Below are 72,089 nucleotides of genomic sequence, written 5' to 3'. Positions count from 1 at the left end.
ATATACTGGATACTTTTGTCATTTGGGTCTCTATTCATTTATAGTCCACTTTTGGATAAACCTGAAAATTCAGTATTTGACTCCAGGAACCTGTGGACTCTTGCCATATGACGCTACGTTCCCTTTCAACTGTAAAGATTCATCTTATGGAGTGAGTATACTGCACCCATATTAATTGGCTTCAATATATGCATCAAGCCTTTTTTCTGTTCACTTACTAGAGAAAATCATTCAATAGACCAGCTCCATCTACTACTATTATCAAAAGATCAGAGACTCTGCGAGCAGAATGCAATCCTGGTAAAAGAATGAAATGTGCTGCCTTAGAGAACCTGTCTACCACTACCCATATGGTCTTGTTTCCAGCAGAAACAGGAAGGTCAGTGATAAAGTCCATGGAAATGTGGGACCAAGGGTAATGCGGTACAGGAAGAGGTTGTAATAGTCCTATCGGTAGTCGAGAAGAGTGTTTATTGGTGGCACAAGAGTTACAAGCGGCAACGTAATCTTTTATGTCTTTCCTCATAGAGGGCCACCAAACATGTTGTTTGAGTCTCCACATGGTATTGTTTATTCCAGGATGACCTGCCAGTAGACTGTCATGAGCCCATCTTAGAAGTTTCTGACGGAATTTACGAGGTACATACAGAATCCCCGGAGGAAGATTGTAGGAAGACGGTACTTGATCTTGGGCTGAACGAAGTGCCTGCATAGGGAAAGAGGATACTTGTGCCAGAACACTGACTGGACGTAGTATAGGATCAGAATCCGGTAGAGAAGAATCGGTAGATTGGTACTGCCTGGACAGGGCGTCTGCTTTTGGAGTTCTTGGTACCCGGAACATAGGAAAGTATAAAATTAAACCTAGAAAAGAACAAAGCCCACCGGGCCTGACGTGAGTTGAGGCGTTTAGCCGTATGGAGGTACAGGAGATTCTTGTGGTCGGTAAGAATCAGAAATGGTTGGCTAGTACCCTCAAGCCAATGTCTCCATTCATAGTCTCTGTAGATCTCATTAACAAAGTGTTGGAACACAGCTGGTGCATTGCACAATCTAAACGGCATAACAAGATACTCATAGTGGCCGAATCTGGTGTTAAATGCAGTCTTCCATTCGTCCCCCTTACGAATTCTAACCAAATGTTAGGCTCCACGAAGGTCCAACTTGGAGAAGAAAGAAGCTCCTTGAAGCCGATCAAATAGCTAAGGGATGAGCGGAAGGGGATAACTGCTCTTCACAGTGATTTGATTCAAAGCTTGATAGTCGATACAGGGTCGAAGACCTCCATCCTTTTTACCAATGAAGAAAAAGCCTGCGCCTACTGGAGAAGATGAAGGACGAATAAATCCTCTGGCTAAGTTATCCTTAATGTATCCTTCCAGAGAAATATTCTCCTGACGAGAAAGGGGATAGGTTTTACCTCTGGGCAGGGGAGCTCCAGATAATAGATCAATAGGACAGTCAAACGTCCGATGCGGTGGTAATGTTTCAGCCTCTTTCTTACAAAACATGTCACAATATTCATGATACTGCTTTGGTAACGACTCTGGGAAGTCAACAAGAGCCATGACTGAACTGGAGGATTTGGAGGGACAGTGCAGACACTGTTTGAAACAAGTAGGGCCCCAAGCTATGAGTTCCCCTTTCGACCAGGAAAAAACTGGATCATGGAGCTGCAACCATGGTAGTCCTAATATCAATGGAAAGTGTGGAGAAGTGATGACACCAAAACTGATACTTTCAGAGTGAAGAATTCCAACTGACATGTGAAGAGGTATAGTGGAGTATTGAATATATCCAGAGCCCAGAGGTTGACCACTGACCGTGGTAATCTTAATTGAGTCTTGGTGAGAAGAGGAATCTGAAGAGAGTCAACATATCTTGAATCCATAAACATACCAGCAGCTCCTGAGTCTATGAGAGCTTGGGTCTGGATCTTGAAACTCCCAACAGTGAGGGTAACGGGAACAAAAAGCTTGGGATTGAGGGAAGTCAACAGGTTCTGGCTTAACTCTGTCCCTCGCTCAGTAGTTAAGCCTTGGCTTTTACTGGCCTGATAGGGCAGTCTCTTAACAAATTACCTTTAGTACCACAGCATAGACACAGTCCCAGAGTACGCCTTCTGAGGCGTTCTGCTTCGGATAACCTGATTGCTCCTACTTCCATGGGTTCTACGGGTTCAGAATTAGAGTTGATGGTAGACTGACCAGGAGAACGAGACTGAGGACGGAATGTAGATCTAGGATACGGTCTTCTATTCCGGTCTCTTTCCTGAAGTCACTCAGAGTACCGGGTGCAAAGTTTAATACATAAGTTGATAAGGTCTTCTAAGGATTCTGGTAGATCACGAAATACTAGCTCAGCCTTTAACCGTTCGCAAAGACGTTTGCGAAAAGCTGCCCGCAGGGCCCCATGGTTCCATGTGGTTTCTGCGGCTAAAGTCCGGAATTCTATAGCATACTGAGCTACTGAAAGGGAGCCCTGTCTTAAGTCCAACAACCCGGCTTCAGCTGCGGTAGATCTACCTGGTTTATCAAAAATCGAAGAAAAGGCGGATACAAAGGGGTCAACATCATGAAGAAAGGGGTCATTCTTTTCCAGGAAAGGTGACACCCAAGCCAAAGCCTTACCCTTCATGAGGGATATCAAAAAGGTGATCTTTGTAGAAAAATTGTAAAACACCTGAGGGTTATTTCTGAAGTGTAAGCGACACTGGTGAAGAAATCCACGGCAGTCCTCAGGGTTGCCGACATACTCATCAGGCAATGGGATTCTAGGAGACAAATGTCCCACAGGTTGTGGCGGATTATAGACAGCAGTAGAACTGGCCGCAGCAGCGGTAGAGGTAGCCTGAGGAGGAGCGGAGAGGTTATGCAACAGAGCAGTAATCTGGTCGAGTTTAGAATCTAGTGACTGCAGGTGTGCAGCATGTGTTCCAGGGAGTTGTCCTTGGAGGGTCACGGCCCTGGATAACTCAGTGGGGTCCATATTTATGGCCCGTTTGTTATGTCAGGTTGGGGAAAGGTCCGGAATGCTAGAGTGAACTCAAATAACACTCTAGCACACTGAGTATAACCCAGGACGTGACCCCACAACAACTTCTATATAACAAGGTACTCACACAGAGGGTCAAGAGGTTCTTGTGGTTCTGGATAGTAGTACTGGGTCTCTTGATAGGAGGAGTGGGATCAGGAATAGGCAAAGTCAGATCAGCAGAGCTCGGTAACTTGCACTCAGGCAGTTAAGGGTTAAACAATAGTATAGTCGGTTCAGCAGAGTTTGGCAACTAGTAATCAGGCAATTCAGGGTTAACAATAGAGTAGTCCGTTCAGCAGAGTTTGGCAACTAGTAATCAGGCAATTCAGGGTTAACCAGTAGAGTAGTCTGTTCAGCAGAGTTTGGCAACTTGTAAACAGGCAGTTTAGGGTTAACCAATAGAGTAGTCCATTCAGCAGTTTGGCAACTTGTAAACAGGCAGTTCAGGGTTAACCAATAGAGTAGTCAGTTCAGCAACTTGTAATCAGGCAGTTTAGGGTTAACCAATAGAGTAGTCAATTCAGCAAAGATTGACAACTTGAAATCAGGCAGGTTAGGGTACATCCGTAGACAAGAGAGAAAAAAAAAAAAGGAGTACTCACAAGCCACAGGAGAAAACAAACGGGCACCGGGAGATCGGGCTGCAGGACTAAGTAACCCGCCTGATGTCAGCAGAGGACGACGGCTCAGAATGTGCATAGCGTTGCTAAGCAACGCAAAACACACAGGACAGAGAAGCCGGAAGAACCGGAAGGAGCGCGAGTGCGATCGTGACAGCACCATTGTCCCCTGTAACCATGGAGATAGTAAAGTCAAGGCCTGGACCAAATAAAATGTTTCCCTTAAAAGGGAGGGAAAGTAGTCTAGACTTAGAAGTCAAGTACGCAGACCAGGACTTTAGCCATAGCACCTGACGCGTCTGCACTGAGAAACCAGCGATCTTAGCATTCAGGCGAATAATCTGCATGTTTGTATCAAAGATAAAATAATTAGCAATTCTCAAAGCCTTAACTCTGTCTTGGATAATGTCGAGGGGACCCTCCACCTCGATCAATTCCGTTGAGTCGCACCAGTAGGCTCCAGCAACCGAACAGCCGCTGCCAGTTGAAATAAATATCCCATATGCTGAAACATTTTGAAGTTTCCATCTTTTCATCCATTGGCTCTCTGAAAGACGAGCTATCCTCAAGAGGGATAGTAGTACGCTTAGCTAACGTGGAAATAGCACCATCCACCTTAGGGATAGATCTTTACAGGTACAGGAAAAGTTAGGAGGGCTACCCTGTCCTCGTACAGTCTAATTAAGGGATCAAAGGTTCATCAGGCAACTTGGCCTCTAGAACCTCTAATGTTGACAGAACCTCCTTTAGAAGAAAATGTAGGTGCTCAATTTTAAATCTAAAGGCTGGCTCCTCTGTAGCCGGAGGCCTAGAGGTAGCAGACTCCGATCCAGAAATTTCACCCTCTAACAACTCAGACTGTGACCCATCCTGGAATACTTGAAAAGAAGACAAATCAAGCAAATCACTGAATGTCCCCTGGACCGGAGAGCTATGTTTAACCTTTTGCTTGCGCTTAGCAGGGCGAGATAGAGCACCAAGGGCCTCAGACACCGCCGTCTGTCACTGAGCGGTAAATTCTGATGGTAAAAGTCTCCCCGCCAGATGGAGGATCAGGCGTGCTATGGGAAGCTACATGCGACAATGGAGAGGATTGATGGGTATGCACCTCACGGGACGGCGAGTCTTCAGAGACTTAGACATAATAACCTTATTGATGCATATGGAAAACAGTTGAGAGGGAGGCACACCAAGGACTCCTCACAATATAGACAGGTATTACTATTAGGAATAGAGGGAGTACCCTCAAGCATATCAGGATCCCCAATAGCTTGCGCCAACAGTAGGATACAAATAAATGCACTTTTTATTTCTTACAAAAACGGCACCTTTATACCCCCAATAACTGGGGCACTCACCACCTCCTATATACAGGCAACCAGAGAAGAAGCGACCTCTCCCACAGCTAGCTCGGTTAGGAAAGAGAAAAAGTAAAGTGTGACCACACCCGGTCACGTGGTGCGCAATGCAGGACTGTCCCTGCTATGAGAAAAAGCACGCCAAGCTACAAGCTGCGCAGCGTTCAAAGTGAAAGAAAAACACCTGTATGTTCCGTTACCGCATAACTGTCTATGAGCCCAAAACAAATCTCAAACATAAAGCAGCATAAATCAAAGAACACATTTGATTAATCCCCACTGTTCAATAATCTCCTTTAGGAGTAATTAACCCACGATTCTGTAAAGATAAAAAGGAGTCACACTGTGACCCTGTCTTCAGCAATTTTAACATAATTCAAAAATTAAACGATCTTACCAGAATCCATGCTGTGGAACAGAAACATAGCCTCTCAAGTCATCTCCAGACTCTAACTTTCGTCACTGCTCTCACTGAGAGGCTGACAAGACTACTTAAAACTCCAGTTCCATAACTAAAAGGCATATATCCCTCCTGAGGAACAACTCCGAAATCTTCTGACGCTTCTCTGCCATCCTCCTGTGACGAAAAGGCAAAGAATTACTGGGGGATAGCGGAAGTGGGAGAGGTATTTAAGCCTTTGGCTGGGGTGTCTTTGCCTCCTCCTGGTGGCCAGGTCCAGTATTTCCCAACAATAAGGAATGAAGCCGTGGACTCTCCTTATATTAAAGAAGAAAATATATCACTTTTGAAGTAGGTGGCGGGAACGTGCAGTATTAGAATGACATGACTAGATTAAAAAGAAAGTTACAGCACATCTATATTAGAATGTATCAAAGTCCATCTAAAATATCACTAACATTCAGGATCGGATTATAAAAAGTGGAAAGTTTACCATCACTTTAACGGTCATCTGATTCCACATCTGTGCTGAATGCCTCTATGGTAGACAAATGCATACAAGATTTGTAAAAAACGTAGTCACATATTAACTGTGCAATGCAGCAATACATGTAGACCCAGCTCAGTTCCTAATTTTCAAACTAAATTATTTAATTCTAAAAATGTGCGTCACTAAATTGTTTATCGGTGGTTCTCAATAGTAAATTCTGCACATACTACAAACTAAACAGAACCAAATTTAATTAAACTACTTAAAGGGACACTCAGGTTTTATTACATTTTCATTATTCAGATACAGCATGTAATTTTAAACAACTTTCCAATTTACTTCCATTAAAAATAATGTGCACAGTCTTTTATATTTACTTTTTTTTGAGTCACCAGCTCCTACTGAGCATGTGCAAGAACTCAGATTATACGTATATGCATTTGTAATTGGCTGATTACTATCACATGGTACAGGGGCAGTGGAAATATACATAACTTTGAAATGTTTTAAAAAAGAATCTACTACTCATTTGAAATTCAGAGTAAATGCTATTGTGTTATCTTGCATTTGTTGATTATACAAATCTGCTGTGTTTAATGGTCCTTTAACTCCTTCTGACATTTGATTTGTATGTCCAAAGTGCCTCATCTAGCAGCAAAATGCTCTCTTTTCATTGGATTACAGAATCATGTGTTCGAGAGGCACTGTAGCCGCAACATCTAAAAATATTTAGCGACATATTTGTGATTAGATACTGGTTTTGTGTTGTCCAGTCTTGATTTTAAGTGCCTGCCCAATCTTACCCACAAAGCCAATCCTACACAATAGGTAAAGCTCATATGAGCTGATCTCAAAGGCAGAACGTTGTTTATTTTTTAGTGAAAAATGTTCTGCAGGTTATTTTGAAATGAAACCATTTTAAATAAAGCAGTTACACTAAAGCACTAGTTCAATTCTAATGTGTTGATTAACTGTAGAATAAAGCAATTCTTAAAAGTTTCATATAAAATTGAATTGGAAATTAGCTGCAGAGAAAAAAACAATTTATGCTTACCTGATAAATTTATTTCTCTTGTGGTGTATCCAGTCCACGGATCATCCATTACTTGTGGGATATTCTCATTCCCAACAGGAAGTTGCAAGAGGACACCCACAGCAGAGCTGTTATATAGCTCCTCCCCTAACTGCCATATCCAGTCATTCGACCGAAAACACGCAGAGAAATGAGAAACCATAGGGTGCAGTGGTGACTGTAGTTTAAATGAAAAACAGAATTTATGTTTACCTGATAAATTTCTCTCTCCTACGGTGTATCCGGTCCACGGCTTCATCCTTACTTGTGGGATATTCTCAATCCCTACAGGAAGTGGCAAAGAGAGCACACAGCAGAGCTGTCCATATAGCTCCCCTCAGGCTCCGCCCCCCCAGTCATTCGACCGACGGTTAGGAGAAAAAGGAGAACCATAGGGTGCAGTGGTGACTGTAGTTTACAAAAATAGATTTAAACCTGACCAAATGCCAGGGTGGGCCGTGGACCGGATACACCGTAGGAGAAAGAAATTTATCAGGTAAACATAAATTCTGTTTTCTCCTACATTGGTGTATCCGGTCCACGGCTTCATCCTTACTTGTGGGAACCAATACCAAAGCTTTAGGACACGGATGAAGGGAGGGAACAAGTCAGGTAACCTAAACGGAAGGCACCACTGCTTGTAAAACCTTTCTCCCAAAAGTAGCCTCCGAAGAAGCAAAAGTATTGAATTTGTAAAATTTGGCAAATGTATGCAGTGAAGACCAAGTCGCTGCCTTACAGATCTGTTCAACAGAAGCCTCATTCTTGAAAGCCCATGTGGAAGCCACAGCTCTAGTAGAGTGAGCTGTAATTCGTTCAGGAGGCTGCCTCCCAGCAGTCTCATAAGCCAAACGGATGATGCTTTTCAGCCAAAAAGACAGAGAGGTCGCAGTCGCCTTTTGACCTCTCCTCTTGTCAGAATAGACGACAAACAAGGACGATGTTTGTCTGAAGTCTTTAGTTGCTTTTAGATAAAACTTCAAAGCACGAACCACATCAAGATTGTGTAACAGACGTTCCTTGTTAGAAACTGGATTAGGACACAGAGAAGGAACAACTATTTCCTGGTTAATATTCTTATTGGAAACCACTTTTGGAAGAAAACCAGGTTTGGTACGTAAAACGACCTTATCTGTATGAAACACCAGATAGGATGAATTACACTGCAAAGCAGACAATTCAGAAACTCTTCTAACAGAAGAAATACCTACCAAAAACAAAACTTTCCAAGATAGTAACTTAATATCTATGGAATGTAGAGGTTCAAACGGAACCCCTTGAAGAACTGAAAGAACTAAATTTATTACTGAAACATCAAAAAAACATCAAATAAACATCCAATTTTAATGAAATTTTAACCACAGTGTCTTAATACTTTGAAAAGATTGCACACAAATTTTCAGACCAATTAACCCCTTAATGCCCAAACCGGAGCTAATAACAGCAGTTAATCGGTTAAAAACACTACAGTACAATGCCACAGCCTCTACTGTGGCTTTTACCTTCCTTAGGGATTATTTGAGTAGGAAATAAGCCTCTCTGAAGTCCTTTCTGATGTCTCTGGACGCCCCACGTGAAGCTGCATGAACTGCCTAGTCAAAACAACTGCGCAATTGAGGCGCGAAAATGAGGCCTCCTCCCTCTTCATTCCAGAGTGGAGGGGCCTTTCAGACTAGATTAGGTGTCCAAATAATTGCCAGGTGCAATATTAAACCCCATAAGTGTTTCAAAGTCTTAACAAACACCTTATTTATACTGAAAACATGCTAAAAAGCAATCGATAAAGCCCACAATAGTGTCAACCAGCATAGAGCCCTTAATATAAACCATCATTTTGTACAGAGTCTAAGAAAAATGGCTTACCTATCCCTGAGGGGATTTCTGACAGTCTTCTAGCATTACTTGGTCTTGTTAGAAAAATGACTGATCATACCTGAAGCAGTTAAGCCTGCAAACTATTCCCCCCAACTGAAGTTCTCTGGTATTCAACAGTCCTGCGTGGGAACAGCAATGGATTTTAGTTACTGGTGCTAAAATCATATTCCTCTCAGCTGAAATCTTCATCACTTTCTGCTTCAGAGTAAATAGTACAAGCCGGCACTATTTTAAAATAAACTCTTGATAGAAGAAATAAAAAACTACAACTAACACCACATACTCTTTACCACCCCCGTGGAGATGCTACTAGTTAGAGCGGCAAAGAGAATGACTGGGGGGGCGGAGCCTGAGGGGAGCTATATGGACAGCTCTGCTGTGTGCTCTCTTTGCCAATAACTGTAGGGATTGAGAATATCCCACAAGTAAGGATGAAGCCGTGGACTGGATACACCAATGTAGGAGAAAAATTACCTGCCTTAAAATGACAGGGCGGGCCGTGGACTGGATACACCACAAGAGAAATAAATTTATCAGGTAAGCATAAATTGTGTTTTCTCTTGTAAGGTGTATCCAGTCCACGGATCATCCATTACTTGTGGGATACCAATACCAAAGCTAAAGTACACGGATGAAGGGAGGGACAAGGCAGGTACTTAAACGGAAGGTACCACTGCCTGTAAAACCTTTCTCCCAAAAATAGCCTCCGAAGAAGCAAAAGTATCAAATTTGTAGAATTTTGAAAAAGTATGAAGCGAAGACCAAGTCGCCGCCTTGCAAATCTGTTCAACAGAAGCCTCATTTTTAAAGGCCCAAGTGGAAGCCACAGCTCTAGTAGAATGAGCTGTAATCCTTTCAGGAGGCTGCTGGTCCAGCAGTCTCATAGGCTAAGCGGATTATGCTTCTTAGCCAAAAAGAAAGAGAGGTAGCCGAAGCCTTTTGAACTCTCCTCTGCCCAGAGTAGACAACAAACAAAGCAGATGTTTGACAGAAATCTTTAGTAGCTTGTAAGTAAAACTTTAAAGCACGAACCACGTCCAGATTGTGTAATAGACGTTCCTTCTTTGAAGAAGGATTAGGACACAAGGATGGAACAACAATCTCTTGATTGATATTCTTGTTAGATACCACCATAGGTAAAAACCCAGGTTCGGTACGCAGGACTACCTTATCCGTATGGAAAATCAGATAAGGAGAATCACATTGTAAGGCAGATAATTCGGAGACTCTACGAGCCGAGGAAATAGCTACCAAAAAAAGAACTTTCCAAGATAAAAGTTTGATATCTATGGAATGAAGAGGTTCAAACGGAACTCCTTGAAGAACCTTAAGAACCAAATTTAAGCTCCATGGTGGAGCAACAGGTTTAAACACAGGCTTGATTCTAACTAAAACCTGACAAAATGCCTGAACGTCTGGAACATCTGCCAGATGCTTGTGCAAAAGAATAGACCGAGCAGAAATCTGTCCCTTTAAGGAACTAGCTGACAATCCTTTTTCCAAACCTTCTTGAAGAAAGGATAATATCCTGGGAATCCTGACCTTACTCCATGAGTAACCCTTGGATTCACACCAATAAAGATATTTACGCCATATCTTATGGTAAATTTTCCTGGTGACAGGCTTTCGTGCCTGTATTAAGGTATCAATGACTGACTCAGAGAAGCCACGCTTTGATAAAATCAAGCGTTCAATCTCCAGGCAGTCAGTCTCAGAGAAATTAGATTTGGATGGTTGAAAGGACCCTGAAGTAGAAGGTCCTGTCTCATAGGCAGAGTCCATGGTGGAAATAATGACATGTCCACTAGATCTGCATACCAGGTCCTGCGTGGCCACGCAAGCGCTATCAAAATCACAGATGCTCTCTCCTGCTTGATCTTGGCAATCAGTCGAGGGAGCAGAGGAAACGGTGGAAACACATAAGCCAGGTTGAAAGACCAGGGCGCTGCTATAGCATCTATCAGCGTCGCCTTGGGATCCCTGGACCTGGATCCGTAACAAGGAAGCTTGGCGTTCTGGCGAGACGCCATGAGACCCAGTTCTGTTTTTTCCCCAACGATGAATCAATTGTGCAAACACCTCCGGATGGAGTTCCCACTCCCCCGGATGAAAAGTCTGACATAGAACATCCGCCTCCCAGTTCTCTACACCTGGGATATGGATAGCTGATAGGTGGCAAGAGTGAGTCTCTGTCCAGCGAATTATCTTTGAGACTTCTAACATCGCTAGGGAACTTCTTGTTCCCACTTGATGGTTGATGTAAGCCACAGTCGTGATGTTGTCCGACTGAAATCTGATGTACCTCAGAGTTGCTAACTGAGGCCAAGCCTGAAGAGCATTGAATATCGCTCTCAGTTCCAGAATATTTATTGGAAGAAGTGTCTCCTCCTGAGTCCACGATCCCTGAGCCTTCAGGGAGTTCCAGACCGCACCCCAACCTAGAAGGCTGGCATCTGTTGTTACATCTGTTGTTACAATTGTCCAATGTGGCCTGCGAAAGGTCATACCTTTGGACAGATGGACCCGAGATAGCCACCAGAGAAGAGAATCCCTGGTCTCTTGATCCAGATTTAGTAGAGGGGACAAATCTGTGTAATCCCCGTTCCACTGACTGAGCATGCATAGTTGCAGCGGTCTGAGATGTAGGCGTGCAAACGGCACTATGTCCATTGCCGCTACCATTAAGCCGATTACTTCCATGCACTGAGCCAACGAAGGGCGCGGAATGGAATGAAGAACACGGCAGGAATTTAGAAGCTTTGATAACCTGGACTCCATCAGGTAAATTTTCATTTCTACAGAATCTATCAGAGTCGCTAGGAAGGAAACTCTTGTGAGTGGGGATAGAGAACTCTTTTCCTCGTTCACTTTCCATCCATGCGATCTCAGAAATGCCAGTACTACGTCCGTATGAGACTTGGCAATTTGGAAGTTTGACGCCTGTATCAGGATGTCGTCTAAATAAGGGGCCACTGCTATGCCCCGCGGCCTTAGGACCGCCAGAAGCGACCCCAGAACCTTCGTAAAGATTCTTGGGGCTGTAGCTAATCCAAAGGGAAGAGCTACAAACTGGTAATGCCTGTCAAAAAGGCAAACCTGAGAAACCGATGATGATCTTTGTGTATCGGAATGTGAAAATAAGCATCCTTTAAATCCACTGTAGTCGTATATTGACCCTCCTGGATCATAGGTAGGATGGTATGAATAGTTTCCATTTTGAATGATGGAACTCTGAGGAATTTGTTTAAGATCTTTAGATCCAAAATTGGTCTGAAGGTTCCCTCTTTTTTGGGAACCACAAACAGATTTGAGTAAAAACCCTGTCCCAGTTCCTCTTTTGGAACTGGATGGATCACTCCCATAACTAGGAGGTCTCGTACACAGTGTAAGAATGTCTCTCTCTTTATCTGGTTTGCAGATAATTGTGTAAAGTGAAATCTCCCTTTTGGGGGGGAAGCTTTAAAGTCCAGAAGATATCCCTGGGATATAATTTCCAATGCCCAGGGATCCTGGACATCTCTTGCCCATGCCTGGGCGAAGAGTGAAAGTCTGCCCCCTACTAGATCCGTTACCGGATAGGGGGCCATTCCTTCATGCTGTCTTAGAGGCAGCAGCAGGCTTTTTGGCCTGCTTACCTTTGTTCCAGGTCTGATTTGGTCTCCAGACCGTCTTGGACTGAGCAAAAGTTCCCTCTTGTTTTGCATTAGATGAAGTTGATGCCTCACCTGCCTTGAAGTTTCGAAAGGCACGAAAATGAGACTGTTTGGCGCTTGATTTGGACCTGTCCTGAGGAAGGGCATGACCTTTTCCTCCAGTGATATCAGCAATAATCTCCTTCAAACCAGGCCCGAAAAGGGTCTGCCCCTTGAAGAGAATGTTAAGTAGCTTAGATTTTGAAGTCACGTCAGCTGACCATGATTTAAGCCATAGCGCCCTGCGCGCCTGTATAGCAAAACCAGAATTCTTAGCCGTTAGTTTAGTCAAATGAACAATGGCATCAGAAACAAAAGAATTGGCTAGCTTAAGTGCTCTAAGCTTGCCAAGTATGTCATCCAATGGAGTCGCTACCTGTAAAGCCTCTTCCAGAGACTCAAACCAGAACGCAGCAGCAGTGACAGGAGCAATGCATGCAAGGGGCTGTAGGATAAAACCTTGTTGAATAAACATTTTCTTAAGGTAACCTAATTTTTTATCCATTGGATCTAAAAAAGCACAACTGTCCTCGACAGGGATAGTAGTACGCTTTGCTAGAGTAGAAACTGCTCCCTCCACCTTAGGGACTGTCTGCCATAAGTCCCGTGTGGTGGCGTCTATTGGAAACATTTTTCTAAAAATGGGAGGGGGAGAGAACGGCACACCTGGTCTATCCCATTCCTTATTAATAATTTCTGTAAACCTTATAGGTATTGGAAAAACATCAGTACACACCGGCACTGCATAGTATTTATCCAGTCTACACAATTTCTCTGGCACTGCAATTGTATCACAGTCATTCAGAGCAGCTAAAACCTCCCTGAGCAACACGCGGAGGTGTTCAAGCTTAAATTTAAATGTAGAAATATCAGAATCAGGCATATTTCCCGAGTCAGATACATCACCCACAGACTGAAGCTCTCCTTCCTCAGCTTCTGCATATTGTGTGGCAGTATCAGACATGGTTCTTAAAGCGTCAGTATGCTCTGCATTTCGTCTAACCCCAGAGCTATCTCGCTTACCTCTAAATTCAGGTAGTCTTGCTAATACCGCTGACAGTGTATTATCCATGACTGCCGCCATGTCTTGTAAAGTAATCGCTATGGGCGCCCTAGATGTTCTTGGTGCCATTTGAGCGTGAGTCCCTTGAGCGTGAGTCCCTTGAGCGGGAGTCAAAGGATCTGACACGTGGGGAGAGTTAGTCGGCATAACTTCCCCCTCGTCAGATTCCTCTAGTGATAAATTTTTTAAAGACAAAATATGATCTTTATTTCTTAAAGTGAAATCAGTACATTTGGTACACATTCTAAGAGGGGGTTCCACCATGGCTTTTAAACATAATGAACAAGGAGTTTCCTCTATGCCAGACATGTTTGTACAGACTAGCAATGAGACTAGCAAGTTTGGAAAACACTTTAAATCAAGTTAACAAGCAAATATAAAAAACGGTACTGTGCCTTTAAGAGAAACACATTTTGTCAAAATTTGAAAAACAGTGAAAAAAGGCAGTAAATCAAACGATAGACGTTTTTTAACAGTCACAACAAACTGCCACAGCTCTGCTGTGGCCCTATCTTCCCCAATAAACTACTTTGGAAAGCCTTTGAGCCCTTTAGAGACGTCCTATAGCATTCAGGGGACTTCTGAGGGAAGCTGGATGTCTCTGTCTGTAATTTTAACTGTGCAAAAAAGCGCTAAAATAGGCCCCTCCCACTCATACAACAGTGGAAAGCCTCAGGAAACTGTTTCTAGGCAAAATTTAAGCCAGCCATGTGGAAAAAACTAGGCCCCAATAAAGTTTTAGCACCAAAGCACATATAAGAACGATTAAACATGCCAGCAAACGTTTTATATTGCAATTTTATAAGGGTATTACCCCTGAGAGTAAGCATGATACCATTCGCTATTAAATCACTGTATTCAGGCTTAACTTACATTAATCCGGTATCAGCAGCATTTTCTAGCATTTTCCATTTCTAGAAAAAATTGTAACTGCACATACCTCATAGCAGAGTAACCTGCACGCCATTCTCCTGCTGAAGTTACCTCTCTCCTCAGACATATGTGAGAACAGCAATGGATCTTAGTTACAACCTGCTAAGATCATAGAAAACTCAGGCAGATTCTTCTTCTATTTACTGCCTGGGATAAAATAGTACAACTCCGGTACCATTTAAAATAATAAACTTTTGATTGAAGATAAAAAACTAACTATATTTCACCACTCTCTCTTACTACCTCCATGCATGTTGAGAGTTGCAAGAGAATGACTGGATATGGCAGTTAGGAGAGGAGATATAACAGCTCTGCTGTGGGTGTCCTCTTGCAACTTCCTGTTGGGAATGAGAATATCCCACAAGTAATGGATGATCCGTGGACTGGATACACCTTACAAGAGAAACAAAATGCTAAGTTTTTAAAATATTTCTCAAGAATTTTTGCAATTAATAATGCAGCTTTATTTTATCAAATGAGCATATTGTTTAATATAGCATGCACTGTTTGCACATGCGCAGTTAAGGAAATAGATTAAAGGCATATATTCCTCTCTAACCTCCATCTTAAAAGAAATTTTAAAAAAAAATGCTTTTCCTAACATGATTGTTCATGTAAAACTGATAATTCCCTATGAAAAGAGCAAATGACAGACAATGCGAGGGGGGTTAAACAGAAAACCTGATAACCGAATTAACCCAAACCTCACTTGAAGAAAATAGCTCACTTTTCAGATTTAACAGCTAAAGAGCAAAATAAAAGAAACATAGTGCAACATTATACTATCAATACGGAAACATTGTATACATTGTTAATATGTTGTTTAAGGTGTTTTAACTGTAATGATTACAAAATGTCATAAGATAGGATTCACTATCTCATCCTAGCCGAGGAAAATGATCTCTGACTTTTTCTACCAGTAAAGCACATGTATGGCATATACCTACTGAAGTGCCAATGTAGGCTTAGGTATGTGGGCAAGACCAGCCAAGCTCTAAGAGAGTTATAATAAATGCGAAACCAGTAACAATATCGCAATGGCTAAATATTTCCATTTACAATTGTTGTTTGTGTGTTATGCAAACCAGCACACTCCAATGTGAGTCCTGTAAGACCACCCAGGGCTGCTCTGGTTTGTCATTGGCTGTGTTATTTGCATAAGCCAGTGCTTTGGAATGGACACAGTAGTGCTTTTATAATCAAAAGTATTTAGTTTTTTTAGGGATATAGGGACACTGCAAATACAAGTGAGGAAGGGGATAGGCTATCCCCGTAATGTTTAGTTATAGATTCAGTATAGCTGTTATTATAGAATGTTTGAGCAATGCATATGTAGTAGAGCCTCTAAATTGCTGTTGGACCAATCTTGGACTCAACAGAACATTACCATTGGCTGAATGAATTGTGACAAATGTTCAGTCCCACTACAATAGTCCCATTTGGGAGTGAGCACCACACAAATTTTTCTGTCATAATTTATTTACCAATTGAAATACATGTAAAAACTTTGAACATTGTTGCCTGAACGCTGAAACTGTACATTAAATAGTGTGAATACATACAGGTGTTACCAGGATTTCAGTCTTACAGGGAAATGTTTTCAAAAGTGATATTGTTTAACCTCTTCATTTCCAGAGAAGACTGCAATAAAAGTCATAAGCACTTCCATTAGGAAAAAACGTGATCTAATGTGTGTATATACTTTCAAGAAAAAGGCTTAAGGCGAAATTATCAAAAGCATTAAAATAAAGCAATAATATTTATTTAGATAAAAGGGTTATCAAATAATAAATATACTGGGGTGAAAAACAGCAGCTTATGGAAAGGAAATGCTCCATCAAAATTGTGCAGAATAAATTTACTACAAATAAAAATCTTCATCCAGGAGAAAAAAAAAACTTATTTTGCATTTAAATAATAGCAAAGTGTAATGACAGATGTAATAATAAAAGAACAGTTAATTTATACCACAAAGTAATAAAACAATTTATTAAGTATCAGCGGCGGTTTACTGTACAGTCTACAGGGAAACAATTAGAGATGGCTGTGCTCTTTATGGCTATTGGCTGCACACCGGCTACATTTCACACAAAAAACAATTGTCGCCTTCAATAAGCACAACAAACGTAATCATCACTCCCACCCGTTCACAGTAAAATCAGCACAGTGTTTGTTACAGATAGTGTTCATTAAAAGAAAACAAAATAAAAAAACATTCAAACCGGAAACCAGGGAGACTAGCACATTGGGATGTTATTGGAAATTGTTACAAAAGTCTTTGAACGGTTTGATTTGATTTTACGTAACTTGTCCAAGAGCCCCTTGTGCCACAAAAATAGACCCCAATTTCACTGTATATTGCCATTCCACTCATATGACGTGTGATCAAGGCATGACAACCAGAGAGCAGAGGTTTGTACTCAGTAAATATTTAGATCAGATGAGTTGCTGGATTGATATTTCATTTCTTTTTGTTTATCTGTTGGAGTGAGGTCCATAAGTTTGGTATTTTCTGCCAGTAACCGATGCCTTGGATGGTCTTATCAGGTGATAGGTAACACAGGTTCTGTTTAAGGAATACAAAATACTCAGAACCTGAAACACTGATATTCAGACAAATCCAGTGCTTGTAAAAAGGCAGTAGGTCGGAACCCAGGAGATAGTTGTTTTTTTATAACCGTTTATTCCACAAACCTGGAGGTCCAGCTGATAAATATAAGTTTTATTGCCACAAAAGTTTTATTGTCAAACGCAATATGTGCATGAAAAAAATAAAAACAAAAGAACAAAGACCTTGTATGTTGCTGGTTAAAAGAAAACTCTTCATAAAACCAGTACTCTGAATTCTGACTTGTAAGTAGTGAATGTCCATCACAAACCGTTTATGTGCACACAAGGCGACAAGAGAAGCGTGACACTCCATCCAGTTGTCTGGGGAACAAGGCAAAGCAGCAGGCGTTATATTGCAATGTACATATCCATGGGGAACAGAAAACAGCAGTGAAGTGTAAACGGAGTGCGTCAGGGCCGGCGAATCTGATAACTGCTTCCATCTCTCAGTATACATCATCGTAAGGCCAAGAAATCACAACTGAAGCAGCAGTGAAAGTTGCAGCTTCCATCAGGCAACATAATTATTTCCTGTTCATAGCCCAATTAGTTGTAGCGACCTTTGATCATTGTATTTAACAAAGGGCCGACCTAAAAAAAAGGAGAACAAACAGCATTTATAGTAATCCAATGCTTCCCAGATACATAGAGCAACAGCTGCTCAGTTTGTAATCTAGAACTACATATTGTACAGCTCTGTGGTCACCACTTCCTGTCTGTAGAGGTCACATCTTGTTTGCACATAGCACTGTCATTTTTCTTATTAAATGGTTTCTTGCAACTTTACTAAACATTCACTAAAATAATCACTAGAGGTGAGCAACTGTAGTATCTATTGACGTCTTATTCACACACACAGCATTAGTCATCTCCATGTTTATACTGTGTGAAAGACGCATAGCTCAGTAAAAGTCTGGATGAGAAGTCACACTGAAAATATAAAATAAAATGATAAACTGTATACATACAAAAAATATGTTATATATACGTTCAATATTTTGTCCCCTTTTCCTGTAATTCAATTCTGAAATTGAGAGCTTTTAGTTCCTGTTAGAAATGGAAGTGTAGAACACTTATATTCCACACAGCCATTGGCTGCACACTCTAGTGACCTATTTATAACTGTCCCTAATTGGCCACAGCAGAGAAGGTAACCTAAGTTACAACATGGCAGCTCCCATTGTTTTATAGACACTAAAACTTTACACTGTAAAAAATACATCTACATGTTTATTCTCAGACTAATCTTTTCTTTGAACGCATCATTCAATCTACCATTTATTTAGTGTTTAATAAATATGTGGGAGAAAAAGTCCAAAGAAGGGTAAACTGTGACCATATATAACATTAAGACGTCTTGTTTTGCATTTTTGTTTATCGGATCAGCACTGCAATGTAATTGGCTGAACAACATCTCCAGCTTCAGCAAAGTTCGACCAAAGACTAAATTTAAAACCAAGTGAATGCATGACCAACCACGTCACAAAGCTTGAGCGCGTAGGGTGAATGTTTACAAAACTTATACCCAAACAAGCTCTCTAAAATCCAGGAGAAGGAGCTCAAAGTGCATGGAATTAAATAAAGCAATATTGATGCTTAATAGGGGCTTTAACGCAGTATGTGGTAGTTCTTTAGCCATCTAATAATGGCGCAAACAGAGAGTTTGATAGGCCTATGGAAAGAAAAGCTAAATTACACAGAGAGGGCTCCACAGGGTGCTACGCTCACTTTATTCAGCTATAAGGGTGTCTTTTTGCAAATGACTTTACACTAGAAACTTGCTGTAAACATTGTGATGTAGCTTAATACATAAAGCAGTAAAATATCCTTTAAATGTTCTGTAAGATACAAACATCTTTTAGAACTAAATCTCTATATCTATAGTTCAAGTCACATTTTTCTTTCCTTATAAAGTGTCTCTGATCTGTTCTCTGTCAAATGTTTGCTGTGCAAGAATCTAGTGGTGTTGATAATGTGTCACCCTGAGATCCAAAGTTTAAACAGTAAGTCATGTTATTAAAAAAACGAAATTTATGCTTACGTGATAAAATGTATTTCTTGACACGGTGAGTCCACGGATCATCTAATTACTATTGGGAATATACCTCCTGCCCAGCAGGAGGCGGCAAAGAGCACCACAGCAAAGCTGTTAAATATTACTTCCCTTCCCTCCAACCCTAGTCATTTGACCAAAGTAAAAGAGAAAGGAAGCAACAAGGTGCAGAGGTGCCTGAGGTTTATAACATAACAAAATCCTGTCATCAAAACAGGGCGGGTCATGGACTCACTGTGTCAAGAAAGAAAGAAATTTATCAGGTAAGCATAAATTTCCATTTCTTTCTAATGACACGGCGAGTCCACGGATCATCTAATTACTATTGAGAATCAATACCCAAGCTAGAGGACACAGATGATAAGGGAGAGACAAGACAGGGAACCTAAAAAGAAGGCACCACTGCTTGAAGAGCCTCTCTCTAAAAAGAAACCTCAGCCGAGGCAAAAGTATCAAATTTATAGAATTTGGAAAAAGTGTGTAGAGAGGACCAAGTGGCAGCCTTGCAAATCTGTTCCACAGAAGCTTCATTTTTGAATGCCCAGTAAGAGGAAACAGCCTTCGTAGAATGAGCCGTGATTTTCTCAAGAGGCTGCTGTCCAGCAGTTTCATAGACTAAGCAAATTATACTCCCAGCCACAAAGAAAGAAGTAGCCGTAGTTTCTGACCCTTACGTTTCCCTGAGAAAACTACAAACAGAGCAGAAGACTGATACAAATCCTTAGTCGCCTGTAAATAGAATTTAAAAGCACGCACCACATCTAGGTTGTGCAGAAGACGTTCCTTGTGAGAAGAAGGGTTAGGACATGAAGGAACAACAATCTCCTGATTAATGTTCCGATCTGAAACTACTTTAGGAAGAAAACCTAACTTAGTACGTAAAACTACCTTATCCGAATGAAAAATAAGGTAATGAGACTCATACTGTAATGCAGAGAGCTCAAACTCTACGAGCAGAAGAAATTGCAACAAGAAACAAAACCTTCCAAGATAACTTAATATCTAAAGAATGCATAGGCTCAAACAGAGCCTGCTGAAGAACTTAAAGAACAAGTTTAAGACTCCAGGGAGGAGTAACTGGTTTAAACACAGGCCTGATTCTTACCAAGGCCTGACAGAACGATTGTACATCTGGTACATACGCCAGACGTTTATGTAACAAAATAGACAAGGCAGATATTTGAATCTTCAAAGAACATGCCGATAAACCCTTTTCCAAACCTTCTTGGAGAAAATATAGAATTCTACGAATCCGAATTTTACTACAAGAAGTAGCCTCTGGATTCACACCAATACAGATATTTACGCCATATCTTATAGTAAATCTGCCTGGTAACAGGCTTACGAGCCTGAATCATGTTTCAATGACCGACTCTGAAAAACCGAGCTTAGATAAAATTCTCCAAGCAGTCAACTTCAGAGAAACTAGATTTGGGTGACTTAAGGGCCCTTGAAGTAGAAGGTCTTTCCTCAGAGGAAGTTTTCAAGGGGGAAGAGATGACATCTCCACTAAGTCTGCATACCAAATTCTGTGAGGCCACGCCGGAGCAATGAGAATCACCAACGCACTCTCTTGTTTGATTCGAGCAATGACCCGAGGAAGTCGAGCGAACGGAGGAAATAGGTATGCTAGACTGAAATTCCAAGGAACCACCAGAGCATCTATCAGTACCGCCTGAGGGTCCCTGGAACTCGACCCGTACCTCGGGAGCTTGACATTCTGACGAGATGCCATGAGATCGAGATCGGGCTGTCCCCATTTGAGAATCAAGCTGGAAAACACTTCCGAAGTTCCCATTCCCCCGGGTGAAAGGTTTGTCTGCTCAGAAAATCCGCTTCCCAATTGTCCAATCCTGGAATGTGGATCGCAGATAGACAGCAGTTATGGGTCTCTGCCCACTGAATAATCTTGGACACCTCTGACATGGCCAAGGAGCTCAGAGTTCCTCGCTGATGATTGATGTAAGCCACTGAGGTTATGTTGTCCGATTGAAATCTGATAAACCAGACTGAAGCTGAGGCTAGGCCAGAAGAGCACTGAAGATTGCTCTCAGCTCTAGAATGTTTATGGGAAGAAACGATTCCTCCCGAGTCCATGTCCCCTGAGCCCTTAGAAGGCCCCAGACTGCTCCCCAACCCAGTAGGCTGGCGTCCGTTGTCACAATCACCCAGGAGGGTCTGCGAAAACAGGTTCCCTGGGAGAGATGATCCTGAGACAACCACCAAGGAAGAGAATCTCGTCATCTGATCCAGATGAATTTGCAGATAGATCCAAATAATCCCCGTTCCACTGCCTGAGCATGCATAACTGGAGAGGTCTGAGGTGGAAAAGAGCAAACAGGATTAAGTCCATACCATCAGACCAATTACCTCCATACATTGAGCCACTGATGGCTGAGGAGAGGATTGAAGCGTCAGACAAGCATAGAAAATTTTCTATTTTCTGACCTTTGTCAGAAATATCTTCATCAATATGGAATCTATTATGGTTCACAAGAATACTACCCTTGTAGTTGGAATTAAGGAACTCTTTTCCAAATTCACTTTCCATCCGTGAGAGCACAGGAAGGATAACTGCATCTCTGTGCAGGAACTTGCTTCTTGAAAGGATGGGGCCTGAACCAGAATATCGTCCAGATAAGGCGCCACTGCAATGCCCCGCAATCGAGGCACTGCCAACAGGGATCCCAGAACCTTTGAAAAAATTCTGGGAGCTGTAGCAAGGTCAAATGGAAGAGCCACAAACAAAGTGTTTGTGAAGAAAGGCAAACCTCAGAAACCTGTGATGATCCCTGTGGATGGGAACATGTAGGTACGCGTCCTTTAAATCTACTGTTGTCATAAATTGACCCTCTTAAACTAAGGGAAGAATGGAGCGAATAATTTCCATCTTGAAGGACGGTACTCTGAGGAATTTGTTTAGACTTTTGAGGTCTAAAATTGGTCTGAAAGTTCCCTCCTTTTTGGGAACCACAAACAGTTTGGAGTAAAAACCCAGACCCTGTTCCTGAATTGAAACAGGAACTATCACTCCCATGTCGGAGAGGTCCCGAACACAGTGTAAGAACGCCTCTCTCTTTATCTGGTCTACATATAATCTTGAGAGCAGAAACCTTCCCCTGGGAGGTAAGTACTTGAATTCTAGTTTGTATCACTGGAACACTATGACTACTGCCCAGGGATCTTGAACGTCCCGAACCCAAGTATGAGCGAAGAATGAAAGTCTGCCCCCCCACAAGATCCAGTCCCGGATCGGAGGCAGACCCTTCATGCTGACTTAGATTCACTGGCAGGCTTTTTAGATTGCTTTCCCTTGTTCAAAGACTGGTTAGGCCTCCAGGAAGGCTTGGACTGTTCCTGCTTGGTAGAGGGAGAGGAAGGCTTACCCTTGAAATTTCGAAAGGAACGAAAATTACTCTGATGTCCCTTCTGTTTATTTCTCTTATCCTGAGGGAGGAAATGCCCTTTTCCTCCCATAATGCAGTAAATAATATCAGCCAAACCTGGCCCAAACAAGGTCTTACCCTTGTAAGGAATAGCCAAAAGCTTAGACTTAGACACATGCGCAGACCAAGATTTCAACCATAAGGCTCTGCAGGCCAATATGTCAAAACCAGAAATTTTTGCTCTCAAATTTGTTAACCTGAAGGGAAACATCCGCAATAAAATAATTGGCCAATGATTTTATCCTGGATCTCTTCAAGGGGAGTGTCTGACTAGAATCAGACAACGCATCAAACCAGTATGCCGCCGCACTAGTGATGGTAGCGATACACACCGCAGGTTGCCATTGTAAACCCAGGTGAACATACATCTTTTTAAGTAACCCCTCCAACTTCTTATACATAGGATCCTTGAAAGAACAGCTATCCTCTATGGGAATAAAAGTTCTCTTAGCTAAAGTGGAGATTGTTCCTTCCACCTTGGGGATCGTCTGCCAAGACTCCTTGATAGAGTCAGCAATAGGAAACATCTTATTAAAAATAGGGGATGGAGAAAAAGGGATACCCGGTCTTTCACATTCCTTAGCAATAATCTCTGTAGCCCAATCTGGTACAGGAAAACACTCCACCATGAAAGGAACATCAAATTACTTATTAAGTTTACTAGGCTTCTTAGGGTTGAAAACGACAGTAGTGTCAGTCGTCCAAGGTAGCCAAAACCTCCTTGAGTAGTAAACGGAGGTGTTCCAGCTTAAACCTGAAGGATACAACTTCAGCATCAGAGGAAGGAACTACACTGTCTGAGTCTGAGATTTCACCCTCAGATGCTACCGAAGTATCCTCCTCCTCAGACTTTTGGGAGGGAACATTCGGAACAGCCACAACCATGTCAGAAACCTTACTCACTGATTCTTTACATTTCCTCTTGCTCTTTCCCTGAAGCATGGGAAAAGCAGACAACGCATACGAAAACTGCAGAAAACATGAGGGAAGCAATGTCTTGCAAACACTCCAGACGGAGCTTGAGAGTAAGTGCAGGGCACTGTATTAGTAGACAATAATATTTGGGACACCTGAGGAGAAAACTGTGTCATATCTTGGACATTGTCAGAAGACTCCTGGACAGCATCAGTCCTAGAAAAATGTTGGCTGAAAAAGTCTATCCCTGAAATTTAAATGTTCTCTCAACACATGAGGAACAGAAAGGGATTGGTGGTTCAATGTTAGCATTCAAACATAAAGGACATCTGTAATCTAAAACAGAGTCTTGATCCATCTTTACAGAATAAAAAAATAAACACTAATTTTTATCAATTTTACACAGAAAAAAAAAACACGTTACTGTCCCTTTAAAAATGTTTTATTTAAACAGCAAGGAAATAAATTAATGAATGTTTGTGCAAAAATGTAATCTAAACAGTTAGAACTCTGACAGCCTCTACACCTCAGCAGCTCATGCGGAGGCGCCTACCTGCCTAACAATACAAAACACGGTACACTAAGGGCCCAAAGATGAAGACTATTCCGGTTTTCAACCTGAGCTTGGAAATAAGGTCCCTTAGATATAAAGTAGGACACCAACTGTGACCGCAATGAAACCTCTCTCTCCTGTATACAGGAAGTGGAGAGCGCAAAAAAGAAATGTGAAATATGGAGTAAATTAAAAAAACACCAACCACCATTAAAATGCCTGACTCCTTGTCCCCAGTGCCTGCACCGCTGCCAAAATAAGCCCAATAACTGTTAAGGGCTATTATTAAAGTTTTAATAAAGAGAAAGTGACATCATGCTTAAAAGCCACCATTGCTCTACTGAAGAGACTGAAATGGACTACGGCTACACCCTAGAGGAAAAACAGCACATACTTGTACTGCAAATAAAATAATAAAATCTTGATTGAAGAATCTTTCCAGAAACCTAACTTTACCACTTTCTTACTCTAATGTAGGGAAAGAGAATGACTGGGGTTGGAGGGAAGGGAGGTGGTATTTAACAGCTTTGCTGTGGTGCTCTTTGCCGCCTCCTGCTGGGCAGGAGTGATATTCCCAATAGTAATTAGATGATCTGTGGACTCACCGTGTCATTAGAAATAAATAAAACCATCAATGAGCACTGTTGGGGTGAAATTTAAGCTGTAATTAGATTTTCACCACCGATAGAGAGATGGGCGACTGAGCTAATCAGTGCTGCTCATGGCCAATGAACTGAATACCGGTAATATCAGGTTCTTCTCTTTATTACTTATCTCTCCTGTGCTAAGTGGTGGCAGCTTACTGCAGATATTAAGCTCTATGGGCTCCTACTGCACGTACCTCCTGTGGGTTCCCTAGAGCTTCCCCGAGCATCTTCTCAATATTCCTCATTATCGCCACCTTCTGATGCGCCTTTAGTGGGTATTCTATTTTTTTAGGCGTTGGAGCCCCCTAATTAAAGTAAAAAAAAAAAAAGGAATCACATATATATTAAGACAATATGGTCATTAACAGGGGATTGAAACATTTTATCCATCTTCCACTAATCAAGGGCGCCGCCATTTTACTACATAATTAACACTGCAGGTATCTGAAGGAAAGTTACTGCACATGTACAAACATTACAACTGGAATGCAGTGAAAGCTAGATTACAAGATGGCGACACCATGACTAGACAGAGGAGAAACCTCAATACAATGTATCTAGTGTTTAAACTAAAATACAATGATCTATACATCACCACTAAACCAGCTGCAATGTAAGAATTCCAGTGATACCATGATCAGACAAATGAAGCATTAAACTGTACACAATATTACTTATCTACTAATACTGTAACAGCAGTAAGTTATGCCAGAGGCACGTTTTGTGCGCATAAGTGAGCAAAACTAGGATTTTACTGAGCATAAAATATGGGCTGTGAACCTGATGCATTTGACCTGTGGGGGGGGGGACATGATTGTTTAATGAGAATACTGACTATTTATGCACAGCTAATGGCAGCACTTCTATTCATTACATAGGAACCACAATAATTATTAGCACTGCAGAATCTACAACTAATGTACATATTACATTGCGTTAAAAGTTGCTCTGCTACTTAATTACTTAAAGAGACAGTAAAGTCAAAATTAAGGCTTGTACTACAAAAATACCAATAGCACTACACCTCATATCCTTATTTATGGTATCATAATTATATACCTATCTTGGATCGTTGGTGCTATGTATCAGTAGATAAAGTCCACTAAAAGGGATACATATGTAGCACTCTAGGTTCTTCTATATAGTATATTTAATCATAAAAGTGTGCAACATAAAACATAACTTTTATTGACCAGTTTATGAGGCTATACATCTAATACTGAAATATCTAGTGTAGGAGATGTTTAACCAAGTGTCAATAAAAGTTATGTTTTATGTCACACAAACACACTTTATTACTAAATATACTATATAGAGTGCTACATATATGTATCCTTTTTAGTGGACTTCATCTAGTCACGATTCAGATAACATTAAATGTAAAAAACTTTTCAACATTGTCTGACACTGAGACCCCAGCTACTACTGAGCACAGTATTTACATATATGCATTTTGTGATTGGCTGATGGCTGTCACATGGTAGTGGCATTCATTTTTAAATTTGCCAGGAAATATTCTGTTGCTTATTTCAAATTGAAAGTAAGTGATGTAGCATTGTCTTTTTGATGTGTATTTGTTAACTACTCAATACAAGTAAAATGCAAAATTGATTAAAACTTTATATGTCCAATCCATTTAAAAGGGACATGAACCCCAATTTTTTTCTTTCATGATTCAGACACATCAAGCAATTTTAAATAAAATTCATTTTTTTCTGTTATCTATTTTGTTTTGTTCCCTTTATATCCTTTGCTGAAAAGTATACCTAGGAAGTTTCATAAGCTGCTGATTGGTGGCTGCACACATATGCCTCGTCATTGGGATTCAGCTAGCTCCCAGTAGCCCATTGCTGCTCCTTCAAAAAGGATACCAAGACAATGAAGCAAATTAGATAATAGAAGTACATTGAAAAGTTGTTTAAAATGTATTTTCTATCTGAATCATGAAAGAAAAAGTTGGGGTTTAACTTAAAGTGAATGTAAATTTTGATGCTAAAGTGCCCGGTTTTTAAAACTTTGATTAAAAACAGGGGCACTTTAATTCATCAATATTTTCATTTCACTCCTGTTGTGAAAATAAACTTACTTTTTAATCTTCACAGCAGCTCCAGCTTCCTCCACCTGTTTCAAAGCCTCTTCCTGGGTCTAAAATGAGGTATCTGGCTTCCTCCAATCACAGCAGTGAATCAGACACTGAATCCCCCGGGGGAGAATCTGTGATTGGAGGATGACCTATCAATCATTTCTGACATCAGAAATGGCTTGTGAGACCGGAGGAAGCAGCAGCTGCTGTGAAGTTTAAAAAGTAAGGTTTTTTGTCACAACAGGAGTGAAATGTAAATTTTGATGAATTAAAGTGCCCCTGTTTTTAATCAAAGTTTTAAAAACCGGACACTTAAGCATCAAAATTTACATTCACTTTAAACTTCACTGCCCCTTTAAAATACAGTATAGGCACTGACTGAAAAGGATCATTTGAAAGCACTCTGATCACACAATTCTTTAAATGTTCAGGAAAATACAAAATGTGAACGAACCACGTATACAATAAGTATTTTGTAGCTGGATTAAATCTGTGCTGAATAACTATATTTGACATCAATAACAAGAGGTTTACAGTAAGCAACGAGTGTTAATCTGTCACTGTAAAACATACTAACCATCTGCACCCGTAGCTAATTCCGCCATTTGTTTTTTTGTGAATAAAATAGTGCGCTCACATTTAAGAAATAGGTTGACAAATGGAACCAAATGTATTGGCTGTCACATGATGCAGTGCAAGAGAAAATAGAACTAACTTTAAAATATGTCAGACATAAAACTGCTACTCATTTGAAATTTGAACTAAATGCTCTTGCATTGTCTTTTTATGATGCATTTACAGATTATGCAATTCTACTGTGTTTAGTGGTCCTTTAAAGTGATGGTAAACCTGAGCGTTTAGAAAACGCTGGCACTAAAGATAAACTCACCCTTTCTGTGCCGCAGCAGCTCGCTAAACTCAGCGCCACCAGCGGCACAGCGCTCTTTACCAATGAGGTGGCGTTTTCACCTCTAATCCAATAGCCGTGCTAGGATACAGAACCCCTTTTTTTTTGAGGAGGGCCAAGAAGTAGCTAGCCTAGCGCTTCTTCCCTTACTTAGGATACAGAACACTGTCAGATGACACATACGGCTATTGGTTTAGAGGTGGAAACGTCACCTCATTGGTAAATAGCGCTGTGCCGTGGGCGTCCGGAAGAGCTGAGTTTAGCGAGGTGCCGTGGCACAGAAAGTTTACTAAACGATAACTGAAACCACAGTTTATTTTTAGTGATGGTAAATCCCAGTGTTTGTTAAACGCTTGGATTTACCATCACTTTAAGTAATGTTAAACTGAATCTGCACACATCACACAGCAAGAATGTCAGAACGTCCTCATGACCTACCTTGTACCAGAAATTTACAGTAATTGTAGTTCCTCCATCAATTAGTGACTCAATATGATGCCACCTGTAACACACAGGACAGACTGCGTCATTCACTTTGGACAGATCATGTGACACCTTACAGGAAGTCACCCAGTGTTTTTTTTGTTTTTTTGTTTTTTTTTTAAAAACCACCCAGATTACGTTTAAAGGGATATGAAGCCCAAATTTTTCTTTCATGATTCAGAAAGAACATGCAATTTTAAACAACTTTTCAATTTACATGCATTATCTAATATGCTTCATTCACTTTATGTCCTTTGTTGAAAAGCATATCTACAGGCTAATTCATGGCTGCACATAAATGCCTCGTGTGATTGGCTCACCGATGTGCATTGCTATTTCTTCAACAAAGGATATCTAAAGAATGAAGCAGATTAAATAGAAGCCCCAAGGCAGAACATAGAGTGATCTGAGATGTCATCGCAGAAAATGCAGCATGTCTGCAGAAAGAACAGGAACTGTTAGCACTTTAACTTTTCAGTGCTGCTCCACATTAGGCTGTTCTTTTTAAACAGAGCTGTTCTCTGACTGCATTGTATAAGTTTTCCTAAACACAGTGCACCCAGAGCAAAGTGCTGTTTGAAGACAACAGTCAAATATGCAGTAGTGCATTGATTGTTGTCTGGCTCTGAGATTTTTGCAAGCTCGTTCCCTAGCTTTTCACAATCTGCAAAGCTGTTTTTCTCTGAATGTAAGATGTTTGTATGAGCAATGCAACTTTTTATTACTACATTTCTATGTTAGACTAAGAGAAAAGGAAACATATTAATTCAAGAGACATTTTACAATTACTTTTTTTGTCTGCAGCTAATTTGCAATGCGATTTTCAACTACTGCACTAGATTACACAACTTTAAATATTGCTTTATTCTCCAGTTAACCAACACATTGCAATTGATCTGGTGCTTTAGTGTAACTGACAAATTAACATTTTTATTTAAAAATGACCAGCAGAAAAATTTTTACTAAAAAAATCTCATCGCAGAAAGTGAAGAAAAGTTCTGTCTCTGGGAATAGAAGTAAATTGGAATGTTGTATAACCCCTTAATGATCACAGCACTTTTCCATTTTCTGTCCGTTTAGGACCAGGGCTATTTTTACATTTTTGCTGTGTTTGTGTTTAGCTGTAATTTTCCTCTTACTCATTTACTGTACCCACACATATTATATACCGTTTATATACTCATTACTGTACACACACATATTATATACCGTTTATATACTCATTACTGTACCCACACATATTATATACCGTTGTTCTCGCCATTAAATGGACTTTCTAAAGCAGAGCTTTCCAAACTTATCATGTTGGTGACACACATCATTTTGCGACACAGTAATTCAGTTGTACTACCAAATAGGAGGTTAAACTAACTTGTTTTAAAAGATATGGACACATACATAAATTATATAATAATAAAATGGATTTACAAGTAACAGTATGTATGTGCAAGAATTAAAAACAGTTTCATAACACCAATAGCTGGGATGAACACAGTTTCTGAATATTTGGTGTAATATTAGATAAAGACAATCGCATTTCATCATCAAGCATTTTTAAGCTTCCACTTCCAATCCATATATCAAGCGCAGGAGCAGCAAAGCACTACTGGGAGCTAGCTGCAAAAAAACCCCCACTGACTTCTGACTTCAGCTCAGCGTTTAAGCTGCCACCCTCAGAGCTCTGTGAGTCTGACTGGCTACTGCCCACGCTGCAAACACACTGCTGTCCCACTCACTGGCTACACTTGCAGTCACGAGCCACTTAAGGAGATTACATGTGCAGTCAGGAGCCAATGTGCCGCCAAATCCGCCAATGGTAATAGTTTCAGTTCCCACTGAGCTGTGCCAATTGGTTAAGATGAGACTGTGACCCACTAGGTATCAATCACGTGTCAACCATGTGATATGCGTAGCAGGCAGGTGGAAAGTCAGAAACCAAAAAACAATTTAAAAAAAAATATTTAAATTTAAAAAAAATTGTGCTGAAGCAGGGACACACCTATACACTGCTGCCGACACACTAGTGTGTCCCGACACACAGTTTGGAAAGCACTGTTCTAAAGATACCATTATTTTCATCATATCTTATAAATTACTATAAAAAAAAAAAAATAGAAAATATGAGGAAAAATTGGGGGGGGGGAAAAAAAACACACTTTTTCTAACTTTGACCCCAAAATCGTTACACATCTACAACCACCAAAAAACACCCATGCTAAATAGTTTACAAATTTTGTCCTGAGTTTAGAAATACCCAATGTTTACACGTTATAGGACAATAAATACAAGTAGCACTTTGCTATTTCCAAACCACTTTTTTTCGAAATTAGTGCTAGTTACATTGGGACACTGATATCTGTCAGGAATACCTGAATATCCATTGACATGTATATATTTTTTTTAGTAGACAACCCCAAGTATTGATCTAGGCCCATTTTGGTATATTTCATGCCACCATTTCACCACCAAATGCGATCAAATAATAAAAAAAAAATTGTACACTTTTTCACAAACTTTAGGTCTATCACTGAATTTATTTACAAACAGCTTGTGCAATTATGGCATAAATGGTTGTAAATGCTTCTCTGGGATCCCCTTTGTTCATAGACAGACATATATGGCTTTGGCGTTGCTTTTTGGTAATTAGAAGGCCGCTAAATGCTGCTGTGCACCACACGTGTATTATGCCCAGCAGTGAAGGGGTTAATTAAGGAGCATGTATGGAGCTTGTAGGGTTAATTTCAGCTTTAGTGTAGTAGACAACCCCAAGTATTGATCTAGGCCCATTTTGGTATATTTCATGACACCATTTCACTGCCAAATGCGATTAAATAAAATATTTTTTTTACATTTTTAACAATTTTAGGTTTCTCACTGAAATCATTTACAAAACAGCTTGTGCAATTATGGCACAAATGGTTGTAAATGCTTCTTTGGGATCACCTTTCTTCAGAAATAGCAGACTTATATGGCTTTGGTGTTGCTTTTTGGTAATTAGAAGGCTTCATGCAACACGTGTATTATGTCCAGCAGTGAAGGGGTTAATTAGGGTGCTTGTAGGGTTAATTTTAGCTTTAGTGTAGAAGACAACCCAAAGTATTGATCTAGGCCTATTTTGGTATATTTCATGCCACCATTTCAACGCCAAATGTGATCAAATTAAAAAAAAAAATGTTCGCTTTTTCACAAAGTTTAGGTTTCTCACTGAAATCATTTACAAACAACTTGTGCAATTATGGCATAAATAGTTGTAAATGCTTCTCTGGGATCCCCTTTGTTGAGAAATAGACAAATATGGCTTTGGCGTTGCTTTTTGGTAATTAGAAGGCCGCTAAATGCCGCTGCGCATCACACGTGTATTATGGCTAGCAGTGAAGGGGTTAATTAGGTAGCATGTAGGGAGCTTGCAGGGTTAATTTTATCTTTAGTGTAGAGATCAGCCTCCCAACTGACACATTACACCCCCTGATCCCTCCCAAACAACTCTCTTCCCTCCCCCACAATTGTCCCCGCCATGTTAAGTACTGGCAGAAAGTCTGCCAGTACTAAAATAAAAGCTATCTTTGATATATATATTTTATTTATTTTTTTAAAATAGGCATAGTTACATATGCTGCTCTGTAGGATCCCCCTTAGCCCCCAACCTCCCTGATTCCCCCCCAAACAGCTCTCTAACCTTCCCCCTCTAACTTATTGGTAGCCTTCTAGGGTACTGGCAGACATAGATGTTTTGTTTTTTTTATACATTTTTCCGTAGTGATCACCGAAATGACCAGCTGTCACCTCTGTGGGACTCAGCCATAGCTGCACCTTCAGATCCATCACTGGGATTAATACAGCAAGAACGAGCACTTACCAGTACATAGGGATATAAAGAACGTCCCCAGGTCCCACCACAGTCTCGTAACCAACCACATTTCTAAAGTTTGGAAACTTCTCTAAATCAGGATTCTCAAAGTCCACCTAATAGAGAAGAAAAAAACAGACAGATCACCGAACAGCATTTAACTCGGCCAATATGAAAATGAGTTCCCAAACAGTGCGACTGCTGACAAACCTATAATAAACTAAACAAAGAGCAAGAGTTATTGATGCTTCACAGAACGGCACCTTCTCAAATGCTCATTTAACAAAACAAAATACACTGTGATGTTTGGATTTCTTGTCAGACCCATTACGCCTGGTACCTACTATAAAATGCTGCACTTATAACAAAACCTGATTTGTTTTTAAATTATGGCAAATCAACAACTTCACTCACACTTGAGGCGAAGCTGTATCTAAATCTGAGAAAGGTTTAAAGTCTAGTCTGATAGTCACATAAATATGACTTACCCCAGGGCTTACGGGGGTCTTTCCCAACATATCTTATGTAGCATTGTTATCAAACTAACAGCACAGACGAACAGATACAATGAAAGAAAATGCTGCTTAAAATAAATTCTTTTTTGCTCTTCTGTGTCTATAAGAGCATTTTAATAAAACAGATGTTCTTGTACAAAGACGACAAATTTTTATTATTATGCTTGTGAGGTTTGTCACTGTCCAAAAAGGCACAAAAATGTGCAAAAAAAGAAAATGCTTTAGTTTGTTAGAGAATTTTATTATTGCAGTGTTCCTTGCATACAAATGTGTTTAACACCTGCAAATGGGGTTAAGCGTAGTTAAATTCAGCTCCAGTGCAGCAATGCACTACTGGGGGCTAGCGGAACACATCAGGTGAGGCATTTGTGCATCCACCAATCAGCAGCTAGCTGATCGATGAAAGTTTAACTGACTTTCACATCCCATTAAAGGGACACAAACCAATTTTTTTCTTTCGTGATTCAGATAGAGCATGCAATTTTAAGCAACTTACTAATTTACTCCTATTATCAATTTTTCTTCGTTCTCTTGCTATCTTTATTTGAAAAAGGCATCTAAGCTTTTTTTTGGTTCAGTACTCTGGACAGCACATTTTTATTGGTGGATGAATTTATCCATAAATCAGCAATAACAACCCAGGTAATTCACCAAGAATGGGCCGGCATCTATACTTACATTCTTGCATTTCAAATAAAGATACCAAGAGAATGAAGAAAATTTGATAATAGGAGTAAATTAGAAAGTTGCTTAAAAGTGCATGCTCTATCTGAATCAGGAAAGAAAAAAATTGGGTTCAGTGTCCCTTTAAGAGCCAGCAGTAAACACAAATGCACACTCTGTTGGCTTCATATTATAAACACCTTTAACTTAAAGGGACAGTCTAGTATAAATTAAACTTTCATTATTCAGATAGGACTTTTAATTTTAATCAACTTTACAATTTACTTTTATCATCAAATTTGCTTTTTTTCTCTTGGTATTCTTAGTTTAAACTAAACATAGGTAGGCTCATATGCTAATTTCTAAGCCTTTGAGGGCTGCCTCTTATCACAGGCTTTTTAAATCTCTTTTCAACACAAAGAGACATAAAGTACACGTGGGCCATAGATAACACTGTGTTCAGGCACAGGGGGTTATTTAAGATCTAGCACAATACAATGCTAAATTTAAGACAATAGATAATAAACAGTCACAGTCATGTGATCAGGGGGCTGGAAGAAGGTTCCTAGATACAAGGTTATCACAGAGGTAAAAAGTACATTAATATAACTGTGTTGGTTATGCAAACCTGGGGAATGGGTAATAAAGGGATTAACTATCTTTTAAAACTATAACAATTCTATGGTAGACTGTCCCTTTAACTTTTTATCATGCAAAATATGTTTTCAGTGTCTAGTGAAGAGATTAAAATGTCATATCTATTAGTAATAAGCTGCTGGGCTCTCACCTGGCTCTGTCGATCACAAGGATGGTGCACAGGGTATGGATAGAGGTTCTCAAACTGGTCAGGAGGAAACAGGATACAGCGCTTATAACCTTTAATCTGGGCAAAAAAGTTCTGCTGCTCATCATAGTGCGCCGGAGTCACGTTACCTGCGTATGTAAACAAAAACATGATCTGAAGCACGTACACAGCACACATTCTTCACAATCCTGGTCACACGTTACATAAGGACAAGAAAATCTTTACATAGTGTACAAAACAGACACCCACTGACTACTCTAAGAAGGCCGATATTGTCTGACAAATGGCCAGAAATATAGGATTTGTGTCCCAACTAGTGAGATTCCTTTAGAGCAGGGATTGTTAGTCAGGGTGTCAGAACCCTAAGCTGCGTAAGTAACAGATATTGCTGCGCTACATGAAGGGACATGTTAAAAATATAAAAAAAATTTTTATAGAGCACAGAAAGAGGGGAAAATAAAGTTGAGGTACACTAATGAAACAGAATCTTTAAAGTCGCTAAGTGTTAGAAGTAGTGAAATTTTAAATCAAGCTTTAAAAAACAGATGAGCAGTCCAAACCATCTACTGTTTATATCACACGGAAGGTGCATGTATCCAAACACACGTAAGCACCTATAAAAGCGTGTGCACACTTATGTACAGCAACTAAACACTGGGATCTTTAAGATGTTGGACTTGTTAAGTAGCATGGGAGAAGAGGAGACTAAGACTGAAGACCACATAGGCAGCCCACGGAAGCAGTGACCCCACCAGTCTGGGGCGCCTTCTCTATGGGCTGTGACTTCATCCTCAGCCCCTGAGCTCCCTGCTCAACCCAGCACCGCCCCACCCTCGCTACTCTCCCAGCTGGAAGATGAGTGTCAAATTAACAGTCTGCATTTGCGGTAAGTTTGTACAGGGACGACGTGAGGGTTAGTGTATAAGCAACGCGCTACTTCATAATGTAGAAGGCTTGTATAAGGTACTTTGCTAGGGCCTCTGTGGGAGAGCAGACAGCCGGGGGACAGCAGGTAACCGTGTAAGAACAACGTGGGCTGATGTTGCACAACTCTAAGTAACCTCCGATCACAAATTAGCTGTAACTAACACAACTGTAAGATTTCAGAGAGCTGTGTCATATGTAACAGACAGATGAGTAAAGTTATTTTGAAAAAAAAAAAAAAGCGATTAAAATCACAATCGCAATATTTTAGGTCCAAAATCGTGATTTTCATTTTTAGCCACATCGCTCAGACCTAATACACACACGTACGTATAGCAACAAGACACGTGTATACACACACACAGCACCAATACACACACGTACAGAGCCCACCTATACATGCATGTACACAAACGTATAGCACCTATGCACACACCTATGGCACCTATACACGTTCAGCACATATATCCACACACATACAGCAACTATATATAAGAAAACACAATTACAGAACCAATATATAGCACCACACATACAGCATCTACACTCATGTGCAAAATCTATACACGCGTGCACGCGCACACACGTACGTAAAGTCCCTCAACACACATGTACACACAGCACCTATACACTCATGCGCAAACACATACATAGCATCTATATACGCATGTACACAAACACGTATGTATGGCACCTATACACACAGCTATAGCACCTATACATGTGTGTACATACACATGTACAGCACATATATCCACACACATACAGCATTTACAAACACGCACATGTACGTACATATAGCACCAATAACATGCGTGTAAACACACAGCAACTATACAAACATATTGGCTATTGCTGTAATTCATCCAAGCAAATAACTTACAGGAGACCAGGTGTGCATACTGCAGTTATCCTGAGATTGTCTGTGTATAGGGAAATGCTACAGTGAGTCTCACATGTCACCCCCAGAGGGACAGGAGACCAGGAGTGCATACTGCCGTTATCCTGAGATTGTCTGTGTATAGGGAAATGCTACAGTGAGTCTCACATGTCACCCCCAGAGGGACAGGAGACCAGGAGCTTATACTGCATTTATACTGAGATTGTCTGTGTATAGGGCAATGCTACAGTGAGTCTCACATGTCACCCCCAGAGGGACAGGAGACCAGGAGTGTATACTGCAGTTATACTGAGATTGTCTGCCTGTGTATAGAGCAATGCTACAGTGAGTCTCACGTCACCCCTAGAGGGACAGGAGACCAGGTGTGCATACTGCAGTTATCCTGAGATTGTCTGTGTATAGGGAAATCCTACAGTGAGTCTCTCATGTCACCCCAGAGGGACAAGAGACCAGGAGTGTATACTGTATTTATACTGAGATTGTCTGTGTATAGGGAGATGCTACAGTGAGTCTCATGTGTCACCCCCAGAGGGACAGGAGACCAGGAGTGCATACTGCAGTTATACTGAGATTATCTGTGTATAGGGCAATGCTACAGTGAGTCTCACGTGTCACCCCAGAGGGACAGGAGACCAGGAGTGCATACTGCAGTTATACTGAGATTATCTGTGTATAGGGCAATGCTACAGTGAGTCTCACATGTCACCCCCAGAGGGACAGGAGACCAGGAGTACATACTGCAGTTATCCTGAGATTGTCTGTGTAGAGCAATGCTACAGTGAGTCTCACATGTCACCCCAGAGGGACAGGAGACCAGGAGTACATACTGCAGTTATCCTGAGATTGTCTGTGTATAGGGCAATGCTACAGGGAGTCTCACATGTCACCCCCAGAGGGACAGGAGACCAGGAGTGTATACTGCAGTTATACTGAGATTGTCTGCCTGTGTATAGGGCAATGCTACAGGGAGTCTCACATGTCACCCCCAGAGGGAAAAGAGACCAGGAGTGTATACTGCATTTATACTGAGATTGTCTGTGTATAGGGCAATGCTACAGTGAGTCTCATGCGTCACCCCCAGAGGGACAGGAGACCAGGAGTGCATACTACAGTTATACTAAGATTATCTGTGTATAGGACAATGCTACAATGAGTCTCACGTGTCCCCCCAGAGGGACAGGAGACCAGGAGTACATACTGCAGTTATCCTGAGATTGTCTGTGTATAGGGCAATGCTACAGGGAGTCTCACGTCACCCCCAGACGGACAGGAGACCAGGAGTGTATACTGCAGATATACTGAGATTGTCTGCCTGTGTATAGGGCAATGCTACAGGGAGTCTCACATGTCACTCCCAGAGGGAAGAGAGACCAGGAGTGTATACTGCATTTATACTGAGATTGTCTGTGTATAGGGCAATGCTACAGTGAGTCTCATGTGTTACCCCAGAGGGACAGGAGACCAGGAGTACATGCTGTAGTTATACTGATATTATCTGTGTATAGGGCAATGCTACAGTGAGTCTCACGTGTCACCCCCAGAAGGGCAGGAGACCAGGAATACTGAACTACTGATATTCACCATAGAAATATATTGTTATGTCCTTTCCAGTGCTTTGCAGTTTGTTGGCACTATTTATTAATAATAATCAAATGTAAAGTTTGAGGAATACAGATTTACTTTCTAGATCAGTTCGAGGAACTGCGCACTTACCTTCCATGCCAATCAGCAGTAAGTTTGATGTCAGCTGGCCCCAGCCATGCTTTGCTTGTTGCTTATTGATCCAGTTCCAGTTAAAGCCCAAGAAGTCTACAACTATTTTTCGTCCCACGGTGTCATTCAGGGTCTGCTGTAAGTATAACCTGCACAGCAAGAAACAGGACCGTTACATACAGCACAGTGTCATTGATGGTCTGCAGTAAGTATAACCTGCGCAGCAGAAAAACATAATTTATGTAAGAACTTACCTGATAAATTCATTTCTTTCATATTAGCAAGAGTCCATGAGCTAGTGACGTATGGGATATACATTCCTACCAGGAGGGGCAAAGTTTCCCAAACCTCAAAATGCCTATAAATACACCCCTCACCACACCCACAATTCAGTTTAACGAATAGCCAAGAAGTGGGGTGATAAGAAAAAAAGTGCGAAAGCATATAAAATAAGGAATTGGAATAATTGTGCTTTATACAAAATCATAACCACCACAAAAAAAAGGGCGGGCCTCATGGACTCTTGCTAATATGAAAGAAATGAATTTATCAGGTAAGTTCTTACATAAATTATGTTTTCTTTCATGTAATTAGCAAGAGTCCATGAGCTAGTGACGTATGGGATAATGACTACCCAAGAAGTGGATCTTTCCACACAAGAGTCACTAGAGAGGGAGGGATAAAATAAAGACAGCCAATTCCTGCTGAAAATAATCCACACCCAAAATAAAGTTTAACGAAAAACATAAGCAGAAGATTCAAACTGAAACCGCTGCCTGAAGTACTTTTCTACCAAAAACTGCTTCAGAAGAAGAAAATACATAAAAATGGTAGAATTTAGTAAAAGTATGCAAAGAGGACCAAGTCGCTGCTTTGCAGATCTGGTCAACCGAAGCTTCATTCCTAAACGCCCAGGAAGTAGAAACTGACCTAGTAGAATGAGCTGTAATTCTCTGAGGCGGAGTTTTACCCGACTCAACATAGGCAAGATGAATTAAAGATTTCAACCAAGATGCCAAAGAAATGGCAGAAGCTTTCTGGCCTTTTCTAGAACCGGAAAAGATAACAAATAGACTAGAAGTCTTACGAAAAGATTTCGTAGCTTCAACATAATATTTCAAAGCTCTAACAACATCCAAAGAATGCAACGATTTCTCCTTAGAATTCTTAGGATTAGGACATAATGAAGGAACCACAATTTCTCTACTAATGTTGTTGGAATTCACAACTTTAGGTAAAAATTCAAAAGAAGTTTGCAACACCGCCTTATCCTGATGAAAAATCAGAAAAGGAGACTCACAAGAAAGAGCAGATAATTCAGAAACTCTTCTGGCAGAAGAGATGGCCAAAAGGAACAAAACTTTCCAAGAAAGTAATTTAATGTCCAATGAATGCATAGGTTCAAACGGAGGAGCTTGAAGAGCTCCCAGAACCAAATTCAAACTCCAAGGAGGAGAAATTGACTTAATGACAGGTTTCATACGAACCAAAGCTTGTACAAAACAATGAATATCAGGAAGAATAGCAATCTTTCTGTGAAAAAGAACAGAAAGAGCAGAGATTTGTCCTTTCAAAGAACTTGCGGACAAACCCTTATCTAAACCATCCTGAAGGAACTGTAAAATTCTCGGTATTCTAAAAGAATGCCAGGAAAAATGATGAGAAAGACACCAAGAAATATAAGTCTTCCAGACTCTATAATATATCTCTCGAGATACAGATTTACGAGCCTGTAACATAGTATTAATCACAGAGTCAGAGAAACCTCTTTGACCAAGAATCAAGCGTTCAATCTCCATACCTTTAAATTTAAGGATTTCAGATCCTGATGGAAAAAAGGACCTTGTGACAGAAGGTCTGGTCTTAACGGAAGAGTCCACGGTTGGCAAGAGGCCATCCGGACAAGATCCGCATACCAAAACCTGTGAGGCCATGCCGGAGCTACCAGCAGAACAAACGAGCATTCCTTCAGAATCTTGGAGATTACTCTTGGAAGAAGAACTAGAGGCGGAAAGATATAGGCAGGATGATACTTCCAAGGAAGTGATAATGCATCCACTGCCTCCGCCTGAGGATCCCAGGATCTGGACAGATACCTGGGAAGTTTCTTGTTTAGATGGGACGCCATCAGATCTATTTCTGGAAGTTCCCACATTTGAACAATCTGAAGAAATACCTCTGGGTGAAGAGACCATTCGCCCGGATGCAACGTTTGGCGACTGAGATAATCCGCTTCCCAATTGTCTACACCTGGAATATGAACCGCAGAGATTAGACAGGAGCTGGATTCCGCCCAAACCAAAATTCGAGATACTTCTTTCATAGCCAGAGGACTGTGAGTCCCTCCTTGATGATTGATGTATGCCACAGTTGTGACATTGTCTGTCTGAAAACAAATGAACGATTCTCTCTTCAGAAGAGGCCAAAACTGAAGAGCTCTGAAAATTGCACGGAGTTCCAAAATATTGATCGGTAATCTCACCTCCTGAGATTCCCAAACTCCTTGTGCCGTCAGAGATCCCCACACAGCTCCCCAACCTGTGAGACTTGCATCTGTTGAAATTACAGTCCAGGTCGGAAGCACAAAAGAAGCCCCCTGAATTAAACGATGGTGATCTGTCCACCATGTTAGAGAGTGTCGAACAATTGGTTTTAAAGATATTGAGATATCTTCGTGTAATCCTTGCACCATTGCTTCAGCATACAGAGCTGAAGAGGTCGCATGTGAAAACGAGCAAAGGGGATCGCGTCCGATGCAGCAGTCATAAGACCTAGAATTTCCATGCATAAGGCTACCGAAGGGAATGATTGTGACTGAAGGTTTCGACAAGCTGTAATCAATTTTAAACGTCTCTTGTCTGTTAAAGACAGAGTCATGGACACTGAATCCATCTGGAAACCCAGAAAGGTTACCTTTGTCTGAGGAATCAAAGAACTTTTTGGTAAATTGATCCTCCAACCATGATCTTGAAGAAACAACACAAGTCGATTCGTATGAGATTCTGCTAAATGTAAAGACTGAGCAAGTACCAAGATATCGTCCAAATAAGGAAATACCACAATACCCTGTTCTCTGATTACAGACAGCAGGGCACCGAGAACCTTTGTAAAAATTCTTGGAGCTGTAGCTAGGCCAAACGGCAGAGCCACAAACTGGTAATGCTTGTCTAGGAAAGAGAATCTCAGAAACTGATAGTGATCTGGATGAATCAGAATATGCAGATATGCATCCTGTAAATCTATTGTGGACATATAATTCCCTTGCTGAACAAAAGGTAAGATAGTCCTTACAGTTACCATCTTGAACGTTGGTATCCTTACATAACGATTCAATATTTTTAGATCCAGAACTGGTCTGAAGGAATTCTCCTTCTTTGGTACAATGAAGAGATTTGAATAAAACCCCATCCCCTGTTCCGGAACTGGAACTGGCATAATTACTCCAGTCAACTCTAGATCTGAAACACATTTCAGAAATGCTTGAGCTTTTACTGGATTTGCTGGGACACGGGAAAGAAAAAATCTCTTTGCAGGAGGTCTCAACTTGAAACCAATTCTGTACCCTTCTGAAACAATGCTCTGAATCCAAAGATTGTTAACAGAATTGATCCAAATTTCCTTGAAAAAACGTAACCTGCCCCCTACCAGCTGAGCTGGAATGAGGGCCGCACCTTCATGTGGACTTAGAAGCAGGCTTTGCCTTTCTAGCTGGCTTGGATTTATTCCAGACTGGAGATGGTCTCCAAACTGAAACTGCTCCTGAGGATGAAGGATCAGGCTTTTGTTCTTTGTTGAAACGAAAGGAACGAAAACGATTATTAGCCCTGTTTTTACCTTTAGATTTTTTATCCTGTGGTAAAAAAGTTCCTTTCCCACCAGTAACAGTTGAAATAATGGAATCCAACTGAGAACCAAATAATTTGTTACCCTGGAAAGAAATGGAAAGTAAAGTTGATTTAGAAGCCATATCAGCATTCCAAGTTTTAAGCCATAAAGCTCTTCTAGCTAAAATAGCTAGAGACATAAACCTGACATCAACTCTGATAATATCAAAAATGGCATCACAGATAAAATTATTAGCATGCTGAAGAAGAATAATAATATCATGAGAATCACGAAGTGTTACTTGTTGCGCTAAAGTTTCCAACCAAAAAGTTGAAGCTGCAGCAACATCAGCCAAAGATATAGCAGGTCTAAGAAGATTACCTGAACACAGATAAGCTTTTCTTAGAAAGGACTCCATTTTCCTATCTAGAGGATCCTTAAACGAAGTACCATCTGACGTAGGAATAGTAGTACGTTTAGCAAGGGTAGAAATAGCCCCATCAACTTTAGGGATCTTGTCCCAAAATTCTAATCTGTCAGGCGGCACAGGATATAATTGCTTAAAACGTTTAGAAGGAGTAAATGAATTACCCAAATTATCCCATTCTTTGGAAATTACTGCAGAAATAGCATCAGGGACAGGAAAAACTTCTGGAATAACTACAGGAGTTTTAAAAACCTTATTTAAACGTTTAGATTTAGTATCAAGAGGACCAGAATCCTCTATTTCTAAAACAATTAGGACTTCTTTAAGCAAAGAACGAATAAATTCCATTTTAAATAAATATGAAGATTTATCAGCATCAACCTCTGAGACAGAATCCTCTGAACCAGAGGAATCATCAGAATCAGAATGATGATCAGTTAAAAATTCATCTGTAGGGAGAGAAGTTTTAAAAGATTTTTTATGTTTACTAGAAGGAGAAATAACAGACATAGCCTTCTTTATGGATTCAGAAACAAAATCTCTTATATTATCAGGAACATTCTGCACCTTAGATGTTGAAGGAACTGCAACAGGCAATGGTACTTTACTAAAGGAAATATTATCTGCTTTAACAAGTTTGTCATGACAATCAATACAAACAACAGCTGGAGAAATAGCTACCAAAAGTTTACAGCAGATACACTTAGCTTTGGTAGATTCAGCACTTGACAGCGATTTTCCTGTAGTATCTTCTGACTCAGATGCACCGTGAGACATCTTGCAATATGTAAGAGAAAAAACAACATATATATAAAGCAAAATTGATCAAATTCCTTAAATGACAGTTTCAGGAATGGGAAAAAATGCCAAAGAACAAGCTTCTAGCAACCAGAAGCAATAAAAAATGAGACTTAAATAATGTGGAGACAAGAGTGACGCCCATATTTTTTCGCGCCAAATAAGACGCCCACATTATTTGGCGCCTAAATGCTTTTTGGCGCCAAAAATGACGCCACATTCGGAACGCCGACATTTTTGGCGCAAAATAACGTCAAAAAGTGACGCAACTTCCGGCAACACGTATGACGCCGGAAACGGAAATAGAATTTTTGCGCCAAAAAAGTCCGCGCCAAGAATGACGCAATAAAATGAAGCATTTTCAGCCCCCGCGAGCCTAACAGCCCACAGGGAAAAAGTCAAATTTTAAGGTAAGAAAAATGTTAAATTAAAATGCATTATCCCAAATATGAAACTGACTGTCTGAAAAATAAGGAAAGTTGAACATTCTGAGTCAAGGCAAATAAATGTTTGAATACATATATTTAGAACTTTATAAACAAAGTGCCCAACCATAGCTAGGAGTGTCACAAAAAATAAGATTTACTTACCCCAGGACACTCATCTACATATAGTAGATAGCCAAACCAGTACTGAAACGAGAATCAGCAGAGGTAATGGTATATATAAGAGTATATCGTCGATCTGAAAAGGGAGGTAAGAGATGAATCTCTACGACCGATAACAGAGAACCTATGAAATAGACCCCTTAGAAGGAGATCACTGCATTCAAATAGGCAATACTTCTCACATCCCTCTGACATTCACTGCACGCTGAGAGGAAAACCGGGCTCCAACTTGCTGTGGAGCGCATATCAACGTAGAATCTAGCACAAACTTACTTCACCACCTCCATCGGAGGCAAAGTTTGTAAAACTGAATTGTGGGTGTGGTGAGGGGTGTATTTATAGGCATTTTGAGGTTTGGGAAACTTTGCCCCTCCTGGTAGGAATGTATATCCCATACGTCACTAGCTCATGGACTCTTGCTAATTACATGAAAGAAACAGGACGGTTATATATACAGCACTGTCTCATTAAGGGTCTGTTGTAAGTATAACCTTTCGCAGCAGAAAACAGGACGGTTACATACAGCACTGTCATGGGTGGTCTGCCGTAAGTATAACCTGCGCAGCAGAAAACAGGACGGTTACATACAGCACTGTCATTGATGGTCTGCAGTAAGTATAACCTGCGCAGCAGAAAACAGGACGGTTACATACAGCACAGTGTCATTCAGGGTCTGCAGTAAGTATAACCTGCGATGCAAGAAACAGGACGGTTACATTACATTCATCACTGTGTAATTGATGGTCTGCAGTAAGTATAACCTGCGCAGCAGAAAACAGGACGGTTACATACAGCACTGTGTCATTCAGTGTCTGCTGTAAGTATAACCTGCGCTGCAAGAAACAGGACGGTTACATACAGCACTGTGTCATTCAGGGACTGTAGTAAGTATAACCTGCGCAGCAGAAAACAGGACGGTTACATACAGCACTGTGTCATTCAGTGTCTGCTGTAAGTATAACCTGCGCAGCAGAAAACAGGACGGTTACATACAGCACTGTGTCATTCAGTGTCTGCTGTAAGTATAACCTGCGCAGCAGAAAACAGGACGGTTACATACAGCACTGTCATTGATGGTCTGCAGTAAGTATAACCTGCGCAGCAGAAAACAGGACGGTTACATACAGCACTGTGTCATTCAGTGTCTGCTGTAAGTATAACCTGCGCTGCAAGAAACAGGACGGTTACATACAGCACTGTGTCATTGATGGTCTGCAGTAAGTATAAACTGCACAGCAAGAAACAGGACGGTTACATACAGCACTGTGTCATTGATGGTCTGCAGTAAGTATAACCTGCGCAGCAGAAAAACAGGACAGTTACATGCAGCACTGTGTCATTGATGTTCTGCTGTAAGTATAACCTGCGCAGAAAGAAACAGGACAGTTACATACAGCACTGTGTCATTGATGGTCTGCAGCAAGAAACAGGACGGTTACATACAGCACTGTGTCATTGATGGTCTGCAGTAAGTATAACCTGTGCAGCAAGAAACAGGACAGTTACATACAGCACTGTGTCATTCAGGGTCTGCTGTAAGTATAACCTGTGCAGCAAGAAACAGGACGGTTACATACAGCACTGTGTCATTGATGGTCTGCTGTAAGTATAACCTGTGCAGCAAGTAACAGGACGGTTACATAAAGCACTGTGTCATTGATGGTCTGCTGTAAGTATAACCTGCGCAGCAAGTAACAGGACGGTTACATACAGCACTGTCATTCAGTGTCTGCTGTAAGTATAACCTGCGCAGCAAGAAACAGGACGGTTACATACAGCACTGTGTCATTGATGGTCTGCAGCAAGTATAACCTGTGCAGCAAGAAACAGGACGGTTACATACAGCACTGTGTCATTGATGGTCTGCAGTAAGAATAACCTGCGCAGCAAGAAACAGGACAGTTACATACAGCACTGTGTCATTCAGTGTCTGCTGTAAGTATAACCTGCGCAGCAAGAAACAGGACGGTTACATACAGCACTGTGTCATTGATGGTCTGCAGCAAGTATAACCTGTGCAGCAAGAAACAGGACGGTTACATACAGCACTGTGTCATTGATGGTCTGCAGTAAGAATAACCTGCGCAGCAAGAAACAGGACAGTTACATACAGCACTGTGTCATTGATGGTCTGCAGTAAGTATAACTTGCGCAGCAAGAAACAGGACGGTTACATACAGCACAGTGTCATTGATGGTCTGCAGTAAGTATAACCTGCGCAGCAAGAAACAGGACGGTTACATACAGCACTGTGTCATTGATGGTCTGCAGTAAGTATAACCTGTGCAGCAAGAAACAGGACGGTTATATACAGCACAGTGTCATTGATGGTCTAAAGTAAGTATAACCTGCGCAGCAAGAAACAGGACGGTTACATACAGAACAGTGTCATTCAGGGTCTGCTGTAAGTATAACCTGCGCAGCAAGAAACAGGATGGTTACATACAGCACAGTGTCATTCAGGGTCTGCAGTAAGTATAACCTGCGCAGCAAGAAACAGGACAGTTACATACAGCACTGTGTCATTCAGGGTCTGCAGTAAGTATAACCTGCGCAGCAAGAAACAGGACGGTTACATACAGCACTGTCATTGATGATCTGCAGTAAGTATAACCTGTGCAGCAAGAAACAGGACAGTTACATACAGCACTGTGTCATTCAGGGTCTGCAGTAAGTATAACCTGCGCAGCAAGAAACAGGACGGTTACATACAGCACTGTGTCATTCAGGGTCTGCAGCAAGAAACAGGACGGTTACATACAGCACTGTGTCATTCAGGGTCTGCTGTAAGTATAACCTGTGCAGCAAGAAACAGGACGGTTACATACAGCACTGTGTCATTGATGGTCTGCAGTAAGTATAACCTGCACAGCAAGAAACAGGACGGTTACATACAGCACTGTGTCATTGATGGTCTGCAGCGAGTATAACCTGTGCAGCAAGAAACAGGACGGTTACATACAGCACTGTTTCATTGATGTTCTGCTGTAAGTATAACCTGCGCAGCAAGAAACAGGACGGTTACATACAGCACTGTGTCATTGATGGTCTGCTGTAAGTATAACTAGCACAGCAAGAAACAGGACGGTTACATACAGCACTGTGTCATTGATGGTCTGCTGTAAGTATAACCTGCGCAGCAAGAAACAGGACGGTTACATACAGCACTGTGTCATTGATGGTCTGCTGTAAGTATAACCTGCGCAGCAAGAAACAGGACGGTTACATACAGCACTGTGTCATTGATGGTCTGCTGTAAGTATAACTAGCACAGCAAGAAACAGGACGGTTACATACAGCACTGTGTCATTGATGGTCTGCTGTAAGTATAACCTGCGCAGCAAGAAACAGGACGGTTACATACAGCACTGTCATTCAGTGTCTGCTGTAAGTATAACCTGCGCAGCAAGAAACAGGACGGTTACATACAGCACTGTGTCATTGATGGTCTGCTGTAAGTATAACCTGCGCAGCAAGAAACAGGACGGTTACATACAGCACTGTGTCATTGATGGTCTGCAGTAAATATAACTAGCACAGCAGAAAACAGGACGGTTACATACAGCACTGTGTCATTGATGGTCTGCTGTAAGTATAACCTGCGCAGCAAGAAACAGGACGGTTACATACAGCACTGTTTCATTGATGGTCTGCTGTAAATATAACTAGCACAGCAGAAAACAGGACGGTTACATACAGCACTGTGTCATTGAGGGTCTGCTTTAAGTATAACCTGCGCAGCAGAAAACAGGACGGTTACATACAGTGCGGTGTCAATAACTCAACGGGAGTGAGCACAATGTTATCTATATGGCAGACATGAACTATCAGCGACTACCTGAAAAAACTGTCAAAAAGCACTGGTATGAGAGGAGGTTCAAAAGGCTTAGAAATCAGTTTATGAGCCTACCTAGGTTTAACTTTCAACAAAGAACACCAAAGCAACAAAGCAAAGTTGTTCAAAATCACATGCTCTATCTGAAACATGAACGTTTAATTTGACTAGACTGTCCCTTTAATAAGTAATCTAGTTTATCAGTTTTATTTTACGGATGTGAAACGCTGAACAAAATGCAGCAGGTGCGATGACCATGATCACCTATAAAAATGCAACTTTATCATATTTTATAGCTGCATTATTTTACCCCAATATCCAGAGACGCTGTTAAAGTGAATGTAAATTTTGATGCTAAAGTGCCCGGTTTTTAAAAAATTGATTAAAAACAGGGGCACTCTAATTCATCAAAATTTACATTTCACTCGTGTTGTGAAGAAAAACTTACCTTTTAAACTTGACAGCCGCTCCAGCTTCCTCCGTCCGTCGCAAAGCCTCTTCCTAGGTCTAAAATGAGGAATCCAGCTTCCTCCAATCACAGCGTTGAATCAGACGGGGGAAAGCCGTGATTGGAGGATGACCAATCCATCATTTCTGATGTCAGAAATGGATTGCGACCACCGGGGGAAGCTGGAGCAGCTGTCAAGATTAAAGTGAATTAAAGTGCCCCTGTTTTTAATTGAATTTTTAAAAAACGGGCACTTTAGCATCAAAATTTACATTCACTTTAAAGGGACAGTAAGTAACACTGCGTAATTATAAGCCATTTCTGTTGAGTCGCTATAGAATACCATATCAGACAAGTATGATTTAACACCCTTTATATACTGCAATAAGTTTAGCCACCCACTATTTGCCTTATTTGGAGGAGCCAATCAGGGCTTTAGTCTGCAGACAACAAGACTAACTACAGACTAACTACAGTAATAAAGTTAGTATAAAGGGAGCTATATTGCAGTTAACTGATAAATACACTTAGAGATGGATATGTAGTAGAGTTAGCCTTTGGTAAGTCAGCAGGTGCATTTCAAGTTTTAAAAATTGCTCTATTTTTAGAGCTTAATTACATGAAATGGGGTAAAATAAATAATGAAAATATATTGTAAAGTGTTATCACCACTCATAACTAAACATTTTATATAAAAATCTCAATGTGTTTACGGCTTCTTTAAAGGGACATAAATGAGCAAAAATGAAATGCTCTAAAGTGAATCAGCATGTTATTACGGCACTAGCGCTTGTACAGAGCCGTGTGTTTCCCTGCCACAAAGGAGTTAAACTGTAAAAACACAGCTAAGGAGCAGCAATGTACAACTGATCCAAAGCTGAACACTGAGCAAATCAGGGCTCAATATGTGTGTGAATATATGTGAATATATGTGTGAAGTCATAATCATTCAGATCACAATCAAGCTGCTCCAGAGCAGACTTTAACTATGGTTTTACCCTTTTGTTGGGGGGTAAACATAGTATTGTGCAGGCATTAACATTTTTATAGTATCTTTGTGTCCCTTTAAGAGGATCAGTGTTAAGCACCAGTCTCTGCAAGCGTATGGGCTTCTCACCTATCGTCTCCTCCTTTCTGTTGGATCTCACGAAGCTTCTCCACAAACTCAGTAAACTTCATCTCCTCTCTTGTTGACTTAGGCTTAAAGGACTTAAAGTTTACCATTTTCTTCTCATCGTAATACAGAAACTTATGGCCGTTGGCACTATACACAGAAAAGTCCCCATTACCGATGTTTTCTTGCAGGTAATCCAAGTCCCACTTCAGAGCTGTACACACCAAACTTGTATCTGTGAGAACCACAGGTTCCTGTTTGATACAAACGAAAGTATTAACTGAAGTAAAAATGATCCGATATATTAACACTTTACTATTCCAGAAAACTCGTGCTGGTAGAATATAAATGCGATAAACTGCTTCGCTATTATTTGTCACCCGAGAGAGCAACATAACTTGTATTCTGCAAATATATACTTGTATCAAACACACAGGTACAGGGATGAAATCCACAATAAAAAGCTTATATAAGACAGGGCTGTTTATAAAAAGTCTAGGGGGTGACACTGAACCACTAACTTAAAGGGACAGTCAAGTCCAAAAAAAAACTTTCATGATTTAAATAGGGAATGTAATTTTACTTTTAACAACAATTTTGCTATGTTCTTTCGGTATTCTTAGTTGAAAGCTAAACCTAGGAGGTTCATATGCTAATTTCTTAGACCTTGAAGACTGCCTCTAATTTGAATGCATTTTGACCACTAGAGGGCATTAGTTCATGTGTTTCATATAGATAACATTGAGCTCATGCACATGAAGTCACCCTGGAGTGAGCACTGATTGGCTAACATACATGTCTGTCAAAAGAACTGAAATAAGGGGGCAGTCTGCAGAAGCTTAGATACAAGGAAATCACAGAGCTAAAAAGTGTATTTATATAACTGTGTTGGTTATGCAAAACTGGGGAATGGGTAATAAAGGGATTATCTTTCTTTTTAAACAACAAAAATTCTGGTGTTGACTGTCCCTTTAAAAAGGGACATGAAACCCCCAAAAATTCTCATGATTAAGATAGAGAAGACAATTTTTTTTTCTCCAATTTACTTCTATTATTGAATTTGCTTCATTTTAATGTTATTTGGTGAAGAGGTGTCTAGATAGGTAGAAGTCTGTAGCACTACATGACAGGTGATAGTGCTGTTATCTAGTGCTCATGCTTATGTATAATATTGTGTTATAGAGATACCTAGGTAGTATCTGTAGCACTACATGACAGGTAATAGTGCTGTTATCTAGTGCTCTTGCTAATGTATAATATTGTGTTATAGAGATACCTAGGTAGCATCTGTAGCACTACATGACAGGTAATACTGCTGTTATCTAGTGCTCTTGCTAATGTATAATATTGTGTCTTATAGAGATACCTAGGTAGTATCTGTAGCACTACATGACAGGTAATAGTGCTGTTATCTAGTGCTCTTGCTAATGTATAATATTGTGTTATAGAGATACCTAGGTAGTATCTGTAGCACTACATTACAGGTAATAGTGCTGTTATCTATTGCTCTTGCTAATGTATAATATTGTGTTATAGAGATACCTAGCTAGTATCTGTAGCACTACATGACAGGTAATAATGCTGTTATCTAGTGCTCTTGCTAATGTATAATATTGTGTTATAGAGATACCTAGGTAGTATCTGTAGCACTATATGACAGGTAATAGTGCTTTATCTAGTGCTGTTGCTAATGTATAATATTGTGTTATAGAGATACCTAGGTAGTATCTGTAGCACTACATGACAGGTAATAGTGCTTTATCTAGTGCTGTTGCTAATGTATAATATTGTGTTATAGAGATACCTAGGTAGTATCTGTAGCACTACATGACAGGTAATAGTGCTGTTATCTAGTGCTCTTGCTAATGTATAATATTGTGTGTTATAGAGATACCTAGGTAGTATCTGTAGCACTACATGACAGGTAATAGTGCTGTTATCTAGTGCTCTTGCTAATGTATAATAGTGTGTTATACAGATACCTAGGTAGCATCTGCAGCACTACATAACAGGTAATAGTGCTGTTATCTAGTGCTCTTGCTAATATATAATATTGTGTGTTATAGAGATACCTAGGTAGCATCTGCAGCACTACATGACAGGTAATAGTGCTGTTATCTAGTGCTCTTGCTAATGTATAATATTGTGTGTTATAGAGATACCTAGGTAGTATCTGTAGCACTAAGTGACAGGTAATAGTGCTGTTATCTAGTGCTCTTGCTAATGTATAATATTGTGTTATAGAGATACCTAGGTAGTATCTGTAGCACTACATGACAGGTAATAGTACTGTTATCTAGTGCTCTTGCTAATATATAATAGTGTGTTATAGAGATACCTAGGTAGTATCTGTAGCACTACATGACAGGTAATAGTACTGTTATCTAGTGCTCTTGCTAATATATAATAGTGTGTTATAGAGATACCTAGGTAGTATCTGTAGCACTACATGACAGGTAATAGTGCTGTTATCTAGTGCTCTTGCTAATATATAATAGTGTGTTATAGAGATACCTAGGTAGTATCTGTAGCACTACATGACAGGTAATAGTGCTGTTATCTAGTGCTCTTGCTAATGTATAATATTGTGTGTTATAGAGATACCTAGGTAGTATCTGTAGCACTACATGACAGGTAATAGTGCTGTTATCTAGTGCTCTTGCTAATGTATAATATTGTGTTATAGAGATACCTAGGTAGTATCTGTAGCACTACATGACAGGTAATAGTACTGTTATCTAGTGCTCTTGCTAATATATAATAGTGTGTTATAGAGATACCTAGGTAGTATCTGTAGCACTACATGACAGGTAATAGTGCTGTTATCTAGTGCTCTTGCTAATGTATAATATTGTGTTATAGAGATACCTAGGTAGTATCTGTAGCACTACATGACAGGTAATTGTGCTGTTATCTAGTGCTCTTGCTAATGTATAATATTGTGTGTTATAGAGATACCTAGGTAGCATCTGTAGCACTACATGACAGGTAATAGTGCTGTTATCTAGTGCTCTTGCTAATGTATAATATTATAATATTGTGTGTTATAGAGATACCTAGGTAGTATCTGTAGCACTACATGACAGGTAATAGTGCTGTTATCTAGTGCTCTTGCTAATGTATAATATTGTGTGTTATAGAGATACCTAGGAAGTATCTGTAGCACTACATGACAGGTAATAGTGCTGTTATCTACTGCTCTTGCTAATGTATAATATTATGTGTTATAGAGATACCTAGGTAGTATCTGTAGCACTACATGACAGGTAATAGTGCTGTTATCTAGTGCTCTTGCTAATGTATAATATTGTGTTATAGAGATACCTAGGTAGTATCTGTAGCACTACATGACAGGTAATAGTGCTGTTATCTAGTGCTTTTGCTAATGTATAATATTGTGTGTTATAGAGATACCTAGGTACTATCTGTAGCACTACATGACAGGTAATAGTGCTGTTATCTAGTGCTCTTGCTAATGTATAATATTGTGTGTTATAGAGATACCTAGGTAGTATCTGTAGCACTACATGACAGGTAATACTGCGGTTATCTAGTGCTCTTGCTAATGTATAATATTGTGTTATAGAGATACCTAGGTAGCATCTGTAGCACTACTGTTATCTAATGATCTTGCTAATGTATAATATTGTGTGTTATAGAGATACCTAGGTAGTATCTGTAGCACTACATGACAGGTAATAGTGGTTATCTAGGTGCTCTTGCTAATGTATAATATTGTGTGGTATAGAGATACCTAGGTAGCATCTGTAGCACTACATGACAGGTAATAGTGATGTTATCTAGTGCTCTTGCTATTGTATAATATTGTGTGTTATAGAGATACCTAGGTAGTATCTGTAGCACTACATGACAGGCAATAGTGCTGTTATCTAGTGCCCTTGCTAATGTATAATATTATGTGTTATAGAGATACCTAGGTAGTATCTGTAGCACTACATGACAGGTAATAGTGCTGTTATCTAGTGCTCTTGCTAATGTATAATATTGTGTTATAGAGATACCTAGGTAGTATCTGTAGCACTACATGACAGGTAATAGTGCTGTTATCTAGTGCTCTTGCTAATGTATAATATTGTGTGTTATAGAGATACCTAGGCAGTATCTGTAGCACTACATGACAGGTAATAGTGCTGTTATCTAGTGATTTTGCTAATGTATAATATTGTGTTATAGAGTTACCTAGGTAGTATCTGTAGCACTACATGACAGGTAATAGTGCTGTTATCTAGTGCTCTTGCTAATGTATAATATTGTGTTATAGAGATACCTAGGTAGTATATGTAGCACTACATGACAGGTAATAGTGCTGTTATCTAGTGCTCTTGCTAATGAATAATATTGTGTTATAGAGATACCTAGGTAGTATCTGTAGCACTACATGACAGGTAATAGTGCTGTTATCTAATGATCTTGCTAATGTATAATACTGTGTGTTATAGAGATACCTAGGTAGCATCTGTAGCACTACATGACAGGTAATAGTGCTGTTATCTAATGATCTTGTCTAATGATCTTGCTAATGTATAATATTGTGTGTTATAGAGATACCTAGGTAGTATCTGTAGCACTACATGACAGGTAATAGTGCTGTTATCTAGTGCTCTTGCTAATGTATACTATTGTGTTATAGAGATACCTAGGTAGTATCTGTAGCACTACATGACAGGTAATAGTGCTGTTATCTAGTGCTCTTGCTAATGTATAATATTATGTGTTATAGAGATACCTAGGTAGCATCTGTAGCACTACATGACAGGTAATAGTGCTGTTATCTAGTGCTCTTGCTAATGTATAATATTATGTGTTATAGAGATACCTAGGTAGTATCTGTAGCACTACATGACAGGTAATAGTGCTGTTATCTAGTGCTCTTGCTAATGTATACTATTGTGTTATAGAGATACCTAGGTAGTATCTGTAGCACTACATGACAGGTAATAGTGCTGTTATCTAGTGCTCTTGCTAATGTATAATATTATGTGTTATAGAGATACCTAGGTAGTATCTGTAGCACTACATGACAGATAATAGTGCTGTTATCTAGTGCTGTTGCTAATGTATAATATTGTGTTATAGAGAAACCTAGGTAGTATCTGTAGCACTACATGACAGGTAATAGTGCTGTTATCTAGTGCTCTTGCTAATGTATAATATTGTGTGTTATATAGATACCTAGGTAGTATCTGTAGCGTTACATGACAGGTAATAGTGCTGTTATCTAGTTCTCTTGCTAATGTATAATATTGTGTGTTATAGAGATACCTAGGTAGTATCTGTAGCACTACATGACAGGTAATAGTGCTGTTATCTAGTGCTCTTGCTAATGTATAATATTGTTGCTACACTGCTGCCATATAGTGCTAAAGACATGTGAACATTACTTAACTAACCTTCCTGCTTTTCAACAAAGGATAACAAAAAAACAAAGAACATTTTATAAAAGTATGTTGGAAAGTTGCTTAAAATGGTATATTCTGACAAATGAAAGACAAATTTGGGGTTTATGTCCCCTTAATACGGAAAAAAAGAACTTGACAAGTGCTCTAATGTGATGCACACAGATGCTGCCTTCTGAGGGCTGTACAGGCTGCAACGCCAACACCAGTAAAATATAGCAGCTTGTCATCAGCCGGCAGGTGGTCAGCTATAATCGCCCCAGTAATAAGATTCTTCTGCCTCTGAAGGCTTTGTGTCTCTGCAGAAACAGCTATTAAAGGGGAAATTACGGCTAAAAATTAAGCAAATCACATCTGAAGTTACAAAAATGGTGGCGCCCATTACTTCAAACAAACTCTGGAAAACTAGAAAAATACATTTTCAGAGTTAAACTACATGAAAAGGGGCAGAATAAACAATTATTTTGCTACACAAAATAAAACGATGTTACAACCTCAGAATGTTTCATGCCTCTCTAACCTCTGCAGAGAGGTTAAATACACAGTAATAGTCAGGTCTGGATTGGCTATGTACCACTTGTCTGCAGTCGAACAAGGCCAGTTATTGGCGGCATATGCTGATCAGCCGACTGTCCGTAATCAGGTCCAGACTAGTAGCGCATTGAGGCTCCAGAGCTGACGTTAACTGGTGTTTAACCACTTTGTGGGCAATAAACACACATTCAGGATCAAGCATTAATAAAATGCACATTGGAACTTGTTTTATTGATTCTTTATGTCCATTTAACTCATAGTCACACCCAGTCCTATTTACATGTGTAACCCCTTAAACTAAATTAATGAAAATTCTATTTATCCAATTTACCTTATGGCCGTGCGTTACCGTGTTTGTGTGCAATAGCAACCTGGTAATGTGCATTTGTGCGTTACCGTGCGTGCGTGTGCATGCCTGCACACCTGTGCATAGTTTCATATGCTAGTGTGTGTGTAACGTGTGTGTGTGTGTGTGTGTGTGTAACGTGTGTGTGTGTGTGTGTGTGTGTGTGTGTGTGTGTAACGTGCCAGCACAACCTGGTAATGTGCACCTGTGCATAGTTTCTTATGCCTGCTCGTTATCATATGTGTGTGTGTGTAACGTCCCAGTGCAGTCTGGTAACGTGCATCTGTGCATAGTTCCTTATGCCGTGCGTTGCTGTGTGTGCGCGATGTCCCAGCGCAGTCTGGTAACGTGCATCTGTGCATAGTTCCTCATGCCGTGCGTTGCTGTGTGTGCGCGATGTCCCAGTGCAGTCTGGTAACGTGCATCTGTGCATAGTTCCTTATGCCGTGCGTTGCTGTGTGTGCGCGATGTCCCAGCGCAGTCTGGTAACGTGCATCTGTGCATAGTTCCTTATGCCGTGCGTTGCTGTGTGTGCGCTATGTCCCAGTGCAGTCTGGTAACGTGCATCTGTGCATAGTTCCTTATGCCGTGCGTTGCTGTGTGTGCGCGATGTCCCAGCGCAGTCTGGTAACGTGCATCTGTGCATAGTTCCTTATGCCGTGCGTTGCTGTGTGTGCGCGATGTCCCAGTGCAGTCTGGTAACGTGCATCTGTGCATAGTTCCTTATGCCGTGCGTTGCTGTGTGTGCGCGATGTCCCAGTGCAGTCTGGTAACGTGCATCTGTGCATAGTTCCTTATGCCGTGCGTTGCTGTGTGTGCGCGATGTCCCAGTGCAGTCTGGTAACGTGCATCTGTGCATAGTTCCTTATGCCGTGCGTTGCTGTGTGTGTGTGTAACGTGCCAGCTGAGCCTGGTAATGTGCACCTGTGCTTAGTTCCTTATACCCGTGCATTGCCCTGTGTGTGTGTGTGTTTAACGTGCATCTGTGCAAAGTTCCATATGCCCGTGCGTTGCTGTGTGTGTGTGTAACATGCCAGCTCAGCCTGGTAATGTACATCTGTGCTTAGTTCCTTATGCCTGTGATTTGCTGTGTGTGTGTGTGTGTGTGCGTGCACGTAATGTGCATCTGTGCAAAGTTCTTTATGCCAGTGTGCTGCCGTGTGTGTGTGTGTAACGTGCTAGCTTAGCCTGGTAATGTGCATCTGTGCAAAGTTCCTTATGCCCGTGTGTGTGTGTGTGTAACGTGCAAGCTCAGCCTGGTAATGTGCATCTGTGCTTAGTTCCTTATGCACGTGCGTTGCCCTGTGTGTGTGTGTGTAACGTGCCAGCTTAGCCTGGTAATGTGCATCTGTGCAAAGTTCCTTATGCTCGTGCATTGCCCTGTGTGTGTGTGTGTGTGTGAGAGAGAGTGAGTGAGAGTGTGTGTGTGTGTGTGTGTAACGTGCCAGCTTAGCCTGGTAATGTGCATCCGTGCTTAGTTCCTTATACCTGTGCGTTGCCCTGTGTGTGTGTGTGTGTGTGTGTGAGAGAGAGAGTGAGTGAGAGTGTGTGTGTGTGTGTGTGTAACTTGCCAGCTTAGCCTGGTAATGTGCATCCGTGCTTAGTTCCTTATACCTGTGCGTTGCCCTGTGTGTGTGTGTGTAACGTGCCAGCTTAGCCTGGTAATGTGCATCTGTGCAAAGATCCTTATGCCCGTGCATTGCCCTGTGTGTGTGTGTAACGTGCCAGAGCACACTGGTAATGTCCATCTGTGCTTAGTTCCTTATGCCTGTGCGTTGCCCTGTGTGTGTAACGTGCATCTGTGCTTAGTTCCTTATGCCTGTGCGTTGCCCTGTGTGTGTAACGTGCATCTGTGCTTAGTTCCTTATGCCTGTGCGTTGCCCTGTGTGTGTAACGTGCATCTGTGCTTAGTTCCTTATGCCTGTGCGTTGCCCTATGTGTGTAACGTGCATCTGTGCTTAGTTCCTTATGCCTGTGCGTTGCCCTATGTGTGTAACGTGCATCTGTGCTTAGTTCCTTATGCCCATGCGTTGCCCTGTGTGTGTAACGTGCATCTGTGCTTAGTTCCTTATGCCTGTGCGTTGCCCTGTGTGTGTAACGTGCATCTGTGCTTAGTTCCTTATGCCTGTGCGTTGCCCTATGTGTGTAACGTGCATCTGTGCTTAGTTCCTTATGCCTGTGCGTTGCCCTATGTGTGTAACGTGCATCTGTGCTTAGTTCCTTATGCCTGTGCGTTGCCCTATGTGTGTAACGTGCATCTGTGCTTAGTTCCTTATGCCCATGCGTTGCCCTGTGTGTGTGTGTAACGTGCATCTGTGCTTAGTTCCTTATGCCTGTGCGTTGCCCTATGTGTGTAACGTGCATCTGTGCTTAGTTCCTTATGCCCATGCGTTGCCCTGTGTGTGTGTGTAACGTGCATCTGTGCTTAGTTCCTTATGCCCATGCGTTGCCCTGTGTGTGTAACGTGCATCTGTGCTTAGTTCCTTATGCCCATGCGTTGCCCTGTGTGTGTAACGTGCATCTGTGCTTAGTTCCTTATGCCCATGCGTTGCCCTGTGTGTGTAACGTGCATCTGTGCTTAGTTCCTTATGCCCATGCGTTGCCCTGTGTGTGTAACGTGCATCTGTGCTTAGTTCCTTATGCCCATGCGTTGCCCTGTGTGTGTGTGTAACGTGCATCTGTGCTTAGTTCCTTATGCCCATGCGTTGCCCTGTGTGTGTAACGTGCATCTGTGCTTAGTTCCTTATGCCTGTGCGTTGCCCTATGTGTGTAACGTGCATCTGTGCTTAGTTCCTTATGCCCATGCGTTGCCCTGTGTGTGTAACGTGCATCTGTGCTTAGTTCCTTATGCCTGTGCGTTGCCCTATGTGTGTAACGTGCATCTGTGCTTAGTTCCTTATGCCCATGCGTTGCCCTATGTGTGTAACGTGCATCTGTGCTTAGTTCCTTATGCCTGTGCGTTGCCCTATGTGTGTAACGTGCATCTGTGCTTAGTTCCTTATGCCTGTGCGTTGCCCTATGTGTGTAACGTGCATCTGTGCTTAGTTCCTTATGCCCATGCGTTGCCCTATGTGTGTAACGTGCATCTGTGCTTAGTTCCTTATGCCTGTGCGTTGCCCTATGTGTGTAACGTGCATCTGTGCTTAGTTCCTTATGCCTGTGCGTTGCCCTATGTGTGTAACGTGCATCTGTGCTTAGTTCCTTATGCCCATGCGTTGCCCTATGTGTGTAACGTGCATCTGTGCTTAGTTCCTTATGCCTGTGCGTTGCCCTATGTGTGTAACGTGCATCTGTGCTTAGTTCCTTATGCCTGTGCGTTGCCCTGTGTGTGTAACGTGCATCTGTGCTTAGTTCCTTATGCCTGTGCGTTGCCCTATGTGTGTAACGTGCATCTGTGCTTAGTTCCTTATGCCTGTGCGTTGCCCTATGTGTGTAACGTGCATCTGTGCTTAGTTCCTTATGCCCATGCGTTGCCCTGTGTGTGTAACGTGCATCTGTGCTTAGTTCCTTATGCCCATGCGTTGCCCTGTATGTGGGCTGTATGTACATCAGCTATCTAAGGAATGCAAACTAAACACCAGCAATCTGTGTTATGACTTCTGTTTGTAGATTGCTGCAAATTCACACTGGGGGTCATCAAGAGAGGTCAGGTCAATGTCTAAACAGCTCAGACCCAGGAATACCATAAGACTGGCTGCAGTGATGATCTCCATAGGTAGCCAGCTGAGAGGCAGTAGTGGAATACTTTGCAATATAATATTTTTTGTTACTTAAAGGGATATTAAACCTAAAAAATATGTTTTGACACAGAGCAGACAATTTTAGAAATAAAATGTACTTCTATTATCAAATGTGCTTTGTTCTCATAGTATTCTGCGTTGAAGAGATACCTAGGTAGGCATCTGGTGCACTGCATGACAGGAACTAGTGCTGCCCTCTAGTGCTCTTGCAAATGAATGACATTCCTGTTAAACTGCTGCCATATAGTGCTCTTGCAAATGAATGACATTCCTGTTAAACTGCTGCCCTCTAGTGCTCTTGCAAATGAATCACATTCCTGTTAAACTGCTGCCATATAGTGCTCTTGCAAATGAATGACATTCCTGTTAAACTGCTGCCCTCTAGTGCTCTTGCAAATGAATCACATTCCTGTTAAACTGCTGCCATATAGTGCTCTTGCAAATGAATGACATTCCTGTTAAACTGCTGCCCTCTAGTGCTCTTGCAAATGAATCACATTCCTGTTAAACTGCTGCCCTCTAGTGCTCTTGCAAATGAATCACATTCCTGTTAAACTGCTGCCCTCTAGTGCTCTTGCAAATGAATCACATTCCTGTTAAACTGCTGCCATATAGTGCTCTTGCAAATGAATCACATTCCTGTTAAACTGCTGCCATATAGTGCTCTTGCAAATGAATCACATTCCTGTTAAACTGCTGCCATATAGTGCTCTTGCAAATGAATCACATTCCTGTTAAACTGCTGCCCTCTAGTGCTCTTGCAAATGAATCACATTCCTGTTAAACTGCTGCCATATAGTGCTCTTGCAAATGAATCACATTCCTGTTAAACTGCTGCCCTCTAGTGCTCTTGCTAATGAATGACATTCCTGTTAAACTGCTGCCATATAGTGCTCTTGCAAATGAATCACATTCCTGTTAAACTGCTGCCCTCTAGTGCTCTTGCAAATGAATGACATTCCTGTTAAACTGCTGCCATATAGTGCTCTTGCTAATGAATCACATTCCTGTTAAACTGCTGCCATATAGTGCTCTTGCTAATGAATCACATTCCTGTTAAACTGCTGCCATATAGTGCTCTTGCAAATGAATCACATTCCTGTTAAACTGCTGCCCTCTAGTGCTCTTGCAAATGAATGACATTCCTGTTAAACTGCTGCCATATAGTGCTCTTGCTAATGAATCACATTCCTGTTAAACTGCTGCCATATAGTGCTCTTGCAAATGAATCACATTCCTGTTAAACTGCCGCCCTCTAGTGCTCTTGCAAATGAATGACATTCTTGTTAAACTGCTGCCATATAGTGCTCTTGCAAATGAATGACATTCCTGTTAAACTGCTGCCATATAGTGCTCTTGCAAATGAATCACATTCCTGTTAAACTGCTGCCATATAGTGCTCTTGCTAATGAATCACATTCCTGTTAAACTGCTGCCATATAGTGCTCTTGCAAATGAATGACATTCCTGTTAAACTGCTGCCATATAGTGCTCTTGCAAATGAATCACATTCCTGTTAAACTGCTGCCATATAGTGCTCTTGCAAATGAATGACATTCTTGTTAAACTGCTGCCATATAGTGCTCTTGCAAATGAATCACATTCCTGTTAAACTGCTACCCTCTAGTGCTCTTGCAAATGAATCACATTCCTGTTAAACTGCTGCCATATAGTGCTCTTGCAAATGAATCACATTCCTGTTAAACTGCTGCCATATAGTGCTCTTGCAAATGAATCACATTCCTGTTAAACTGCTGCCATATAGTGCTCTTGCAAATGAATCACATTCCTGTTAAACTGCTGCCCTCTAGTGCTCTTGCAAATGAATCACATTCCTGTTAAACTGCTGCCATATAGTGCTCTTGCAAATGAATCACATTCCTGTTAAACTGCTGCCATATAGTGCTCTTGCAAATGAATCACATTCCTGTTAAACTGCTGCCATATAGTGCTCTTGCAAATGAATCACATTCCTGTTAAACTGCTGCCCTCTAGTGCTCTTGCAAATGAATCACATTCCTGTTAAACTGCTGCCATATAGTGCTCTTGCAAATGAATCACATTCCTGTTAAACTGCTGCCATATAGTGCTCTTGCAAATGAATCACATTCCTGTTAAACTGCTGCCATATAGTGCTCTTGCAAATGAATCACATTCCTGTTAAACTGCTGCCCTCTAGTGCTCTTGCAAATGAATCACATTCCTGTTAAACTACTGCCATATAGTGCTCTTGCAAATGAATCACATTCCTGTTAAACTACTGCCATATAGTGTTCTTGCTAATGAATCACATTCCTGTTAAACTGCTGCCATATAGTGCTCTTGCAAATGAATCACATTCCTGTTAAACTGCTGCCCTCTAGTGCTCTTGCAAATGAATGACATTCCTGTTAAACTGCTGCCATATAGTGCTCTTGCAAATTAATCACATTCCTGTTAAACTGCTGCCCTCTAGTGCTCTTGCAAATGAATGACATTCCTGTTAAACTGCTGCCATATAGTGCTCTTGCAAATTAATCACATTCCTGTTAAACTGCTGCCATATAGTGCTCTTGCAAATGAATCACATTCCTGTTAAACTGCTGCCATATAGTGCTCTTGCAAATTAATCACATTCCTGTTAAACTGCTGCCATATAGTGCTCTTGCAAATGAATCACATTCCTGTTAAACTGCTGCCATATAGTGCTCTTGCAAATGAATCACATTCCTGTTAAACTACTGCCCTCTAGTGCTCTTGCAAATGAATGACATTCCTGTTAAACTGCTGCCATATAGTGCTCTTGCAAATGAATCACATTCCTGTTAAACTGCTGCCATATAGTGCTCTTGCAAATGAATCACATTCCTGTTAAACTGCTGCCATATAGTGCTCTTGCAAATTAATCACATTCCTGTTAAACTGCTGCCCTCTAGTGCTCTTGCAAATGAATGACATTCTTGTTAAACTGCTGCCATATAGTGCTCTTGCAAATGAATGACATTCTTGTTAAACTGCTGCCATATAGTGCTCTTGCAAATGAATCACATTCCTGTTAAACTGCTGCCATATAGTGCTCTTGCAAATGAATCACATTCCTGTTAAACTGCTGCCATATAGTGCTCTTGCTAATGAATCACATTCCTGTTAAACTGCTGCCATATAGTGCTCTTGCTAATGAATCACATTCCTGTTAAACTGCTGCCATATAGTGCTCTTGCAAATGAATCACATTCCTGTTAAACTGCTGCCATATAGTGCTCTTGCAAATGAATCACATTCCTGTTAAACTGCTGCCATATAGTGCTCTTGCAAATGAATCACATTCCTGTTAAACTGCTGCCATATAGTGCTCTTGCAAATGAATGACATTCCTGTTAAACTGCTGCCATATAGTGCTCTTGCAAATGAATCACATTCCTGTTAAACTGCTGCCATATAGTGCTCTTGCAAATGAATCACATTCCTGTTAAACTGCTGCCATATAGTGCTCTTGCAAATGAATCACATTCCTGTTAAACTGCTGCCATATAGTGCTCTTGCAAATGAATCACATTCCTGTTAAACTGCTGCCATATAGTGCTCTTGCAAATGAATCACATTCCTGTTAAACTGCTGCCCTCTAGTGCTCTTGCAAATGAATCACATTCCTGTTAAACTGCTGCCATATAGTGCTCTTGCAAATGAATCACATTCCTGTTAAACTGCTGCCCTCTAGTGCTCTTGCAAATGAATCACATTCCTGTTAAACTGCTGCCATATAGTGCTCTTGCAAATGAATCACATTCCTGTTAAACTGCTGCCATATAGTGGTCTTGCAAATGAATCACATTCCTGTTAAACTGCTGCCATATAGTGCTCTTGCAAATGAATCACATTCCTGTTAAACTGCTGCCATATAGTGCTCTTGCAAATGAATCACATTCCTGTTAAACTGCTGCCATATAGTGCTCTTGCAAATGAATCACATTCCTGTTAAACTGCTGCCATATAGTGCTCTTGCAAATGAATCACATTCCTGTTAAACTGCTGCCATATAGTGCTCTTGCAAATGAATCACATTCCTGTTAAACTGCTGCCATATAGTGTTCTTGCAAATGAATCACATTCCTGTTAAACTGCTGCCATATAGTGCTCTTGCAAATGAATCACATTCCTGTTAAACTGCTGCCATATAGTGCTCTTGCAAATGAATCACATTCCTGTTAAACTGCTGCCATATAGTGCTCTTGCAAATTAATCACATTCCTGTTAAACTGCTGCCATATAGTGCTCTTGCAAATTAATCACATTCCTGTTAAACTGCTGCCATATAGTGCTCTTGCAAATTAATCACATTCCTGTTAAACTGCTGCCATATAGTGCTCCAGACATGGGCCGGCTTTTCAACAAAAGATACCAAAACAAAGATAAAAATCGATAGATGTAAATTAGAAAAGTTGTTTCAAATTGCTGCTCTATCTGAATCATAAAATAATAGTTTTGAGTTTTATTTCCCTTTAAGCTACAAAGTACAAATTGCATAATTTAAATGTCCATGAAACCTAAAATTTTTATTTCATGGCGTAGATAGCGCATACAATTTAAACAACTATCCAATTTATTTCTATTATCTCATTTGCTTGGTTCTTTTTGTATCCTTTGTTAAAAAAGCATACCTAGGTAAGCACAGGAGCAGGGAGCTAGCTGCCGATTGGTAACTGCACAAATATGCCCATTTTCATTGGCTTACTTATGTGCTCAGCTAGCTCCCAGCAGTACAATGCTGCTCCTTAAATAAAGAGTAGCAAGAGAATGAAGAAAATGTTATAACAACAACTGTAGCTATATCCGATTCATGATAGAAACATTTTGCGTTTCATGTCCCTTTAACAAACAGCTTGACACATATGTTCAAAAGCTAGGAGTACATTTTTCAGGCATCCAGATAATTAGCCACACAAACACATTATACAATAAATATAAATATATTTGTGTTGTCCACAAACAATTTTGCCAGTGGGATGGCATTGTAAAGAAGTCTGGCGGCATGGTAAAGTAGCCGTAGCCAGGCGGCATGGTAAAGTAGCGGGGCGGCATGGTAAAGTAGCCGTAGCCGGGCGGCATTTTAAAGTAGCCGGGCAGCATGGTAAAGTAGCCGTAGCCAGGCGTCATGGTAAAGTAGCCGGGCGTCATGGTAAAGTAGCCGTAGCCGGGCGGCATTTTAAAGTAGCCGGGCAGCATGGTAAAGTAGCCGTAGCCAGGCGGCATGGTAAAAGTAGCCAGGTGGGGGTTGTGTAATATTTTCTAATATTAGATAATTTTCTGCTTTCCAAAGCACAAATTGCATAATTTAACAAAAGTAGTTAATTATAATCTATGCAATAAGAATTTAACATTTTTAATATTAGCAAATTGACTCAAATTGTAGCCAGGTGGTGAGTAAAATCAGCTAGTGACCCTAACATGTGAAGCACACAGATTGATGTCACTAGCCTAAAAGCATTCTCTATTGTCAGACCCCGGTGTCACATTGTTAGTCGGACTATATTTTGAAGTTGTACGTCCACTGAAATGTTTTATCCTTTGGTCCCTCGCACATATTGGTGTAAAACAAAGCTAGCACATTTACTTAAAGGGACAGTATACACCAATTTTCCTATAACTGCATGTAATAGACACTACTATAAAGAATAAGATGCACAGACACTGGTATAAAAATCCACTATAAAACCGTTTAAAAAGTTACTTAGAAGCTTCCAGTATAGCTCTGTTTAAAAGGTTTTTGGAAAGCCCACTGCAAGTGGGACATATCAGACACTTTCCCCCCCCCCTTCTTTACACAAACAGAAGCAAGCTGGAGTAGGTATACGTCGGTATTCATCTAAAACTTTAGGGCTTGGTTAGGAGTCTGAAAATCAGAGCAATGATATTTAAAAATAAGCAAAACTATACATAAAAAAAAATATTAATGGGCTATATAAATAGATCTACAAAACATTTATGCAAAGAAAAAAAACGAGGGTATAATGTCCCTTTAAAGGACCAGTCAACAGTAGATTTGCATAAACAAATGCAAGGTAAGACAATGCAATAGCACTTAGTCTGAACTTTAAATTAGTAGATTTTTTTCTGACAATATTGTTATTTCTATTTCCACTCCCCCTGTACCATGTGACAGCTATCAGCCAATCACAAATGCATACAGTACCATGTGACAGCCATCAGCCAATCACAAATGCATACACGTCTATTCTGTGAATCCTTGCACATGCTCAGAAGGAACTGGTAACAAAGTAAATATAAAAAGACTGTGCACATTTTGTTAATGGAAGTAAATTGGAAAGTTGTTTAAAGTTGCTGCTTTATCTGAATCATGAGTTTAAAGAACATCTACATAAAAGGGACACTTAAAGGGAAGCTGAAACCCTGTAATTAAAGTCTGTTCTAACTATACCATGCTTATTATTGTGTAAATTAAAGTTATATAACCCACATTTTTTCTTTCATAATTCAGATAGAGCATTTTTAAGCAACTTTCTAATTTACTCCTATTATCAAAATATCTTCATTCGCCAGGTATGTTTATTTGAAAAAAGCAGGAATCTAAGCTAAGGAACCGGGCCAGCCCATTTTTGGTTTAGCACACCGGCCACTATTTTCTGAGCCAAAATGTATTCTTGTGAAACTGCAACACACTAGGATCTAGAATTGCACAGATTTTAGTGACTTACAGTTTCACAAACATAAGTCTCCGAAAAGAGGGGCACGAGCGGCCACCAACTTTCACATTTGGAGGTAATTGAAACCTATGCATAAATCTACTGAACAGGGCAGTACGGTAATCCTGGGCTGGTAAACACAGGTGTAGGATGCAATTTCTAACAGCACCCCCCTGGGACAATCTCGCAGTGATTTTACATAAGTGGATTTAATAATCATTTGTGAAACCAACTTTGAAACAATGACAGCTAATTTTAGCTTATTATTGGCTTAAAGGGACATTAAACCCAAACATTTTCTTTCATGATTCAGGTAGAGAATACAATTTTAAACAACATTCCAATTTACTTATATTATCTAATTTGCTTTATTCTTTAGATATCCTTTGTTAAAGAAATAGCAATGCACATGGGTGAGCCAATCACATGAGGCATCTATGGGCAGCCACCAATCAGAAGCTACTGAGCCTATCCAGATATGCTTTTCAGGAAAGAAAATCAAGAGAATAAAGCAAATTAGATAATAGAAGTAAATGAGAAAGTTGTTTAAAATGGTATTCTCTATCTGAATCATGAAAGAAAAAATGTGGGTTTAATGTCCCTTTAAATTTTAGCTAGGTGTTCAGTCAAATTAGCAAAGTGCTGTGCTCGTTAAATCGGCAATGGAGAAAGCAGTGTTTCTTATTTTTAGAAAAAAATGCCCCTTTAAAGGAAGACTGCTAGCTCAAAGACCAAACGTGGTTTTATTTTGACATTTATCTAACTTTGGACATGAAACCACAGCACTCCCTCACGGCTCCAGTACATGTGAATTCCTGTTCACACAGATACCCAAGCTGATTTCCCCGCTCAGAAAAAAATAAACCAATATCTTCTTGAGTGTAAAGTCTGTTTGAGTTGCTCTGAGCCTGAAGACAAAATATTAAACTATTAGCGATAAGGAGAGAAAAATCAAACGATATTCAGGTAATACCGTAAGCCTATGGAACTAATGCACGCACATTTTCCTATATCACACAGAAACAAAACGGCTATATCCCAACGCAGTCATCTATCTCCAATCAAGACAATGAGTGCATTTTATTTTTATATCTGTTGGGCTAATTTGGAATTGGTTTTTAACATTCCCCACCTCTACCCTTTATCAAGAGGAAGTCTTACCTTTAAAACTCTCTCACACAGACCTCACAGCAACAAGCAGTCCTACAGGCTCTCTACAAACACATTTAAAGATCCATTTCTGCAAACAAACATTAGAAGACCTCACAGCAACAAGCAGTCCTACAGGCGCTTGCCCACCTCGGTGTTTACTTTAATATATAAACTCCTAACAGCAATTAGGTGCAGCTGTCACTAATGATCCAGGATAGAGTCACTACTTCACACTCACAGCCTCTGAACTGACACTTTATCCTATTCTGTTTCCAACCCTCATTTACTCACCACACATTTCACTCACTCTCAGTTTACACTGCCTTATATCAGACATATTACCCTTCTCCCTCTCCTTTAGATTGTAAGCTTGAGAGCCTTTACCTGTAGGCCACTTTGTATTTAAAGTGAACTACTACTGATTGTGCTTAAGGGCAGGGCATTCCTCTCCTTTTGTATAACTCAATTATTGCACCTACAGTTGTAATGTACCCCAATACTGTACTTGTTTGTTTGTGTATGTAATGCATCCCTGTAATGTTCCATTATTTCTTGTATATCGCTACGTAATCTGCTGGCGCTTTATAAATACCTGATAATAATAATAATAACGCAGTGCAGAAACGTTAAGTAAAAAATTGCAGAAAAAAAAATGAAACTGACAGTAAAATCAAAACTAAACTTAAAGGGACGTGAAAACTTTTTTTCTATCATGATTTAAATAGTGTGTAATTTTAAACAACTTTCCAATTTATTTCTACTATCTGTTTTGTTCTCTTGGTATCCTTCATTGAAAATACCCAAGTTGGATTAGGAGCTGCTGATTGGTGGCTGCACATATATGCCACTTTATTGGCTCACACATAGCGTGTTCAGCTAGCTCCCAATAGTGAATTGCTTCTTCAACAAAGGATACCAAGAGAATGAAGCAAATATAATAGAAGTAAATTGGAAAGTTGTATAAAATTGTATTCTCTGAATCATGAAAGAAACGTTGGGGGTTTCATGTCCCTTTAAAGGGACAGTCTACACCAGAATTATTGTTTTAAAAGATAGATAATCCCTTTATTACCCATTCCCCAGTTTTGCATAACCAACACAGTTATATTAATGTACTTTTAACCTCTGTGATTACCTTGTATCTAAGCCTCTGCAGACTGCCCCTTTATTTCAGTTCTTTTGACAGACTTGCATTTTAGCCAATCAGTGCCTGCTCCCAGATTACTTCACGTGCACGAGCACAGTGTTATCTATATGAAATACGTGAACTAACACCCTCTAGTGGTGAAAAACTGTTAAAATGCAATCTGAAAGAGGTGGGCTTCAAGGTCTAAGAAATTAGCATATGAACCTCCTAGGTTAAGCTTTCAACTAAGAATGACAAGAGAACAAAGCAAAATTGGTGATAAAAGTAAATTGGAAAATTGTTTAAAATGACATGCTCTATCTGAATCATGAAAGTTTATTTTGGCCTAGACTGTCCCTTTAAGTGGATTGGATAGATCATGGAATTTTTAAACACATTTCAATTGAGTTCTATTATCAATTATGTTTAGTTCTCTTGGCATCCATAATCCTATGTGAGCTCTGGAGCGTGCACAAGTGTTTAGCAACAATGTTTATGGCAATGTTATACATAGTTGCAAACAGTGCAAAGCAAGTCAGAAAGTTGTTTAAAACTACATAATCTGAAAAAAGGACATGAAAGCCAATTGTTTTTTCTTTCATGAGTCAGAAAGAGCATATAATGTTAAACAACTTTCCAATTTACTTCTATTAAATAATTAGCTTCATTCTCTTGATAGTCTTTGTTGAAAAGGATATGTAAATATACTCAGTAGCTGCTGATTGGTGGCTGCACGTGTTGACTCCAATGTGCATTGCTATTTCTTCAACAAGGGATACCTAAAGAATGAAGCAAATTAGATAACAAAAGTAAATTTGAAAGGATGATTAAAATTGTATTCTCCGAGTCATAAAAGAAAAATCTGGGTTTCATGTCCCTTTAACTCTGTGAAAAGTAAACACATACAATGCAGGTGTTTAGGTTTAGAACATGCAACCCATAATCTAGGGGAAGACTGTATAATTGCCGTTATCATTAGTGGTACTGTAGCATCAACCAAAAACACAGCAGATGGATTTTATAAGGGAAACAATATTTCAAATGTTCTCATTAAAAATGAGTGAAAAGTACAGTATATAAATATAAGGTGTGTACAATTTCTGAATTCCAAAGATTATTGCCGGAATCATATTAAGTTTTTAGAGATAACAGGTATGAGCATTATTCCCAGTCTTTGTGCAGAATGTGCTGGGGAGGTGCAGGCAGGTAAACACATAGACACATTCTTTAGTCTGAGTCATGAGCAACAAACATTAATAAACAGAAGCCAGAGAACAGAAACGTGATACAGAGACCAGTGAGTGTGTCAGTAATCTCCCCCATCACACATTTAAACTCTAACCGCCTTCCCTAGCACACTTGACAAACCCAGGAGCCACTGGCTCCTAGAATTTTACCCCTGGCTCCCAACTTTTTGGGTTATTCTCCATATATCTATATACAATAACCACTGTCTGACTCCTAAATATTCTTACTGGCTCTTAATTTTTAAACAGATTTGTCAAGCACTGCTTTTGAATTCTTCTTTGTACCCTGACACTTTTCCCTGCCACATGCTTCTCTGTTCCACAAAACTGCATAGCAGCCCCTCTATTCACCACTGCCTGCAGCAAAGCCTATACCTGGGAATTCCGATCTCCAACGCCTTCGAGCCCTGCATTTGCCTCATCCTCCTACGCGCCCTAGCCTTCCGCCCTGCCCTCACGTCCGCCCTAGCCTTCCGCCCTGCCCTCACGCTATACTTCAGCCCTGCCCTCACGCTATACTTCAGCCCTGCCCTCACGCTATACTTCAGCCCTGCCCTCACGCTATACTTCAGCCCTGCCCTCACGCTATACTTCAGCCCTGCCCTCACGCTATACTTCAGCCCTGCCCTCACGCTATACTTCAGCCCTGCCCTCACGCTATACTTCAGCCCTGCCCTCACGCTATACTTCAGCCCTGCCCTCACGCTATACTTCAGCCCTGCCCTCACGCTATACTTCAGCCCTGCCCTCACGCTATACTTCAGCCCTGTCCTCATCCTATACTTCAGCCCTGTCCTCATCCTATACTTCAGCCCTGTCCTCATCCTATACTTCAGCCCTGTCCTCATCCTATACTTCAGCCCTGCCCTCACGCTATACTTCAGCCCTGTCCTCATCCTATACTTCAGCCCTGTCCTCATCCTATACTTCAGCCCTGTCCTCATCCTATACTTCAGCCCTGTCCTCATCCTATACTTCAGCCCTGTCCTCATCCTATACTTCAGCCCTGTCCTCATCCTATACTTCAGCCCTGTCCTCATCCTATACTTCAGCCCTGTCCTCATCCTATACTTCAGCCCTGTCCTCATCCTATACTTCAGCCCTGTCCTCATCCTATACTTCAGCCCTGTCCTCATCCTATACTTCAGCCCTGTCCTCATCCTATACTTCAGCCCTGTCCTCATCCTATACTTCAGCCCTGTCCTCATCCTATACTTCAGCCCTGTCCTCATCCTATACTTCAGCCCTGACCTCATCCTATACTTCAGCCCTGTCCTCATCCTATACTTCAGCCCTGTCCTCATCCTATACTTCAGCCCTGTCCTCATCCTATACTTCAGCCCTGTCCTCATCCTATACTTCAGCCCCGTCCTCATCCTATACTTCAGCCCTGTCCTCATCCTATACTTCAGCCCTGACCTCATCCTATACTTCAGCCCTGTCCTCATCCTATACTTCAGCCCTGTCCTCATCCTATACTTCAGCCCTGTCCTCATCCTATACTTCAGCCCTGTCCTCATCCTATACTTCAGCCCTGTCCTCATCCTATACTTCAGCCCTGTCCTCATCCTATACTTCAGCCCTGTCCTCATCCTATACTTCAGCCCTGTCCTCATCCTATACTTCAGCCCTGTCCTCATCCTATACTTCAGCCCTGTCCTCATCCTATACTTCAGCCCTGTCCTCATCCTATACTTCAGCCCTGTCCTCATCCTATACTTCAGCCCTGTCCTCATCCTATACTTCAGCCCTGTCCTCATCCTATACTTCAGCCCTGTCCTCATGCTATACTTCAGCCCTGTCCTCATCCTATACTTCAGCCCTGTCCTCATGCTATACTTCAGCCCTGTCCTCATGCTATACTTCAGCCCTGTCCTCATCCTATACTTCAGCCCTGTCCTCATCCTATACTTCAGCCCTGTCCTCATGCTATACTTCAGCCCTGTCCTCATGCTATACTTCAGCCCTGTCCTCATCCTATACTTCAGCCCTGTCCTCATCCTATACTTCAGCCCTGTCTCCACTCTGGAATCTGCTCCTTTAACAACCTAAGCATCCCCCACCAACACACCTAGCTATATGGCCCAATCCCCACTACACCTTCTCTCTCCCTCAAACCGTCCGTACACCTTCTCCCCGTCTTCTATCAGAGACACCCCTCTCTCACCTCCCGCTGTAGAAGCGCCTCCGCCTGGGGATCCCCGTGCTGGAGCCTGGGGATAGGACGGGTGGAGAAAGAGTAAGAGCGGAACTGGGAATCACTCCAGCCGGGGATTTCCGCTTCCCGTTCGGCTTCTGCCTCCCCGGCCTCCGCCATCCCCGGCGGTCACTACCCGGACACGCAGCGGGAACACTGAGAGGAATTTGGGGATAGAGCGGCTCACGTCCGACTGGGGAAACAGCGACACCAGCGGCGGCAGTGAATATATTTAGTGAAAAAAAAAAAACAACAACACAGAAGAGCGCCTCACTCGGCCGCCTGTGGAACTACACGTATTAATTGTGACCGGAGGGTGACCTGTAGGAGAGACGATCTGCAGTGCTGCTCGTGGCCAGAGGGAGAACTGCAAACAAATCTAATTCGATCGCTTTATTTACCCCCCTTAACCACCTGTTACTCAAAGACTGTAAAAGTGGTCTTGGTCACTTCAGCATAACCTTTTATCTTAGTCAAACCAATATACCCTGTGATCTAAGTCACACAAATATACCCTGTGATCTGGGTCACACCAATATACCCTGTGATCTGAGTCACACAAATATACCCTGTGATCTGGGTCACACAAATATACCCTGTGATCTGGGTCACACCAATATACCCTGTGATCTGGGTCACACCAATATACCCTGTGATCTGTCACACCAATATACCCTGTGATCTGAGTCACACCAATATATCCTGTGATCTAAGTCACACAAATATACCTTGTGATCTGTCACACCAATATACCCTGTGATCTGAGTCACACAAATATACCCTGTGATCTGAGTCACACAAATATACCTTGTGATCTAAGTCACACAAATATACCTTGTGATCTGAGTCACACAAATATACCTTGTGATCTGAGTCACACAAATATACCTTGTGATCTAAGTCACACAAATATACCTTGTGATCTAAGTCACACAAATATACCCTGTGATCTGGGTCACACCAATATACCCTGTGATCTGAGTCACACAAA

The 72,089-nt window shown here is 40.8% G+C and overlaps 1 protein-coding gene across 2 annotated transcripts; it reads right to left on the bottom strand.

Moving 5' to 3' along the window:
• Nucleotides 1-16,000: 16,000 nt before the first annotated feature.
• On the bottom strand, nt 16,001-71,279 carry HIF1AN (hypoxia inducible factor 1 subunit alpha inhibitor). Of its 2 annotated transcripts, XM_053691948.1 has the most exons (8): nt 71,069-71,279; nt 48,663-48,913; nt 37,605-37,753; nt 34,049-34,194; nt 32,093-32,199; nt 28,192-28,255; nt 24,958-25,068; nt 16,001-17,740 (listed from the first exon to the last, which is right to left on the bottom strand). In XM_053691948.1, the coding sequence occupies exons 1-8, from the start codon at nt 71,216-71,218 to the stop codon at nt 17,696-17,698; spliced, it is 1,023 nt and encodes a 340-aa protein (XP_053547923.1). In that variant the 5' UTR covers nt 71,219-71,279; the 3' UTR covers nt 16,001-17,695. The 2 variants fall into 2 exon arrangements, 1 of the variants encoding a protein (XP_053547923.1); XR_008399258.1 differs by lacking the exon at nt 28,192-28,255.
• Between the last annotated feature and the right edge of the window lie 810 nt (nt 71,280-72,089).

Source organism: Bombina bombina, chromosome 9 (genome assembly GCF_027579735.1).
Source record: "Bombina bombina isolate aBomBom1 chromosome 9, aBomBom1.pri, whole genome shotgun sequence".
Lineage (NCBI taxonomy): Eukaryota > Metazoa > Chordata > Amphibia > Anura > Bombinatoridae > Bombina > Bombina bombina.
The sequence above is the reverse complement of the archived record's forward strand: the minus strand, read 5'-3'. Positions and strand labels throughout refer to the sequence as shown.

Bases quoted from the DNA above. Each gene is read 5' to 3' on its own strand.
- HIF1AN (XM_053691948.1), bottom strand. From the start codon at position 71,218: ATGGCGGAGGCCGGGGAGGCAGAAGCCGAACGGGAAGCGGAAATCCCC. The intron at 37,754-48,662 runs GTGAGAAGCCCA...CTTGCTGTGCAG, and splicing joins CAGAAAGGAGGAGACGATAG to GTTATACTTACAGCAGACCC. The intron at 25,069-28,191 runs GTAGGTCATGAG...TACTTTAATTAG, and splicing joins CTGTAAATTTCTGGTACAAG to GGGGCTCCAACGCCTAAAAA.